A 72,089-nucleotide genomic window follows, 5' to 3' on the forward strand; every position below is an offset into this window, starting at 1 on the left:
TGTGAACTCGTGTAATGCCTAAATTAATTATGCGCCCAAGTCAAAGCTCCACGATTTGTATACGGGGCGGGCAACATGATGGTAAATAAAGAATAATAAAAAAAATAGGCCAAATTTGTGAGAAAAGTGGGACCTATTTCGGAGCACCTTCATTGTGTATGAAACTGTTATATATCGTTTGGATAAGGGTAAAGGGTTAGAACTGTCGAATCGTGTTTGAGGTGTATCCAGTTGCTCACTGTTTTGACAATATTTGGAATCGTTACACAGTGGAAAGTCATCTTTTTCAGGAATAAAGCACACCTTTCGAAAATGGAAACTGCGTCTTTGTGTGGAACTGTTACAGTGTTTCCTGAGTGAGTAGAAGAAAGTTGAAATTACCCCAATCCCTTCTTTAAATAATAATAATAATAATAATAATAATAATAATAATAATAATAATAATAATAATAATAATATCTGAAAATTAAATTACCATTATCATTCTTCCTTTTGATTATGGCATTAGGTTTCTCTCTCTCTCTCTCTCTCTCTCTCTCTCTCTCTCTCTCTCTCTCTCTCTCTTTATCAATTGTCAAAATAATTTTGACAATTCGAAACTGTATAATTACAATAGCCACGTGTCACTCGGTGATAACAGCAATTATGAAATAATAATAATAATAATAATATTTACAGCCATGACGATGCGACACCATTCTTTGTTGGAGAGGAAATGTGCAGAATTTCACTACCCCAATTTCAAAGAATTCTTCCACGCGAGTGAAGGCTGGTGAAATTTCATTAAGAAATAAATATTGATGAGCTTTTTGCTTCTCGGCCCAGTGAGCTGAGGGCTTTTGTTTGTGCGGAGCACTAATCTAATTGTGTGAAAATGAAGAAATGTAATTGGCCGATCCGATGTAATTTTGGGGCCCACCACGGCGCACCAGTGACTCGGGCCACTGCGTAATTCGATTTCCATAGAAGCAGGCTTAAGCGGGTCTCACTTTTTTCGGACTGGAAATGATATCCGATGCTAATACTCAGGAAGCCCCATTTTTCCATGAATATTTAACACACCTCGGTTGGGAGGGCGTTTATCGAAACGCTGCCTCCGATAAAATTCGCACCCAAGATGCAAAAATAAATGAAAAGGGTCATTTTCTATTTACTCTGCTAAATAAAGTTGTGGATAACGTTCTATATCGTTTTTACATTTTACGATTTTAAACGGCTAAGGTGAAGGGAAAAATCGGCCTATTATAGAAGCCCTTCATGCCACTTATATTTTGTATGATTATGACGCAACAAGGAGAAGAGAGAGAGAGAGGGTGGATTTACTCTCGAAGAATGTTACGATATAGTTCAAGAAACGTGAATTGAGAAAGCGATTTACAGCGAAAGAATGTTTTTATAGCTGAAAAATATGAGAGAATTAAGCATTTACTACTACTACTACCACTACTACCTACTACTACTACTACTACTACTACTTATAATAATTATAATGATAATGATCATGATAATGAAATTAAAACTGCATTTCAGGTGGATGGAAATGTACTGTATAAAATGCCACCGGTCATTTTTACACTACTGTTCTCAAACGTTCTGCAGCTTAATTGTACTTTGCTTTGCAAACTACACTTAGCATAATTGCTCCAGAACTACTTTAATTTATTCAGCACATTATGAACACTGTAGTGAATAATGATCATTCATTATGTCGTTAAATAGTGAATTCGTGTATCAACAAACATCTAACCCAACAGAACTCATTCGGATGTTTTTACAGTTTAATTTGGTAATTGACAAAATGAGAGAGAGAGAGAGAGAGAGAGAGAGAGAGAGAGAGAGAGAGAGAGAGAGAGAGAGAGAGAGAGAGAGAGAGAGGAATCCCATTGTCATAATCAACGACAGAATGAAGGTAAATTCAAATTCAGAAAGTGTTAATTGAATATCCGTACAGAATAACAAGTTGTTAAGTGAAATAGACTGTAAATTACGATGTACTCTAAATGCAAAATGTCAGATTGTTGTAAAACACAGGTCTGCACTACATGAAAAGTGAAAGAGAAAATTTCTGAATAAGAATAGTCAGGAGATATAGGAAAAACGAAATAATAAAGGATACAGCGGTAAAATATACGTCTACGCTATAGAAAAAAAACTGACGCTTCCCTGAAAGACTAAGTTAGTATAATGGAAAACATATTTCACTTGAAGATACTCTACAAAATATTAACTTTTGTTTGTTTTTGCTTCTTAAAGCAATATTTCCAATTTAAAGTAAACCATTTTGCGTTTAATTTTGCGTTAATTCTGCTTACAGTTTTCTCGAAGAGGCAGGAAAAGACCAAGAGCGTATCGGGCAACCCAAAAAGCGAGTGGTGGGACCCCTTTAGGAGGATCAGACCCTTTTTATAAACTTTTCTAAAAGGGGGTTCGAATGGTCTGCAAGAGATAAGAGATCCGAAGAGCCATAAATACCTCATTTCAGTCATTCGGTCAACACAAGGAAAAGGGGTTCCTGATAAAATGGATGTCGAAATCTGGAAACTTTTCGGAGAGGATTCCGTCTCCATCTTCTTCTGATTTCACGGGCAGAGGTTTCTGTTTCTAATTCCCTCCGTTGCAGACGAGGGAGGATGTGTTTAAGAGGCCTATAACGACCACGAAAGCGAAAGAAACACATCACTTGCCTATCACCCAAAGTTAAGTAATAACCTAAGAATTAGAGTCTTACCACAGGGTATAAATGACGTAACCAAATTCAAAGGAAATTGCACCAATAGAAATGAGACTGAGACCTTTACTTAGTGATGATCAAATGATTACAGTGAGCAAATTTTAAGAAAATGTTTATAAGTAATTAGATGTAAGGATAATTACTCGAGGTGATGATTAACTTTCAATGAATATTACATTTTCCGGGCGTTTGTATACTATTTATACAGCATAAAGCCGCAATAATTACTGGCACCATATTTCCATAAATCTCTTATAACTTTTTATTCATAATAGACTGCTGTGACATGACCTTTTACCTGTGCATGTGCTCTAATCGTTAAATAAAATAGTAACAAAAATGTTGTAAATATGTTTAAAGTCTGAGAACTTAGCAATAAATATTTGTTAGAAAACAGACAAAAAATAAATCCTAAATATGAACTTATAAATGAAATGTGATTGACAAGACGAAGCCATGTAATAAATAGGATTTATTAGAAAACAGAAAAAATAAATCCTAAATATGAGCCTATATATGAAATGTGATTGGCAAGACGAAGCCATGTAATAAAACCAAAATAAAAATCTAATTTTACAAATCTTATAAATCTCAATGATTGTGGAAAAAAAAATAATAATTTGAAAAAAAAATCCAAACGAACATTCGAAAACAGATATTTCATTCTGATATATCACAGTATAACGAAACTGCTTCTCTTTTTTTACGGAAAAAAAAGAACCGTTCTCTTCAAAATATGAAAAATGTTTATGATTTATGAGTTCATATCAGCGCTACTATTAATATTTCAGCAATATTACGAATTTCATTATTGTAGACAGGCGTGCGATGTAAAAATAGAGCTTCAACTTCTGCGGATTTATCTACAATAATAAAATCTGAAAGGATCTTGTTTCTCCTCTCATGGTTATGATAGGGAAGACATGACAGCCGCCCATCCCCTGCATACCGGTTTGTCCGCCCAGCGTGGAGTAGGGTTGTTAGGGGGAACGGGAGGGTAGGGGAGGCATGCACCTTCCTCCTGCAAACCTATTTGTCCACCCCGGGTGGGGGCTGTGTTCGTAGGGGAACGGGAGGGTAGGGGAGGCATGCACCTTCCTCCTGCAAACCTATTTGTCCACCCCGGGTGGGGGTTGTGTTCGTAGGGGAACGGGAGGGTAGGGGAGGCATCCATTCTATTCCTGCAAACCTGTTTACCCGCCCGGTTGTTGGTATGGGATCAGGAGGATAGGGAAGACCACGGAGCCGGGTTCCAGCCCGCGTAGCGCCTGCCAACAAGCTTTGAAAATGCAATATTTTCCAAAAATTGCACGATAAAAGACTAGATCAATAATAACTATTCTGATGAACACTTTCACCGGCGAAAGCATTACCTAACGAGAGAAAATAACTGCAGAGCTCTCGACCTCACTTGTGAGAGAAGAAAGTGTCAAAATTTCTCAGTAATTTCTTTGAAAAGAACATCGTTATGTCAAAAGCAAATATCTCGCTACTAAAGATGTTCTTCTTGAAGTCAAAGGGAAAGCTCAAAGGAGCCTAAAAGGGTGTCAAAGCCTGTGGGATAAATGAGAAGCATCCTTGAACATAGATCCTTCCTTTCAACTATAAAACCTCACACACAAACTCATTTATATTTTATTTGGTGTATTATTATACAAGCAGGCATATTCACATGCATACAAACACCCTTATACAGCCGAATGCAAGCTGTAAGCATAAACATTATCTTATTTCAACAAATGCAACCACAGAAAAAAAATCAATGAAGTCATATAAACAACAAAAATACAAGAATCAGCCAAGTTCCCAGATGAAATGCATTCGTTTGACATTAAAATCATTGGTAGCTGATTAATCAAAATCTTTCAGGATATTCCAGGAAAAAATAACTTATTGTAGTGAGAAAACCTAACTGATGTAACCGATCGAAGATGTTAAAGGCAAAACTTATGGAAGGTTAACAAAAACATCGAGCTAAAATGGAGTCCATAAAAACATTAGCCTCTCTCTTCTCTCCTCTCTCTCTCTCTCTCTCTCTCTCTCTCTCTCTCTCTCATACACTTCTCGGGTTTTACTGTGGCCCACTACCTCTCACATCGAATAATTAAGAATTATGACAAGTCGCAAAAACTATCAGTAATGTACAAATTATTGTGAGGAGAAACAATTAACAGTAAATGGCTCCGTTGGAATTATCCTAATGTGGTAGAGAAATATGTGAATGAAATGAAGTTAATGGTGGCTCTAGAATTTTTCTAACTGTAGCAAGGAGAAATAATGAACTAAGTTACGTTAATGGCTGCTTTAGAATCATAAGAATTGGTGTAAAGAGAAAAACTTAGAGTGAAGCCAGTGGATCCGATCATAATAAATTTCCGAATAATAAGTTTTTTCCTTTCGGTATTGGCTGGACATGGTGGCAGGACCCCCACCCAACCCTCCCCCAACCCCCACCAGGGAAGATGGAATGGCTGGGGAAATGAGGGGAGAATCATAAGGAAGAATAAGAACAAAGTCTGGAATAAAAAGAGAAGGGTAAGAAAAGAATCTGATTACTGGACACGGTTAGGTCATAATCATCAACTGGAGGGAATGCAAAAGTATTTGAACTTTTCGATGCAATCTGGCGTTGTGACTACTTAGGTCACTGACACCGAACAGCGAATATAAATGATTAAGTTTATAGTAAAACTTACTTCATGTTAATAACATTAAGCGAAAAATAAATGATTATATCATTAGCGATAAAAATGTATTGCATTTTGTGTTAAAACGTATCAGATTTGATTTTCAAAAACTTAAAAAAAAAAAACATCTAAAATTATAACTTAAACTGAATAGACAGGCAGACGGACGTACTTTGACATACTCTTGAATCATACAGACTGAATCTTGACATAGACCAAACGTTTTAGAAGAGAAAATATTTACACTCAAACTAGAAAATATAAAAGAGCAAATGAGAAACTAGGAGGTATTTCATCTTGCAAGCTTCTACTGAATAATCTCAAACGAAACCGAGATGTTACGAAAGCGTAATTTCAAAGGTCTGAGAATAATTGCGTAAATTTAGTATTACGAAAATTATAACAATTTATGAGACATCCTCGAAAAAAATAAAGCGATGAAGTGACCTTACACACCTTACATCTTGTTCGGGTTGCCCCAGGTCACTCAGTGTGAGTGAATAAATGAAAGGGCAAGCAAAGTGAAAACGATGGAGACACAGAGAGAGACGGTCTATGATCTCGTTGCTTTGAAGATGACAGTGATTGATAAGCAGGAGGGAGAAGTGAAACATGACATCTGTCCACCTGTCAGGTACACGAAGGTCTTCCCTTGATGAGAAAGGTTGGCGGTGAATGTCACGATCGATGGGAATTTTGACATCAGTTGAATTGCAACGCAGATAACGAAGACTAAAGAGGAAATGATAACAGGGAGAGGCAGGAAAATGTAAAACGTAATGTTAACGAGAAGTAAAAAAGGTAATACTAAAGATGATGAATGCTTTAAGACTCGAATGTATTATGAAAAAGATGATTTCCATATTTTAAACCGCACTCAACATAAGAGAAATACATCGAACTCCCATTTACTTTCGTCCTACCGGTCTTCAGGCTTCTTTATTAACCGTTTGCACCAGATTCCAAGAGCTGTTGCAAGTTCCAATACTTGATATATTACAAGACCTGTGCATTAACACTACTCAGCTTTCCTCTTTAATAATAATAATAATAATAATAATAATAATAATAATAATAATAATAATAATAATAATAATAATAATAATAATGGACACAGTTTTCCTTGTCGAAAAAGATGACAATGGTTGCAGGTCCACAATAATATAGCATGTGAGTATATGGTCTTTAATGGATATTAAATGCTTTCGAACCTTGTACTAGGTTCATCGTCACTTGGCGGAAGATGGACCTAGTACAAGGTTCGAAAGCTTTTAATATCCATTAAGGCCAATATACTCACATCTATATTATTGTGGACCTGCAACCAATAATAATAATTTCCTCCCAATAAAAGTAGAAGTCTGTCCCTGACAAAGAATGATTGTTTAAAGATCTCTCTTGAATGGCTTGGGATAAAGGCCAAGTCATTGCGCAGTCATTGCCCAAATACCCTAGAGACTACACACACATGCATATATTCAACGTCAAAGACCCCTTTCTACCCACGTTAGGACCAGGGGGAACCAGGCATACGTAGGCTGCTGTCGACTCAGCACATACATAGAACCTACAGGGGCCCATGGACATCCTATCCGTAGTTAACAGACTATGAAATCTATCATACCATGATCAGGGTTTGAACTAAGAAAGACCACATAGGTAAGAACAGAACTGGAAAGTTAGGACAATACCACCCGAACATGACGCTGGATAAGGAACACAGAATGGCAAAGACAAGGAATAAGTATCGTGTACAAAAAACAGCCCTTTTAGGAAACGAATACCGTGGTTGCACATTCATCATCTTTTCCAGTTTTTATCAAAATTTTAAAATGCTTACTAACCAGCAATTTCCTGGATGAAAACTAGGGGTGTGGGGCTGTCATAAAATTGAAAGTCCCATATTCAAAAACTATAATTATATTTTCCATTTGTACAAACTTTGCTTTTCAGTAGTGGGCAACAGAAAATACCAAGTATAGCTGACAGGACTTGGTTATGACCATATAGATGAATCGATACGGAAATGAATTGATAAATGTTACGGCCAATTTAATAAAAAAAATAAATGAATAAATAACAAATAAAGCATCGAACGCTTCCTGTACTGGAATGCGAGAGATAGTTAGTGGGGATGGAGAATCATAGAGAATTCTGGAGTATGTTAAAATAACGTAAAATAAAATTCATTCAAAGTACTCTATTATACGATTTACTAATTCCTGTTGTCTAAGGCCACATGCATTTGGACTGAATGTAATAAATGTATACATCTATAATAACAAAATCCAAGGGTAATAGTACGGGAGACATGACAGCCACTCACCCTCTGCAAACCGGTTTGTCCGCCCTGGGTGGGGCGAGTAGGTGGGGGAATGGAAAGGTAGGGGAGACATCCACTTTCCTCCTGGAAACACGTTTATCCGCCCTAGGTGTGGACGGGGTAGGTAGGGGATTGGGAGGGTAGGGGAGAAGCAGCGCCGGGTTCCAGCGCACGTATCTCGTATTATAGTAATTCCCTAATGCTATATTTTAAAATCATCATCGTCTTTTTTCATTCTGCACTAGGGGGTTTACTCCCTCGCCCACTACACTTTTCGGAATCGTCTCTGAAGCGCTGAAGATTCAATGTTATTAACGTCTAATACATCAACCTAGAATTAGCGAAGCCAGAAAATTCTTACCTTTTTTTTTTTTTTGGGGGGGGGAGGGGGGGGGGGGGGGGGGGGGGGATGGGACGTATCTTCGTCTTTCCCTAAAGTGAGATTCTTACCAGCGCCTCATTTATCTCACTTGCGGTTTCTTCTTCTCCGTCGTCCTACGTATCATTTATCTCCTCATTCGACCTACTATTGCTTCTGTTTTTCTTCTTGTCCTCTCCCTTCTCCCTTCTCTCTCTTTTTTTTTTACATCTTTGCTTTCGGTTTTCCTATTACTTTTTCTCTCTGTCTTTTGTCCTTCACTTCATTCTTTATTTCCTGCTTCTTCTTCTCCTCCTCCATTTTCTGCTCATTCTCCTCCTACTCGCCCCCTCCTTTCCTAACTCTATTTCTCCACTTACTCCTACTACTCGCTATCTATACGTCTTGTCTTCTCTTGTTTTCTTCTTTCTCCTCATCCCCTCCTTTAATATCCTTCCCTTCTCTCTCTCTCTCTCTCTCTCTCTCTCTCTCTCTCTCTCTCTCTCTCTCTCTCTTCCATCGTCGTAAAACTAGTTACAGAGATCATCAATATGGATCATCCTTCCTCTCAAATCTATTCTTGTTTACCTCATTTCTTCAAAAATTTGTTTTATCCTTCACGTCAGGATCCACATCGGATAAGTTCCATCGCGTAACTCACAATGAAATAGAAAAGAACGGATTTCCTTTACATGAACATTAGATTAAGATTTTCTTTTCTTTTTCAGATTTGAATCTACACAATCATCTCCTGGGTATATTTGAGAATTGCAAATCTTCCTTCCTGCAAAATCATTCCTTTTCTCGCGAAGTTCCCCTTATCTCTATTTAGATGGACGCTAAGGTCCCTTCTGGCAGCATCAGTATTCTCCCCTCCTAACTGCCAATCTTTGCAACTTATGATATTATATTCCCAGATATCAAGCACAACCCTTATTATCCACTTACTCCTCTTCCTAGCAAAGAAGACATGGAGTACCGTCATAACGTTCACACCTCTGCAAACTTAACAACCGACGGATATTAACACTATAATCTAAACGAATGTGCACGTCTTTCACTCCAGTAAGAACGATATTAAAATAACAAAACCTTTCATAAGGCGTCGAATGAAATTAAATCTAGGGATATTTTTGCTTTAGATATTTCCCAAATACATGGAAGGGTCGTGAGCTTACATTTGTAAACAAGGCATTGTAAACACCAGGTATGCAAACCCAATGCGAATTCGGTACATAATGCAAGGGATCAGAGCAAATGCAACAGAGATTAAGTGCAAGCACGAGGGATTTGCAACGCCGCATGTAGCAAACAGGTAATCCGAGCTCTCCTGCGCGGAAAAGTAAACAAAAACATGTATTTGAGGTTGAATAAATAAAAGGGTTGCAAATGAATGCCGGGAAGTGTACGTATGTACGTACGTAAGTATGTAAACACAGGGATGTCATTATATCACGTTTCCAAAAAGATAGAAATAATAACTATGAACATTTTAAGAAAATGATTACGAACTGACACCAATTACTATCAATTTAACATCAATAAAACGATTACAAGACAAGCCCACTTCAATTGGAATTATTCACAGCATATAAAAAAAATCGATTTCTTTTAGAAGCTTCCACCCGATTTCATTGGTTTGGTACGAGCAGTAGCTGGCCATGACGAGGACCCAAGAGCCAAGTGAGTGAATGGGGACATAGGTCGAAATATCTGGAAAAGGTATGTCACTGGAAATATACTTAATGAAATATAAAAGTTCAATACCCAAAACGAGGTACAGCTGGCTTAGGACATAGGCACTCTAAGTCATTTATGTCCTCCGTTTTTTCGAACTGGATAAAGACTAAGGTCGAAAGATCTGGAAAAGGTATGTCACTGGAAATATACTTAATGAAATATAAAAGTTCAATACCCAAAACATAGGCACTCTGTCATTTATGTCCTCCGTTTTTTCGAACTGGTTAAAGACTAAGCACGTCCCTATCTTTCTAAAGAATGAGAACACTTAAGAAAAGGACCGATTCATTCATGCAACCCTTACTCAAGAGAATAAAAAGCAAAATAAAGAATTATACGACAAATAAAACAAGAAGCCCCGTACCTTTTCGTTTGTTTCCAGGAGCGAAGAACACGAATTCTCGAAGGATTATTTGCAAGTTTCAATTTCTAGACTCGAATGCCGTGGTTTCTCATCTCAGTGAAATGTAGAATTGTGTTCGATTCCATCCGGCTGCAATGTTGACTGGGAGCAAGATCTTCCTGAAAAAGAAAAAATATTTTCTCTGATTCGTCACAGCATAAATCCGAAATTTATCAAAAAGTTCGAAATACAGATTTTTTATTTATTTGTTTTTAATTTCCGAACCACTACATTTCTAATTAATGTTAATTCCAGAAGCCTTACTAATACATTTAAATCGATTTTACTTTATTGGTTTTCATGTTACTATTTTGTTACCGATTGAAAACTTTCTTAATATATCTTATTTTTTCAAACTTTTTAAAACTATTTCCATCCTTTCAAATGACCGGAGAACATATTTTCATATATCATAAGTTTTCAGAACCACCTACTACTTCAGTTGGAAAAATCTTATTCATAAAATTTGTTGGAAAAGGATTTTTAGTATTATTCTTTTTTGCGTTCACCAGGACAACGTCAGACCTTGGAAGAAATAAAAAGAAAGTATTCGGAAAAACAAAGACACAAAAGCCATAACAGACACAATAGCCATTATCAGATAGGAAGACAAAATCCGTCACCCACTAGATAAGCAACCAAGACCGCGCCACACACACGCACACACACACACACACACAAACACACAAAAACGGGGTTATCTCTTCCGGCCTGGCTGTCCAAAAGGCAGCCTGGAAAAAAAATTACAAACAATATAAAAACTTAAAAAAAACACAAACTACACGATAGGAATGAAGGGGGTGTTTTATTTTTTTGTTTTATTATTTTTGGAATGAGTTGCTCAGAGTAAATTATGATCATTCTTGCCTGGAAATAAATTAGTTATATGTGTTCAAGACACGAGATAGAGATTTATAATTGCTCTTTGTAAGGTTTGTAAGAATTAGTAGACTTCTAGCCCATGACCAATTGCGTCTCAAAAAGAAACCGAAGATTCAACATAGGAGGACAAAAACTGAATATTATTTACATTATAGAAATGAAATCCAGCCATACCAAAAATTATTAGCCTTCACCAAAGTAATGCCAGGGTATTCAAGATGCAACGTAAACTCAAGCCCTTCGTTGAACTACAAAGAATGAAGAGATTAATTTGATCAGACTGAAAATATAATCAGAGATAAGTTAGATGAAAATTTATGAAGCCAAAAGATGGAGGAAAGGATGGAAATCTGAATTAAATGTTGGAAAAACAAGAAAAGCAAAAGATATATATATAGTATGCTTTTGCTTTGTATGATCAGTTGTGCCTAAGTAAAGGGTCGTACTAGACCGAAAGTTCTTGGCTCTCTCGCCTTTCATTTTTTCCTCCGTGGCAAAAACCTTTATATATATGTGTGTATATATATAGTAGTATATATTATATAGATTATATATTATAGATAGAAATAATACATATAGATAACAGATATATGGGATGTAGATAGGATTATATATAGAAAGAAAGTATGTAAATTTATTACATATATATATAACATATATCTAAATATAATATTATATATAGAGATATATGTCTATATAGATATAAAATAGATGATAGATATAATATATATATATAATATATATATAGATATATAAAATATAAATATATATAATATATATATTTAAATAACATATAATATAATATAATATATTATATGTATATATATATGTATATGTACATATATATATTATATATTATTATATATATATATTTATATATATATATGTATTATATATATATTATATTAATATATTACGTTATTATATATATATATCTATATATATATATCTAATATATGTTTATACATATACTATATATATGTACAATATAACAAATATATATATATATATATATATAGATATTATACCATATAATTATATATGGTATATATTATTACCATATATATTATATATATATATATAGATATATATATATATCTTATATATAGATATATATATATATAGTATAATATATACATCTATTATATATTAGTGCGGCAACAGAATAAAAATTAAAAATTACACATGTCATACCTGTAAGAATTACGAAAGTGGCATTGAAATTTTAAATGTAAGAATAAAACTAAGTACTAATGAGTAAACGTAGGTTAAAGCAGACTAGACGAAATTTAGGACTAAGAAGTAATATTTACCAAAATCATCAGTAACGAGACAATTAACAGCAATGCACGAACAATTTTAACATATAATCTAATCAAATAAAGTACCGCTTATTCAGATACCAAGCAGTACTCAGCATGATGGTACGTAATGAATCCAATCTTTTTAATTCACCCTTCACAGTTGCAACGAATGATATTGTAGCATTTAAAAGTCGGAATTTTATTTAAATGAACGAGTAAACGCACATCCTTCTCACAATGAGTATTCACTCCGTTTTTCGGTGTAATTTAGTAAAAAAAACATCCGGGTGAAACAAGCCACGCCTTTTTAATTACATTTAGAACAAGAGAGAGAGAGAGAAAGTTGCTAAAAAATATGATAAAGGCAAACGATGAAATTGACGCCGAGTTTAACAAACAAAATCCTCTTGCATTCAACCGTGAACGCCATAATGCAAAAGGCTATTGGCTTAATAATACGCATGATTTATTCCTTTACCTTTCCACCTGTGTCACGTGACCCAAGAAAGGAGTCAGACCATACCCTGAAAAAAAAAAAAAAAAAAACACACAAACACACACACACACAGCCAGCAGATGCGGGCATAGATCAATGGAGTCAACGCCTCTCTGAAATCGGAGCGGGTAGCCTTGGGAAACTTTCCCCCTACTGCAGTGGAATTCATCCTTGCTTTCTAACTATGAGAGCAGATCTTAAATCCAACAGTTGTGTGACTCAGTTGGTGGCCAGGTCAATCTAGTCTGGGCTGGTCCAATCCGAAAACAGAGGCGTTTTGCACAACATCGTCTGGGAGGCTGTTCCACAGTCCAATGGTGGGAGAAATAAAGAACCTCTAGAACTGAGAAGTTCGACAATGAGGCATTTTAACTGCATATTGGTGCTGCTCTTCAGCGAATCTGGTTGTTCTCGGCAGATAAAGGGGATCAGGGATCAATTATAAATGTGAAAGATTTCTGTTGAAATACAGCTTATGAAGTTTAACAAACAAGACACCATCCGTCGATGGTCCAAGTCAAAACTACTACTATTAGGAAACAGAAACCGATTACCACGAACCATTCTATCCAAAAGAGATAGATCTGTGACAGAAGCTTCAAAAGTTTGATGAAGCCGTTTATCCTTTTCCTTAGGGCCAGTAACCAATCTACCACCATCTGTTCGTAGTAGTGGAATGGAAGACAAGCATAACCCAAAGCTAGATGATGCCTATTTGGTCCACCACAGATGAGGCTGAGTAATTCCCTCAAGTTTCCTCTTCAAAGAATTATTGTAATTTCTCTCGGCTGTAGGGAAAGTTCTATTAGCAGCATGGCGAGACTCAACAAAAATGGTACAATTTTCATTTGAATTATTTCGTCCCCATGCGTTGAATTTGGTCTGTTTATCATGGTTAGATTCGTGTATATATATCACCAAACCATGGCTGATCATTTGTCCTAAATTTGATAACCCTTCTAGGGACAAATCTTATTAAAATAGCCACCAGCATTTCATTGAACGTCTTGGGATCAGGATATAATATAGCATCTGAAATAGTCATTGTCTGACAAGATTTAACAATTCGATCGCAACTGGCCCTGTATTTCAACCCGACCAGTTAACCAATACAGATGTTTTTAATGATAACATACAACTAGAGAAATTATTTTCATGTTTTCCATTTTCGTCCATCACACCATCTATGAAGCAACCTTTTGTATGTTGCCGGTTATCGTTTCAAAGTTCATGCGTAGGGACTATACTACCTTTAATTCAAACTGTGAGTCAATCACCACATGTGTAAACACTTGCGCTCAGTTCGCTAATAGTTCCGGCGGTTCAATAGCTCAGGGAACCCCCTCTCGATCCCTAAAATCCCAAAATCTGTAGAGATTACCCTAATAGACAAGTGAGGAAGAGGTCATGGTTCGACTGCATCTGACATCAGCTCTCTCTCTCTCTCTCTCTCTCTCTTTCCTTTCCTTCTTCTCTTCTCTCTCTCAGCCATAGGTGTATTTTCCTCGATTTATGAAGTAACATTAAATCTCTCTCTCTTATCTCTCTCTCTCTCTCTCTCTCTCTCTCTCTCTCAGCTATGTAGATCTCTTTATCTGACATTCTCTCTCTCTCTCTCACACACACACACACACACACACACACACACACACACACACACACACAGTCATGCAATTCTTTATTGTATTGGTGTATTTTCCTCACATTTATAAAGTAACATTCTCTCTCTCTCTCTCTCTCTCTCTCTCTCTCTCTCTCTCTCTCTCTCTCGATAAGCGTACACTAATAATGGTACACATATTTCTGAAACGCGCTTCAAGCTTAGTCGTTACTGGTAAATAACATGAAGTGGAGTTCATTCAGTGGGGGAATAATGGGGCAAGTTTATTTATGCGTAAATTTTCACATGCATCGGCATGTTTATAATCAATTTATAAATAATTTATGAATAAATCAATTTATAAGTAATTTATTAATAAAAAAGCGCAAAAAAATATTTCATATACTGAAAAACTAAACATAATTTATCTTGATAGTCCCTTCGTGTTATCTTCATCGTAATCATTCAAATTTAAGTTTAAGTAGAAAAAGAAATAATTTTGACGCTCGTTTTGTGTAACATTTCTCCATTCCTTTTGAATTGAAATAAAGGAAAGCTTTATACTCGAATCCCTCGCTTCCGGGAGCTACTAACGCATTTCAGCACGTCAAAATTGTACGTATTTTATATTTTGAGATGAGCAACGGGAACCGGCATCACAAATAACGGAAAGCGAGAGCTTTATTCGAGATAAAAGCTCTGAGTTATATTACCATTGTGGGAAAATGCCTTCTGGAACGTTTGCGATTAGGATAGGCCTACGTATTTACATCCCTTGGAATTAGGGCCAATGACGCTACAGAAAACTGGTTTACTTATTTTTCTTTTGCGTATTCTGGGAGATCGTCTCTCATCGCTCCTCCATAAATTCTCTCAGGGATCCACCCAATTGGACGATGCTTCGTCCAATAGGAACTGGCCTTTCTCCCGCCAAATTCTGAAAAATCTCTTGGCTTTGCTATAATGAGGTGAACTTCCTGATAGCTCCTTTTGCCTCTCTCTCTCTCTCTCTCTCTCTCTCTCTCTCTCTCTCTCTCTCTCTCTCTCTCTGACACTAATCTTCATTTTAGGTCAAAGAGAACCGAAATTGGAACGCTGAAAAAAAACACACATTTTTACATAAATCCCGGCAAAATCTAATATCCTCAAATTCCATTGCATTTCCTTCTACGACTGAATCTTTATCCTCACCGTACATAAATAACACCAGCTTTCCTCTGTCATTATATTGTGCCGAAATCGGATCGTTGAAAAATTCGACCAATCCATACTTGGCAGTACGTAAATTTAATGGAAAACCTGGATAATATTTGTCCCCAATTTCTTTGACGTAAATATCTGTTAAGAAGCCTTCATTCCTCGTAGTGTACATAAATAATGCTACTCTTCGTTTAACACGAGACAAAGGACCATTTACGTCAAACTTCTTGCGTAGCAAAAAGTTCATGGAAGTATCACGAGACTCGCCATTTTCATCATCACGGAATGTTAAGAAATTCCCCCTCATTTTTTGGAGGAGGTGCAGAAGACCGAAGACTTATATACTATTTTTAATCATTCTTCTTACAAAGATTGAAGAGTTTCCTTGTGTTTTCTATCTCAGCATCATGATTGATAATCCTTACTCTCAAACTTTTTTTCCGCTTCCTAGCACAGGCAGTTCTGTGTTAGGAGTTCTCTTTTACTTTTTTTTTATCGCTGCTATTTGATGTCCTCTTGTTTTTTCTGTTTATTGATTTGATTATCACAAGTTTCGGGTACTGAAATTGCCTGAATTCTCTCCTCTTGTTCCTCCATCGTTATCTAACAGCATCTTCATGTTTTTTTTTTTTTTTTTTTTTTTTACTACATGATTTTGATTAACGTATGTTATAATATCAAACGGAACTATTTTTTTTTTTTACTATTAAGAAGTAACAACTACTTTTATTTGTTTTTGCTTTAGATTCCTTCGGCCAGCTTACTTTTTGTTTTCTCGTTTGTTTTCCCAGTTCTTATTACTAATCCTTAGAAAGTTATGTTTGTCTTTCTCGCCACCATCATCCAGACTTTTTCGCTTGTTGTACCCTTCGCTACCTTCTACTACTGTTACGTACCCCCGTAACTTATCAAACTCAATTAAATTTGAAAGGACAATGCAGATAATATATCAAGAACTTGCATATTTGAGTGCTGAACAATAAAATATAATTCGTAAAATGAAATAAAAAGAACAACGAAATAACAAAATACTTGAGACACTGTGGGGTTGATGTTCATTCATCAGTTTTCCATGCTTACGGGTATTGAGGCTACTGCAGTAATCAGGCTTTGTTCCAGCTTGACATTCAGTTTCACTGCTTTGGTTTGATAACACTTAGTGCAGAGATAGAGGTTTCACAAAGGTAGGTAGACCCCAACGGCAGAAGTATTTCCAAATCTTTTCCATAGCCAGGAGTCCTCCTTCCTTACACAACTTGAGAACCGCGTGAGATTTGAGGTTTCAAATATTATTTTGAGGCCATGATATCCTCACACTTCTCACAGACTTTCCTGAAAGTGTATGGGTAACCGCTCCTTCCCATTTCGAGAGACTGGATTTCTAACCCAGTCCAGCTATAATGATCTTTTATGTCCTTATGTCGGGAAATTAAGACTTGAATGGCACAAGTAAAGTTGGTCAAATGGCCCCCGAATGACTAGTTCCACCGGATCTTTCTCATCATTATTACTGGAAAAATAGGCATCTGACAGAGGAAAATACATAAAATCTTTCCAGTTTACCCTCCCCCCTCCCTCCCTCCCTCCCTCTCTCCCTCCCTCCCTCCCTCCCTTAGTCCAATTTACCGGCACACACTTATTTGGCTAAGATTCTGCTGTTTCAGCGCTTTACGGTAGAATCTGAGGAATTATATTTTAAAAATACCCCGTTTGGACAACACTTAACTCCCTCTATTATCAAAATATTTTTTCCAATTTAAATTGTAGCAATTATTTCGATACGCATTTCTATCCAATGTTGAGAAGGAAAAGGCGTTTCTTCCCGTGTTATCTGTATTCCCAGACAATTCGTAAGTTCACTCTCAAATCAGTCGGTTCCCATAAGAATATACGCAATAATGAGAGATGACACAATCACAGCAGTTTCATCCCAATATCATGTTAGCATGATCACTTGAATGAACTGTATCGTTTATAACCAAGTAAACGTATAGGCCGGATTTTTTAACTGCCTACAAAAGCACTTTTTGAATAAGTGAATAATTTCTTCAAGATAACCCCAGAGAAGAATAATGGATGTAAAATGAAAGTATAGACACGGCATGTACGACGAAGAATACCTTTCTCGTGTGTTCACTTCAAAACTGAAGTGTCAAATCCGCAATAGATACTAATAACATGGGTATATAATATCGACACCTTATCACTGAGAGAGAGAGAGAGAGAGAGAGAGAGAGAGAGAGAGAGAGAGAGAGAGAGAGAAACAACGTAGTTATATATCATCAACAGTCTATTATGAAAGAGCACGAAAGAGAATGCCGTACATAACAAACTCATTTTTTATCTGTTTATATAGGACTGAGAGAGAGAGAGAGAGAGAGAGAGAGAGAGAGAGAGAGAAGCGATTTTATGAGAGAGCGTGAAAGAGGGAGCCGTACATAACAAACACATTTTTTATCGGTTTATATAAGACTGAGAGAGAGAGAGAGAGAGACAGACAGACAGACAGACAGACAGACAGAACCCATGGCGGAAATAAATACAAAATTTAAATGGCCATCTTTTCAATGACTGCTGATTGATGAAAGGAGTAATTTTAAGAAAGTTTCCTACGACATTTACTTTTGTGAAGGTCATATTTCGAATATGTCATTTCCTTAGTACACCTTATTCTAGAAATCCTAACCATATGTTTTTCCTAGGATTTCAAACCCTTATTTTTTTTCTAACATTTTAAACCATGGTATTTTCTCAAATGTTTCATACGATGATTTTTTCCCAAATTTTCGAACCATGAATTTTTTTCTTAAAACATTTCAAACCACGATTTTTTTATTTTAATTCATTATTTATTTATATATATATATATATATATATAATATATATAGATATATATATAATTTCAAACTATGGTTCTCCCAGAATTTTGAATATTGTGATTTTCAAAAAATTTCCAGACAAGCTCAAATACTGATTTTATTTAATTTCAAATTATTCTTTTAAATAGACAGACGTCAACAAGCAGGACCGAACTTAAGAAAACGCCAAATAAGATTGTGACGGATACGAAGTTGTGAGTTGAGGAGACTGGAACCAGAAAAGAAAGTTGCGAGTTGAGGAGACTGGAACCAGAAAAGAAAGTTGTGAGTTGAGGAGGCTGGAACCAGAAAAGAAAGTTGTGAGTTGAGGAGGCTGGAACCAGAAAAGAAAGTTGTGAGTTGAGGAGACTGGAACCAGAAAAGAAAGTTGTGAGTTGAGGAGACTGGAACCAGAAAAGAAAGTTGTGAGTTGAGGAGGCTGGAACCAGAAAAGAAAGTTGTGAGATCAGGAGACTGGAACCAGAAAAGAAAGTTGTGAGTTGAGGAGACTGGAACCAGAAAAGAAAGTTGTGAGTTGAGGAGGCTGGAACCAGAAAAGAAAGTTGTGAGTTGAGGAGGCTGGAACCAGAAAAGAAAGTTGTGAGTTGAGGAGGATTGGGAACCCAGAAAGAAAGTTGTGAGTTGGAGGAGGGACTGGAAACAGAAAGAAAGTTGTCAGTCAGGAGACTGGAACCAGAAAAAAGAAGAAAGTGGAGGTGGAGGGGCTGACAGGAAAAGGAAAAGTTGTGAGATCAGGAGACTGGAACCAGAAAAGAAAGTTGTGAGTTGAGGAGGCTGGAACCAGAAAAGAAAATTGTTAGTTGAGGAGGCTGGAACCAGAAAAGAAAGTTGTGAGTTGTGGAGGCTATAACCAGAAAAGAAAGTTGTGAGTTGTGGAGGCTGTAACCAGAAAAGAAAGTTGTGAGTTGTGGAGGCTGTAACCAGAAAAGAAAGTTGTGAGTTGAGGAGGCTGGAACCAGAAAAGAAAGTTGTGAGTTGTGGAGGCTGTAACCAGAAAAGAAAGATGTGAGTTGGGGAGGCTGGAACCAGAAAAGAAAGTTGTGAGTTCAGGAGACTGGAACCAGAAAAGAAAGTTGCGAGTTGAGGAGACTGGAACCAGAAAAGAAAGTTGTGAGTTGTGGAGGCTGGAACCATAAAAGAAAGTTGTGAGTTGGGGAGGCTGGAACCAGAAAAGAAAGTTATGAGTTCAGGAGACTAGAACCAGAAAAGAAAGTTGCGAGTTGAGGAGACTGGAACCAGAAAAGAAAGTTGTGTGTTGAGGAGGCTGGAACCAGAAGAGAAAGTTGTGAGTTGAGGAGGCTGGAACCAGAAAAGAAAGTTGTGAGTTGAGGAGACTGGGAACCAGGAAAAGAAAGTGTGAGTTGAGAGAGGCTGGAACCAGAAAAAAAGTTGTGAGTTGAAGAGGCTGGAACCAGAAAAGAAAGTTGTGAGTTGAGGAGGCTGGAACCAGAAAAAAAAGTTGTGAGTTGAGGAGGCTGGAACCAGAAAAGAAAGTTGTTAGTTGTGGAGGCTGTAACCAGAAAAGAAAGTTGTCAGTTCAGGAGACTGGAGCCAGAAAAGAAAGTTGTGAGTTGAGGAGGCTGGAACCAGAAAAGAAAGTTGTGAGTTGAGGAGACTGGAACCAGAAAAGAAAGTTGTGAGTTGGGGAGGCTGGAATCAGAAAAGAAAGTTGTGAGATCAGGAGACTGGAACCAGAAAAGAAAGTTGTGAGTTGAGGAGACTGGAACCAGAAAAGAAAGTTATGCGTTGAGGAGACTGGAACCAGAAAAGAAAGTTATGAGTTGAGAGGCTAGGGGAGGCTGGAACAGGAGAAAGGCCTTGGCGGAACCAGAAAAGAAAGTGAGTTGTGGAGGCTGGAACCGAGAAAAGTTGTGAGTTGAGGAGACTAGAACCAGCAAAAGGAAAATTGTGAGTTGAGGAGACTGGAACCAGAAAGAAAGTTGTGAGTTGTGGAGACTGGAACAGACAAAGAAAGTTGTGAGTGTTGGGAGACTGAAACCAGAAAAGAAAGTTGTGAGTGAGGAGACTGGAAACAGAAAAGAAAGTTCGTGAGTTGAGGAGACTGGAACCCAAAAAAGAAAGTTGTGAATTTAAAAGGAAGGCTGGAACCATTTTGAAAAGGAAAGTTGTTGAGTTGAGGAGAACTGGAACCAGAAAAGAAAAGTTGTGCGTTGATTGGAGACTGGAACCAGAAAAGAAAAGTTGTTGAGTGGAGGAAGCTGGAAACCAGAAAAAGAAAGTTGGAGTGAGGAGGAACCTTGGGGGGGGGGGGCCCGGAACCAAAAAAGAAAGTTGTGAATTTAGGAGGTGGAAACCAGAAAAGAAAGTTGTGAGTTGAGGAGGACGGAAACCCGAAAAGAAAGTTGTGAGTTGAGGAGGAATGGGAACCAAGAAAAGAAAAATTTGTGAGTTGAGGAGGCTGGAACCAGAAAAGAAAGTTGTGAGTTGAGGAAGCTGGAACCAGAAAAGAAATACCAAAGCTCGGCAGTAGGGGGAATAAACCTCCAAAATGAGCAGTCAAAGGCCTGGATTTCCACAGAGTAAATTAGCAACCAGGTGGCCTGACGTGTGTTTTCCACCTTAGAGATACCTTCTAACCAAACAGCACATGAAAACAAGATGGCCTAAAGATGATTATGTCCCTTCATTTAACCTTAAATACAGTAAAATCTACTGAGGCTACAGGGCTGCAATTTGGTAAGCCCCTCTGTTTGGAGGGTGTATTATCAATATACCAATTTGCAGCCTTTAGTTTTGAAGCTAATTTTATTTACACAATGTACAAGGTGAATGCAGATGGCAGTTAGGACCCATATGAATGTTATGCTAAATAACGTTCATATTAACTACGCCCGACTTCATCCAAAACACGACAAGAGCCACATCGTCTTTAACCTTTCCTATAGGTTGTATCCAGTCATATAATGCGGAAATGTTATTCATGTCATTGTTGAAATGTACTCTACAAGGTCAGCCAGCGTCTAGACGCCATTTGCTTTCCATGAGTGGAATATTCCAGTAATAATCGTTTTCATTACGCCCGCCATATCGCCACTAAATCAGTTTAAACCGGGGGACACCTTCCTGCAATCAAAGGCTTCAAATTTCTCTCTCTCTCTCTCTCTCTTCTCTCTCTCTCTCTCTCTCTCTCTCTCTCTCTCTCTCTCTTTCGGTTTACTACTACCTAGTACATGAAGGACCCTATTCAACGGATTCCCATCATGGTGGGGTTAGGATGATCCACATACGAGATAGTGCGGCATCAAAGGGTTAAAGCCACTGTCTTCTGGGAAGAGTTACCAATTCATTAATAATCTTAAATCATTAGCATCAATGAACTGAACAGATTCCCCTTTTCCATATCATGATCATTTAATAAATGGCCCGTCAACTATTAATGATAGGAGCGTTTTCAAATGACAAACTGATAGGTATTGGAAGGAGTTACAATGTTCATTGTTAAATAAAGACTTAGTTGCAAAGTTTGGTCATCGGTCAAGCCGGGGTTTTACATAATTTATGACTCCTCTTTTCTTCTTCATAAAATGCCTCATTTGTTTATTTGCTCCATAAGATTATCTGCTGATTTAACTTGTGCGTAAGGAATGAAAAACCAAAATAAATCCTTATTGATGAAACGTACGAAAAACGTGCGATTAAATACAACTGAATATAGTCGAACATGAGGACATACCAAACAATCCGATGACGGCATAACTCCTCAAAATTGGACATAATTGCGAAGATTATGAAAAAAATAACTGACATAAAACAGACATAAAGGAACAACGGGGGATGTCTTTAGAGAATAAAACTGCAACTAATGACCCCAGAACATCTGGAGAACGACTCGAGACCCTTTTATGTTGACGAGATAATTGAAGTTCAAGAGGTATTTTTCTCTACATTGTTTTTTTTGTGTGGCTGGGGAAGCTGAGGTGAGGCAAATATTCCTGGAGAGGATTCAGCAATGATATATTTAAAAGTAATACATTGATCAAGAACAATTAGTGATAAATATTGGTAAATATCAAGAGGAAAGGAAAATTTATCGTTGGCGAATTACTCGTGAAATTTGTTGCATATCAGAGGAGAATGTATTGCGCGCCTGCGTTGTAACTGGGTATATATGTATGTATTAATGTGCAGTGTATTTTTTATGTACTTTATTCTCCTCAGTTTCTTTATCTGTACTGAACTGTTCACGTTATATGTTCCTATTTTTCATTCAATTCGTCTACAGAAAGAGAAAAATAATCAAAATTATATATATAGGTAATTGATATATCAGTGAACAGAGAAATAAGCTCTAAGTTTCAAACAAAGCCTGTAGAATACGTAGACATGATCTAGTGGCGAGAAAGATATTCCCGCGATATAACTGGAAAGCGAACTCAGTAAAATAAGGATAAAAAAAACTGGAAAGTTAAAATGCAAGAAGAAGAATTTAGGACGGGGGAAGCAACAGGATGCAACGAAAGGTCGATGGGATGCGAATTTTGAAGGGTGATGAATTGAAGGCAGAGAAGAACGTGGAACAATTGCTGAGGTGGATGGAATTCTGGAACTGGAAATAGACGTCACTGTGGAGGATGTAATAAGTCCCTGGAAAGTTCAAGGGGCGGAAATGCAGAACAATGAAATTCTTATCGTGGGAATTTCTACATTTGAATGATAACATAAAAAACGTAAGTTCTGAACGATGAAGTATCACCGCTTAGAAAGTTAAGAGGGATGAAATTCGGGAATCGGAGGTGGAAGTTACTGTAGATATACTGTAGTAACAAGCTCCTGAAAGAGTTTAGGACATTCTTATATCATAATTAAAAAGAGTAATTTAGGGCAGACCAGTAATTTGAAGGGGCGAGAGAATTATCGCAAAGTTTATGCAGTATTACTTTCTACGGCGGCGAAACTTATATTCCGAGCATAGATCCAGAACTATGATAAGGCGTGGTTTTGTGTGACAATGTTCGTTTGTCTTGCAGTAATAGTCGCCAGTCTATCTCGGTTTTAAAGCAAGGAAAATAGGAAATATTTTTACCCATTAATTTACAACATCCAAAATCTGTCAATGCCTTTTTGATGAACTGGTCAGAAGATAAACGGACATGAAATATATAAATCAATATTTGTCTGATTTTCCATAACAATTTGGCATAGTAGATGTTAAAAGGTTAGAATCATATGGATTTGATATTTCAGCATTACTTCACAGACAACATTGTTATACCCCACGCAAACATTTCCGAATTTCAGAGAAACGTTAAGGCTCAAACAGTGATTCTTTTCAAACTGTTTATGATCATACTTCTTTAATAGCTATCTTGGAAATGTGTGTGAAACTATCAAGGATATTGTTTCTGAATACTGTATTCAAAAATATATATATATTAATTCTTTTTAAAATACTTAAACTGAAAAGTTAATATCAACAAAACTTTTCCTAAAAATATGTCAGTTACAACAAACGAATAATCAAATGCTTAAGTGGATATATGTATATGTATGATAATGTATATGTATATTGAAGTAGAGGGATAGGTATAAGGATCAACGGTAGATAATATATAATATATAGATAGCATCGAGTATAAGAGAGCCAGATATATCGATAAGATATATATAGAGAGAGAATAGTAATAGAGATATACTATATATAGAGAGATATCGATTATATGAGCGAATATATAGCTATACTATATAGAATATATAAGATAGAGAGAGAAGAGATGTTATATAGCAATAGAGAATATATAGATATTTAGACCCTATAGATACGATAATAGTATAATAATAGATATAATAGAATAATATATAAGAGGAGATTCTATATAGATAGATATATATAGAATATATCAAATATTATATATATATCTCTATATATCTAGATATATAGATATATATATATAGGCTTATATATAATATATATATATATATATTAATATATATATATCTATATATATAATATATATATAGAGAGAGAGAGAGAGAGAGAGAGAGAGATGAGAGAAGAGAGAGAGAGAGAGATGAGAGAGAGAGAGAGAGATATGTATATATATATATATATATATATATATTATATATATATAAAGTATCTTTTAAAAAGATCATATATATATATATAAAAAGACTCTTTTTAAAAATACTTAAATTGAAAAGTAAACATCAATAAACTTTTCCTGAAAATATGTCAGCCAGAACAAACGAGTAATCAAATGCTTAAGTGGAATCGGGCGAAAAAAAAAAAACATTAACGAAAATCATTTAAACCTGCTTACGGAAAAGTAAAAAAAAAACTCATAAAGCATCGCTACAGAATTATCATAACGATTCCGCCTTATATCTATAACATATCAGCAACATTTCAGTGAAACATTTTCAACAATTCATGGCTTTCCGAGGAACATGGACTTTCTAAGCCGAACAGAATCGAAGCTTCTTATTTATAAGGCGCCTACGAAGGCAGGAGAGCTGTATTTGCCGTTCCCAACATCCAGTCTATATTCATTCAATGAATATCACGAAATTTATTCGGTCAACGTCGCGAAATTTATTCTGTCAAAATGCCGATTTCTTTTCTAATGAAATCTCGATAGAATTTTGATCGAAATCCCGAAATTCGTTGTCAAAAAAAAAAAAAAAAAAAAAAAAAAAACTGAAAGGAATGTCAAAATCCAGAAATTTACTCATTCTAAAATCAGTAATTTTTATTTACAAAATCATGGTACCTATTCTGATGAAATTCCGAGTGATAATCAGTCAAAAACATAAAACTCATAGGTATTTCTGCTTATACGTCACGTATTTACTACTAAAGAATAAATTCTGAGTAACTATCCATAGATGTTCTTCAGGCACAAGCCTCACGAGAAATTGAACATTGAGGAATGGAGGAATTAACTGGATTAGACTAAATTCTTAAAGCTGAAATTTTTTCCAAAATAGATTATGTTCCTATTACCTACAATAAGGTCTCCTTCATTCGTTTATTCCAATTTATATATTTAAACATCAATAAAGAGTTTACAAGGAAAACGTTAGTGAATGAAAAAGCAAACAATTCATCAGGAATTAATAATACGGAGACTAAATTTTACAAATGTTACCATCCTGAATCGACACGAATCAATGTAACAAGAATAAGAACCAGCCATCAAAGATGAAACAAGACGGCACTGTACCACAAGATTTTTCAACAGCAAACCAGGAAAAGATTCTGTCAACTAGAAACCTTCGAGGAATATTCAGATTAACGCAGTGGGACCTTTGTCCTGTCAAAATGTCAGCACGAACTCAATAAAAAAAAATTCGTGTTCCCTTCAAATAACCATCTTGACATTGCTGAGACACCAGCGAAGCCTCCGTTAGATACGCCAGTCAAATAAGTATTATTAAACTAATACCCGGTGGGAATGATTTTCGTTTCTATCTGAATATTGGGAGTTTTATTCACTAATATACAAACCTTTTGTAATCTTGAGATATTGAGAAGGGGGATTGTTATTCTATAGAAGAGACATTTCTAACGATACCGGGCACTAACTTACCGCATTAGACGTCGCACAGCCGATAGGTCCTCCATTGTCTTTTGTAAATTCGTGAACATCATTACCTGAAAAATTAATAAATTATGTCAATAGGAGGTATATGTAAAGGACATATGGATGAAGTTTCATCAGCAACGCCTTTAACTAAAATTTATATCAGTAACAGCGACTCTGAACGTGTATTTATCCTGTTTTGAGAGTTAGCATTCAGTTAAATCCAAAACAGTTTATGGGACTTGCTGATTATATATAAATACGTTTGTTGGAAAATCTTGGAAAATAAAGATGTTTAATTGAATATGACAATTCAGTGACAACTATATATCAAAATAACTGTTTTTCAATTAAAAGAGGCCTTGCCCGTTCTCAAGCCAGAGAATTGCAAGATAAATATGTTGATAGAAATGGGGCTCATTAAACGGTTTACCTATAGCCTCTGACATTATATTTTGTTAATGGATCCAAACATCTGTCTCCTGAAAGAAAGAACTTCAGAGTTATTAACAATTTTTGACACTAAGTGAACCTATAGTTCCCGTTTTAAGGAATTCATTCTTTTTCTTCATTCATACTGAAGGCTTATGGCATGGCCAACTGAACTCCTTCACGTAGTCCAAGTCTGAAAGATAAAGAGATAAAAGACAGAGAAGGGAATACTGTGGCATCCTTGTTTATCGAAACTAGGCAGAGACGGGATTTCAATCTTGACTGAATCTTTGGTGATAATGGGTGCGGGTATTCACCGTCACCTTTGGTAGACAGACTATGAGGAGGCTGGAGAGAGCTGCAATGTCACAGAGAAGCCAAAAAGACCCACAGATTGAGTACCTCGCTTGCAAATATATTTCTAAAGGGTCAAAACGCTGGAACGATAAACAGCGTCCTATGGGACGAGACTTCCTACTTAAATTCTCTATAAAGTTCATTTTATTTTAAGACTTCATATTATACAGTAACATAAATAAAAGCTGTCTTAAAACATAGATTACAGAGGAATGATTGGGTGGTTTACGATCGAATTATGAGCAATCCAGTTATCTGTGGATTTGATCAGAACGATTTCAGGATTCATGAATTAAGTGATCACATATATCCCAAACTCTACTGGCCGGAAAGAAAACGTACGTAAACAGAGAGAGAGAGAGAGAGATGAGAGGAGGAGAGAGACGAAGAAGAGAGGGAGAGAGACGAGAGAGAGAGAGAGAGAGAATTTTAAAGTTATTTATATATATATATATATATATATATATAATATATATATATATATATATATATATATATATATATTTATATATATATATATATGTGTGTGTGTGTGTGTGTGTGTGTGTGTGTGTGTGTGTGTAAAGCCCATACATACATACCCAAACCAATATGCATAGGTTATGATGAGAATCCATCGCCATTAAATTAGATAAAAAAAAATTTGAAGAGGTCTGTGTTACAATCATCCTTAATTGAATTACAGTGATTGGAGTCTGGACCCAGATGGGAAGACAGTAGCTCGTTAGCCGAGGGCATTAATGCCAACCTTCTGTTTCCTCACTTAGCTGAGCTGAGGCGTGAATTGATTCGATTTCGCGGGGGGTGGGGCTGGGGTTGGGGGTCGCCGGAAGAACATGAGTCTTTAAAGGAATTATATACTTCCCACTCGAAGCCCAACCCTGTAGTTTGCTGAAGGTTGTTTCCTATTCTGATTTAATATGACCCGGCGCTTCTTGCAGGGAAGTCCCTGTCTTCTATGTACCCAAATAAATAAAAGATACAGGTTCGAATCCTAATGGGGTAGGATGCACTAATAAATTATTTTTTATGGGTGTAAGTTATATGCAAGATATAGTTAATTCGACATTGATGCTCTTCAAAGTTTCATAACTACAAGCAAAATTTCATATTTTACATATATATAATACACACACACACACACACACACACACACACACACACACACATATATATATATATATATATATATATATATATATATATATATATATATATATATATATATGATGTATTTATGATATATATACTATACATAATATATATATATATATATATATATCTATATATTTATATATATATAGATATATATATATATATATATAGATATAATTATATATTATAACGTATATATTATATTTATAATAAATATATACATGTTATATTTGCGTTGTGCGTTGTGAATCTATCCATGTTCGTAGGGACAATCAGACTTCACCCATCTATCAATCCTTTTTACGAAGCCGCCTCCCAGTTCCCACCTGCTAGTTCCCACAAAGGTCTCATTCCCTTTCAGTTTAGTAGATGGGGAAAAACCTAAAAAAAAAAAAAAAACTCTCCTCAGAGACGACAGAGAGAACGAAAAAGAATGACGGTCACAAACACGAGGCATGTTTTCTGGAGAAAATTCAGAGCACGCGATTGCTCTTGTTACAATGTGCATGGCCGGCACAAGACTGAAGAGCAAAACCAACGTTACGGTATTACTTGGAAAACTTTACACACACACTCATATATCATATATATATATATATATATAGATATATATATAATATATATATATATAATATTTATAATATATAGATATCTAATAAAAGGAGCCCATAAAAACACCAAAATATAGAGATAAAAATACTATATTTCAGAGACTGCTGTCTCTCTCTTCAGGTAGATGAATGGGAAAAGTTTACAGAAAAGGTGGTATTTATACCAAGGTCACCCCCGCTGATAATCTTCCTTTAATCTTCTTAAGCGTTGGTTGAATGAAAATCTTATCGATCACATCTGAATCCCATGCTCCTTTTGAGATGTTCATTACCTGCCAATGGGAAATTATCTGAATAGGGGGAAAATTCTTCCCCTATTCAGATCATTTCCAATTTGTGCTTGACAAAATAATAAAGTTAGTTGAATTATGTGCATCTAATAACGTATTTTCATTCGTTGAATCATTCTATAAGCAAAAATTCGGGTGTAGTATGGGTAGTCTTTTAATTCCTGTTTTAGCCACAAATCTGTACATGGAATATTTTGAAACTACTGTAATAAATGCAATAAAAACCCCAAAACATGCTGTGGATGAGATATGTAGATGATATTCTAACATTTGGGGATAATAGAGGTGGGTGACAATTTTAATGAATTCCTTTCAAAATTAAACGCATTAGTGCCCAGTATCAAATTTAAAGTTGAATGGGAAACAGACAACAAAATTCCTTTTCTTGATGTTTTAATAATCAGAGACACGACAGAATACAAATTTACCATATACAGAAAACCAACGTTCTCACTTTCATACATAAATAAAAATTCCACACCTGGACACGATTAAGACGGTGACTCAGACCCTCGGAAAATCTAACCCTTTTGCATTTACCTACCCAAACACCTTAGCCAAATCCCTGATTAACGTCCAACAAAAGACATCCCCCAAGGACACTGGAGTTTATGAAATCCCATGCCAGGACTGTGACCAATCTTACATTGGATTTACAGGAAAATCACTTCCCCAGAGATTAATACAACACAAACGGTCAGTTAAGTATGGACAATAGAACTCAGCTATTTTCAACCATATAATTGAACATAACCATAGAATAAACTGGAATTTGTTATGTATAATTTATAGCAGCAACTACCAGTACAAGAGTCAAATGATGGAATCGGCCTTAATAGAGAGGCAGGTAATGAACATCTCAAAAGGAGCATGGGATTCAGATGTGATTGACAAGATTTTCATTCAACCAACGCTTAAGAAGATTAAAGGAAGATTATCAGCGGGGGTGACCTAAATTGGCTTACCTGTGGATGGACCTCTTGGTATATATACCACCTTTTCTACCTGAAGAGAGAGACAGCAGTCTCTTAAATATAGTATTTTTTACCTCTATATTTTGATGTTTTTATGGGCTCCTTTTATAAGATGGAATTCTGTTGTAACAGAACATTTTTACCAGTAAATATATTATAATATATATATATAATATATTATAATATATATATATATATTATATAGATATATATATATAATCTAAATATATATATATATGTATATATAACATATATATAAATATTTCTATATATATATATCTATATATATATATAATAATATATATATATATACAATATATATATAATATATATATATATATATATGTATATATGTATATATATATATTTATATATAGATATATATATATATATATATATATATATATATATATATACATATATATATATATATATATATATATATATATATATATATATATATGATATATGTATATATATTATATCTATATATATATATCTATTATATATATATATATATGATACACATATATATATATATATATATATATATATTATATAATATACATATATTATCATATAATATATATATATATATATATATATATATATATATATATGTATGTTTTATACCATATATATATGTATATATATATATATCTATCTATATACTATATATATATATATAGATATTGAAATATAACTTCTCTCTGAGCCACTAAATTAACAGCACGAGATTTAAATAGGAAAACGCACTATCTGCATCGTGCATATTTGCATAAAGGTCCCGGGGGGTGTGGGGGAAAAATTTGCAGTCGTGGGGAATGACGTCGCTTATAATGCAAATGATCAAGTCATATAGGCATTTGCTTCCCCCAGAAAAATTTAATAACATGGAGTAAAAAATTTCCCCGTTATTGTTTTTTTATAACAGAGGTTGATGAAACATTTTGATTTCTAATAAATAACAACAGTAAGTATTCCGTCCATACGAAGGATTTGGCTGTGCATTGAGTATTTCTTAGATGCAGTGATGGTGGTGTAATTAATTAAGAGCGAATTTGCCTTTATATTACGATCACATAAAGTTCAGTCAAAGGCTTGTAACTGGATTTTCGACTAAGTTTCGTTCTAAATTTGGAGCATGTCTGGAATAATTGAAAATACATACTAGAATTTTTTATAAACATTAGCATATACGTACCTCTGTGACTACTTAAAATGGACAGTATTTGCAATCACCAGTTGTTTTTGTTTTATACCCTTTTGTGTTCTTTTCATTTATATTCAAATGAGATACTGTGACGTTTCGTGAAACTATAGAGCTAGCTTTTTATAACTAGTATTTTACACACGCAAATAACTACCATTAACCCTTACAATTCCACATCTCAGCAAGCGCGTGTATTTATCTCAAGTACACTTAAATTCTTCACTCCAAGTTTTCTTAAATACTTCGTCTAAATTACCGTAAAACTACCTATTTTCTTAATTTCACCAAATTCATTTAGTTTTCCTTTCAAATTCTAATCCGAAGAGCCTCAAAAGTAGCATCTAGAAATCAGGAGACTGGCAAAGACATGTAAATGCGATGCTCCATATATTCGGAGTCTACTATCCGACAACAAAGCAAAAGATGCTGTTACTGAACCGCTCTGAATAAAAAATAGTTTTCTCTTCTTGGAATCTTATTCACTCAAAAACTCATTTTCCTTCTTTACAACAAGATTGTTTTCTTTTTCCTTTTTTTTCAAGGGGAAGGGGAGGGCACATGTTGACGGATAATTGAAAACCTACTTCTCGAGAAAACCCAGGAATTATTACCGGATTTCAAGGAATCTAAGATTCTTTGCATGATGCGAGTGCATAACTTACTTTATATTCCATAATTTTTTTTCAGTTCCCTTTTTTTTTTCTTTTTTTATATGAATATGCAGCTCTCAGCATTCTGCCGAGGAACTCAAAAGGCATAAATTGGAGGAAGACGCCCTTCCTTACGTAACCTTTGTGAATGACGCAATCTGTTGTCTGCCCGGTATCATGAAATTACAACGCATATCGTGTTTTGTTCAGCATCGTAAAAAAAAGAAAAAAAACGTTTTTTTTTTTGTTTCTTTCTTTTTTGGTCTATCACAGTCCTCCAATTCGACTGGGTGGTATCTATAGTGTGGGGTTCCGGGTTGCATCCTGCATCCTTAGGAGTCCATCACTTTTCTTACTATGTGTGCCGTCTCTATGGATCACACTCTTCTGCATGAGTCCTGGAGCTACTTCAGCCTCTAGTTTTTCTAGATTCCTTTTCAGGGATCTAGGGATCGTGCCTAGTGCTCCTATGATTATGGGTACGATTTCCACTGGCATATCCCATATCCTTCTTATTTCTATTTTCAGATCTTGATACTTATCCATTTTTTCCCTCTCTGTATGTTTCCTGGTTTTCTGATCTATGCTGCGGAGTTCTGCCTTCGTCCATTCCACTATTCTTGCGCTGTATCTGATTACTGGCACTGCCCATGTGTTTATGGCTTTTATCATATTTCCGGCGTTGAGTTTTGACTTGAGTATCGCCTTGAGTCTCTGCATATATTCTTTCCTGATCGTGTCCTTCATCTCTTGGTGTTTTATATCCCCTCCTTCCATTATTCCCAGGTATTTGTATCCTGTCTCATCTATGTGTTTGATGTTGCTCCCATCTGGTAGCTTTATCCCTTCAGTTCTCGTTACTTTGCCTTTTTGTATGTTGACTAAGGCGCATTTTTCTATTCCAAACTTCATCCTGATGTCCCCAGATACAATCCTTACAGTCTGGATTAGGGTATCTATTTCCTTGATGCTCTTACCATACAGCTTGATGTCGTCCATGAACATCAGATGGTTGATTCAGTTGCCTCTTTTTTTGAGTTGGTACCCGGCATCCATCTTCTGTAGTACTTTTGTCAGGGGAATCATGGCTACTACGAAGAGTAGTGTGGACAGCGAGTCGCCCTGGAAGATCCCTCTCCTGATATTAACCTCTGCTAGTCTTATTCCAGAGCTTGTAAGTATTGTATTCCAGTTGCGCATTGTATTTTTGAGGAAGCTGATGGTGTTTTCCTCTGCCCCATATATTTTCAGGCATTCTATTAGCCATGTGTGTGGTATCATGTCGAAGGCTTTCTAATAGTCTATCCATGCCATATTATTATTATTATTATTATTATTATTATTATTTTTTTTTTTTTTTTTTTTTTTTTTTTTTTTTTTTTTTTTGTGTGTGCTCTATCACAGTCCTCCAATTCGACTGGGTGGTATTTATAGTGTGGGGTTCCGGGTTGCATCCTGCCTCCTTAGGAGTCCATCACTTTTCTTACTATGTGTGCCGTTTCTAGGATCACACTCTTCTGCATTAGTCCTGGAGCTACTTCAGCCTCTAGTTTTTCTAGATTCCTTTTCAGGGATCTTGGGATCGTGCCTAGTGCTCCTATGATTATGGGTACGATTTCCACTGGCATATCCCATATCCTTCTTATTTCTATTTTCAGATCTTGATACTTATCCATTTTTTCCCTCTCTTTCTCTTCAACTCTGGTGTCCCATGGTATTGCGACATCAATGAGTGATACTTTCTTCTTGCCTTTGTCAATCAACGTCACGTCTGGTCTGTTTGCACGTATCACCCTATCCGTTCTGATACCATAGTCCCAGAGGATCTTGCCTGATCGTTTTTCTATCACTCCTTCAGGTTGGTGCTCGTACCACTTATTACTGCAAGGTAGCTGATGTTTCTTGCACAAGCTCCAGTGGAGGGCTTTTGCCACTGAATCATGCCTCTTTTTGTACTGGTTCTGTGCAAGTGCCGGGCATTCACTTGCTATGTGGTTTATGGTTTCATTTTTCGTATTGCACTTCCTACATATGGGAGAGATGTTATTTCCGTCTATCGTACTTTGAACATATCTGGTTCTTAGGGCCTGATCTTGTGCCGCTGTTATCATTCCTTCAGTTTCCTTCTTTAGCTCTCCCCTCAGTAGCCATTGCCAATTGTCATCGCTGGCTAGTTCTTTAGTCTGTCTCATGTATTGTCCGTGCATTGGTTTGTTGTGCCAGTCCTCTGTTCTTTCTGTCTTTCTCCTGTCTCTGTATATTTCTGGGTCTTCGTCTACTTTTATTAGTCCTTCTTCCCATGCACTCTTTAGCCACTCGTCTTCACTGGTTTTCAGATATTGCCCCAGTGCTCTGTTTTCGATGTTGACGCAGTCCTCTATACTTAGTAGTCCTCTCCCTCCTTCCTTTCGTGTTATGTATAGTCTGTCCGTATTTGCTCTTGGGTGTAGTGCTTTGTGTATTGTTCTTTGTTTCCTGGTTTTCTGATCTATGCTGCGGAGTTCTGCCTTTGTCCATTCCACTATTCCTGCGCTGTATCTGATTACTGGTACTGCCCATGTGTTTATGGCTTTTATCATATTTCCGGCGTTGAGTTTTGACTTGAGTATCGCCTTGAGTCTCTGCATATATTCTTCCTGATCGTGTCCTTCATCTCTTGGTGTTTTATATCCCCTCCTTCCATTATTCCCAGGTATTTTGTAGTCCTGTCTCATCTATGTGTTTGATGTTGCTCCCATCTGGTAGCTTTATCCCTTCAGTTCTCGTTACTTTGCCTTTTTGTATGTTGACTAAGGCGCATTTTTCTATTCCAAACTCCATCCTGATGTCCCCAGATACAATCCTTACAGTCTGGATTAGGGTATATTTCCTTGATGCTCTTACCATACAGCTTGATGTCGTCCATGAACATCAGATGGTTGATTTTGTTGCCTCTTTTCTTGAGTTGGTACCCGGCATCCATCTTCTGTAGTACTTTTGTCATGGGAATCATGGCTACTACGAAGAGTAGTGGGGACAGTGAGTCGCCCTGGAAGATCCCTCTCCTGATATTAACCTCTGCTAGTCTTATTCCAGAGCTTGTAAGTATTATATTCCAGTTGCGCATTGTATTTTTGAGGAAGCTGATGGTATTTTCCTCTGCCCCATATATTTTCAGGCATTCTATTAGCCATGTGTGTGGTATCATGTCGAAGGCTTTCTTATAGTCTATCCATGCCATGCTTAGGTTGGTTTTCCTTCTACTGTTCTTCATTACCATTTTGTCTATCAGGAGCTGGTCTTTTGTGCCCCTACACTTCCTTCTGCAGCCTTTCTGTTGGTGGGGGATGGTGTTTGTCTCCTCTAGTAGATGTATAGCCTTTCACTGATGATACCTGTTAGTAACTTCCACATTATTATTGTAGGCAGGTGATAGGCCTGTAGTTACTGGCTATATTTCCCTTACTCTTGTCTTTTTGTACTAAGGATGTTCTTCCTGTGGTCATCCATTTGGGTGCATGGTGATTTGAGATACAATGCTGGAGTTGTTCTGCTATTCGTGGGTGTAGGGCCTTGAAGTTTTTGAGCCAGTATCCATGGACTTCATCGGGACCTGCGGCTTTCCAGTTTGGCATTTTCTTTAGTTGGTGTCTGACTGTGTCTGTCGTGATCTCTGTGAATCTTTGTTTTATTCTCCCTGTTTCTTCTTCCTTGACTTCCTGGAGCCATGTTGCATGTTTGTTGTGTGATACCGGATTGCTCCATATGTTTTCCCAGAGTCTCTTACTTGGTTCGGCTTCAGGAATTTCTGGGTGGTTGTCTTCCCCTCTTAGTGGCTGTATAGTCTTTTCTGGTTGGTTCCGATAGTTTGTTCTGTTGGTATCCCTTATTCCTGTTCATGTACCGTTGGATCTTGTGTGCTTTGGCCTTAAGCCTCTGATTATTATTATTATTATTATTATTATTATTATTATTATTTTATTATTATTATTATTATTGATTATTATTATTATTATTATTATTATTATTATTATTATTATTATTATTATTATTATTATTATTATTCAAAGATAAGCCATTAATTGACCGCAAAGACACAGACTACAATACTAAAATGTATATATGAAAAGAGAGAGAGAGAGAGAGAGAGAGAGAGAGAGAGAGAGAGAAGGGGGGGGGGGGCGGGGGGGGGGGTTAGGAATCTCCTAAAAGCAATATAAACGAAACAAGATCATAGATAAGAAATAAAATCAGATTGCCTAATGATTAATAAGCACTTGGAACATAAAAACAACATAAACAAATAACGAACAGATCACAGAACTAAAAGAGTGTTAAAGTCTTTCCTGAATTTGAGAACATCAAAGACGCCATTTAAGTAGCAGGATTTTGAAAGCCTCAGAGTGGCAGTGCTGAGAGCGGCCGAATATTTTGGTAGTTACAGAAGTGAGATGTTTGAATTCTCAGAATGACAACGCTAAAGTCGCCAGGTGGGGATAATGATATAAGCTGGAGAATGATAACGTCGAAAGAAGAACACTTATATTGAAAGTTTCACAAAGGTAATTGTTTAAAGTTTCATGATGAGCAATTTAGCGGATATATATTTTTCTGTTCAAGTCAACTGCACATTCTTTAAAAAATGTAGGCCTAGACCAATGACTGGGAAGCAACAGCCTTATCAGTGTAGAGCCGCTTCTGCATGAATGCCATGCTCACATGAAAGATAGACACTTAAGAATGCACCACCTATTCTGTTAACTATAAATGACAGAAAGTACCAGGCTTTTTTTATAGAAAAGGTCTACAGAACAGCAAGCACTACCACAGTATAGGTAGGTACTACATCTTTGTCCATTTGTACGTCGGTATGAAAAACCCCTCTATCTTGAACTTCCTTATTAGGGTAAAAATTTTTATCAGTGCTGTTAATTTCTGTATCGCCTGCGCTACTAGATGGAATTCGAGGGAAAAACACTCAAGATTTATCCAATTCAAATTGAGAAAGAATGTCTGAAAACCAAACTTAAGGAGGAAACCAAAAACAGATTGGCTGTTTATTGTCTAGAATCATTCTAGATGAACGTACCTAGACTATTATAACTCAAACAACTTGCATAGGTTCATTGGAAAGTTTATGAGCTTCGGTCCGATAATTGCAGAATTTCCACCTTCTAAACTTGTCATGAGCTAGCTCCCAAACATCACACGAGTTACCCTCTAAACAGATGCATTTTCTATGAGTATACAATAACAAGATAATAGAAAATGCAAATTCTTGCTCTAATTGAGGTACACCTATTAATGATTGACTTTTGCCTTCGGCACTTTACCCCAAACTTTTTATACTGAAAACCTAGAATGACAAAGGTCACAGCGTAAAGATAATGTTACAAGTCCCAAGATTACAGTAGTTAAACGAAACACTAAGCGTGACTAAGGCCTTAAAGCTTGGACATAAAGTAATAATACTGAACAGCCCTATTGTGATAAAGTTTAAAGCTGCAGAATTATAATATTAAAGGTTCCAGGATGACAGAGCTGCAACAAAGTATTATTGGTTAGGAGCTTTAGCATAGGCTAATACTTAAAGATATAAAAAGAGTATTAGTGTTTCAAGTTACAGGATGATAATGTTAATTTTAAGGCTTCGATAAAATAGTGATGAAACCAAGCACTGCGGCCTTGAAGCTTAAACCTATAAATATTAGGTATTACTGAAGAATTCCAGAGTGACAAAGTTAAAAGATGAAAATGATACTGTTGAAAGCCTCGGAATGTTAAATTGACAATCTCGGTGGTAATTTCGAGGCCTCACTGATTTTTCTTAAGAATGCTGAGATGAAATGTCCTCGAGTGATGAAGCTGACAACTGCAGAACAAAAAAAGTTCACTCTGGATGACAGTATTGAAACCAAGGACTATGGCGTTGGGTCGTTAACCTGAGAAGGTTAATAGTAAAGATCGTAGAGTGATAAAGCTGACTTCTGCAACATATTAAATGCCTTTTTAAATCTTCGTTATGCATAGCAACAGAACTACAGTAATTAAGTATAGCGCATGTACATGAGCCACTTTAGATAATTAATCCAAATTTAATCACAAGAAAAATTAGATTGGCTTTCAAAACGCAATGAAGGACCCGAGTTTCATCCTATGTTCAATCTATATTCATATATCTATAATAAGACATCAAAAGTTTGCAAACCTAAGTTACAAAGACACTAATTAGTCTTTGAAATGTTCTGAATTTAGCGTCCAAATATTTTACGGAAGCGTAAGTGCTAATAGTAATTGGACCTTGACAAATGAAAATGAGACCCTATTTACCTCCAGTCTGAATTGAATCTAATTCATATCTGTATGTGGAGATTTACTTGATATATGAAATTCCTTTCAAGCTGAGTTTATTCTTGAGCTACAATTTATGCTTCCTTTTAGTACTACTGGAGAGGAGGATCGAAATGAACAATCTTATACAACTCTGCTGTTAGTAATGCTGCGTTTGGAGTTAAGAATCCTAAAAACTTGCTGAACTCTAGCAATAAAAAAAAAGTTACTCTAAGAGATATTAGCTTTGGAATTATTAGCTTGAGATAATACCAACCACCGTAATCGTTTGATATTGCAAAGTATTCTGGTAATATTGACGGAAGTAATCTGGTAATATTGTGTTTTTGTATGGTGTTTTTACGTTACAAGGAACCAGTGGTTATTCAGCAACGGGACCAACGGCTTTACGTCCGAACCACATCGAAGATGAACTTCTATCACCAGAAATAAACATCTCTAACACCTCAATGGAATGCCTGGGAATCGAATTCGCGTCACCAAGGTGGTAGTCCAAGACTAAACCGACCACGCCACTGAGGCGCTTCTGTTAATAATGACCCAAGTGAGAGGGGAATAAGTTTTGAATTTTTCGCCTAATTTATCCAGCATCTTGGAAACACTGAATGGGTACAACTAGAACCCATTCAAGTTTACCTCCCATTTAATCAGTATCAAACTTGGGGTTGTCAGGGATTCTCATCTGAATAGCTTTCATGAAAGACGTTACTATCTGTAATATCGCGACGTTCAAGCTATAAAAAGTAAATGCAACCTAGTAAACTATAACTAGTACAAATACAAAATAGTGTCGTGTGTTCAGTCTTGGGGTTACCATGGACCGTTGAGTATTTAGCGATTTTGCTAATCTTAGTGTGATTTCGGGACTCTCTCTCTATTAACTAATTGATTCCGGTCTTCATCCTTTGCATTCTCAACAAAGTCCCAGTCGATTTGTGCGAGTTTATAACATGCCTGGAAAAAATAATCCACAACACCAGTCGATATTTTATAAAAGCTTTTAGCCCCTACCTTTCCTTGTTCTGGCTAACCACCTCAATATTTAACACTGGAAATCTACCAATTGTACATGTTCATGTATTCTTCGTGATTTTCATCTATACTCATGTATTCTTCGTGATTTTCATTTATCCTGTTCCGCTGTCCTAGTTCTAAAATATTGGCAGCTTAGGGTTTGCGAGAACAGAAAATAAAATGTTAGGTAGCCAATACAATGGTAGTTTCTCGCTGAAGGTCACTAAGCAGTGTGTTGAGTAGAACCATTATACAGTACAGCGTTACTTTCAACAAAACAGCGTTAGGTAACCTGCAGAAATGTTTAACCTAAATTAAAATAATTTCGATTTTCGAAGTATTTATCCCTTTTCATAACAGACGGCCTAAGAGTGGGAATAACAAAGGATCAATCAGGGAAAAAGATTAAATTTGCATTTCACTTAAATTGCTAACAAGTAGCAGCGGCATGGCCAATGGCGCGACTTTCCTGGAAAGATTATCCCAATTAAAAAGTTGATCAAACTAATTAAATTTTCACTGTCACTGAGCCATATGTTCGATTTCATGGGCGATTGATTAGCTTTGGTAAAATGATTTTCGTGTAGACACCACATTGTCAAACTCAAGTGCGTCCAAGATTTAGAACAGTTCCCAGAAATACCTACTCTCAGTTGGGCATGCTTTGGTCAAGAGTGGATTTCAAGCAGTCAAAATTTACTTTACAAGAAAATTAACTTAATTACACTTGGATCAGTTATAAAACCGGGGCCAAATTATTTATATCATAACGCTTCAGTGTTTAGAAACTCTGTAATCATTAGACCTTTGTGTCAGGTACTGCCTGGATCCCATATCCTTAAGGCCCGTCCACACGGTCGAGCTTTGCTCGACAAACTTTGTTCGATGTGACGTCAGAAGCGGAGAAACCGAGGCAAAGTTCTGACTATTCTCGCTGTTCTCCGCTTCTGACGTCACATCGGACAAAGTATGTCGACCAAAGCTCGACCGTGTGGATGGGGACTTAAAAATTTTTATTTGAATCTACTCGCGCAGTCGAAGTTGTCTCAGCTCCGTACCAAAGTCTCAAATTTACGTACTTAATATGCACCATCAGTGGGCTTCTCACTAAGTTTGGGATTCTGGTTGACATTTATTTCTCGAACTAAACATTCCCCTGCGGAATTTAAATTCTTCCATTTTTTCCAAGGATTTTGTTAACTTTCAAGGAAAACTAATTTACTTGAAACTGGTGTTTTGACTATCGTCAAAGGGGGTTAAAAAAAAAAAAAAAAAAAAAAATTTATAAGTTACAGTATCGATTGGGTCAGAGAGAGAGAGAGAGAAATTTTACGTTAAACTCAACATCTGTAAGCCAGGTGAAGGCTTCCGAATGTTATTCCTATTTGTGCCATTATCTAACTGCTACCTTAAATATTTAGCCTAACACTTATCATACATTACCCAGGTAGTACTTTCTTTGTTACGTTAACTTACACTGAATTTAAAGTACTCTTAATTTATTATCACGAAAAACTCACTCGCTATGTTAGACCTCACAGTTTGTCGTTCGCTTAAAATTTCTTCCAAAGTTAGATTAGCATCAATAGCGTTCACATTCTACTTTTCTTGATGCTCAGGTTATGTATTTACTTACAAACAACCTGTACACCAACTGAAATGTCAGGCAATATTTTATTAAGTATTTGTCAGGCAATGTTTCATAAAGTTTTCAACATTGATATATTTTGTTTTATTTCAAACTAGTCATATCTTAATATGCCGTTAAGTCTATTTGCCGATGGTTAAAACTGCTGAAATCTGCTTTATAGACTGGCATTTAAACCAACTATTATAAAACTAATTGGCAGATTGTCAGTAACCGAACTATCCTAGGTTACCTCTTAACTCATCACTGCTACACAATTTAGTGTATATACTAGCCTCATGCATATTGCAGGTTATGTTTATAATTTGCCCAGGACTCAGAATTCTTCATTTCATCCAAGGAAAGACCAGTTACGTCATTAATTTTATAATGTCGTAACTTTTACTTCGTTCATAAGTCATCTTATTTTCGATGATCAAATATTCTTACCAAGTATTTCTTGGACTTTACATTTTCCATTTTGCCACTGGGCCTCTCAAGTTCGTTTATCTTATAAAATAAAGTTTGAAACTTTAAAACCCATTTAGAACAAATTTAAGTATAGTTCTAAAAATACATTTTGCCAGAATCTGACAAGCAGTATGCATGCTCAGTGATTAAAATACTAAATACACCCTTATTTGCATTTAAAAAAAACAAACAAATAAGCCCTATCATTATAGGTCTACAACCATTTTATAAAGACATGGAAAGAGGATATTTGAAAGTTTATAAGATTTATTAACATTATACTTTTAACTTAACATCCATGAAGATCTGGGCCTTGACAACTAGTGAAGATTCCAAAAAGCGTAAGCAATAAAATTCCGCCTCTCCTCACCTTGGAGTTCTTAAAACCTCTTAAGCAATGGTCGCGATCTTGGCGGAGGACAGTTTTATATAGAATACACCTACGTGAGTTACCTCCAGCGCCATTTGTTTCAGCAAACTTTCCCTGAAATTACAGGACAGCCGCAGAACTGATTCTTTGACCTAATTTCACAATGTTCATGTTAACCTAAATCCTTTAAAATAACAAGAGCTTAGAAACCTTTTAAAATTTAATTTCAAAATTCTAATTGAACCTCAGAGCATTACTCTATGAATATACTTACTAGAAAATATTTGAACTGGGACAATGAAAGCTTTAAATTATCTTAAAATACTATTCTTTTATATTACATTAGCATTACTCTAGGAATGTACTTCTAGTAGAAAGGAATGTTCGAATTGGGACCTTGAAAGTTATACATTCTTAAACTTTTTACTCTACATTAGCATTACTCAAGAAATACACTTAAGGGTAGGCTCCACTTTGGGGGGTGCCGATCGTAAAAAATATTTGCCAAAAATACACTAATCAAGCACGCTAATGAAATTTTCAGGCATTATTAGCACTATAATAATGCATATTCCCTGTGAGTTTTATCATCCTACAGGGAAAATTAATGATTATGAAAAAAAATGAAAAACTGAAATTTCCGGCCCCTCGTACTGAAGGTTATTTGGAGATTGGTGAGAAACTACAGTCTTGAATAGAATTTATTCGGTCTGACAGAATGTTGGTATATCCACCTGGAACATGCACAAAAAAAAATTATCAAAATAGAACAGTAAATAAGCACGTAATAACAAAACAAAGAGCAACAACTTCGTAAGTTCAGCGAAAGCCTGCCGAAAAATCAGACTATAGCTAGGAAGAAATATTCAGGAAAAATTCAAATCTCGATTTAGGGACAAAACCTTTTGAGAGTTGTAGTTATTATGTCACTTGATATTCCTAAAAAACAATCTAAAAATTACATTATTTAGGACAATCAAAGAAAACCCACCTCCCCCAAAAAAAAAAACAAAAAAAAAAAAAAGGTGGGTGGGGTGGTTTTTTTCTTTGATTGTTCCTAAATAATATAATTTTTTAGATTTTTTAGGCTATCAAGTGACATATTAACTACACACTCTCAAAAAGTTTTGTCCCTAAATCGAGATTTGAATTTTTCCTGATATTTCTTCCTAGCTATAGTCTGATATTTCGGCAGGGCTTTCGCTGAACTTACAAAGTTGTTGCTCTTTTTTTTGTTATTACATGCTTATTTACTGTTCTATTTTGATAATTTTTTTTGTGCATGTTCTAGGTGGATATACCAACATTAATCAGACCGAATTTCTATTCAAGACTGTAGTTTCTCACCAATCACCAAATAACCTTCAGTACGACCCGGGGCCGGAAATTTCCGTTTTTTCACATTTTTTTTCATAAAATCATTAATTTTCCCTGTAGGATGATAAACTCACAGGGAATATGCATTATTATAGTGCTAATAATGCCTGAAAATTTCATTAGCCTGTCTTAGTGTATTTTTGGCAAATATTTTTTACAATCGGCACCCCCAAAGTGGAGCCTACCCTTAATTAGGAAAGAACTTTTGAATTTTACACAATCTGAAACTCTCTCCTTTTACTTTACATTACCCTTACTTTAGAAATGCACTCATTAGGAAAAAATTTAAATATGGCGCTTGAAGCTTCACAAAATCTTACTATTTTTACAAGGGAAGAATGAGAATTGGGACCTTTAAAAAGCCTTCAACTATATAAAATTTTAGCTTTTTAGGACAGAATTAGTGAATTGAGACTTTTAAAACTTATACCACCAGAAATTCTAAGTTTTCAGAGGGAATAAGATTTGAACTGGGACCTTTAAAGCTTTACACTATCTGAAATTCTAACTTTCTGAAAATTTAGTTTATTGAGACCTTTAAAATTTTACTCACTTAAAATTCAAATATCTAGGACATTATCATCTAGGGCTAACTGGTGATTTTGCCATAAAAGGGTTTGAAGTGAATATTCAGCCTTATATGGGTTAAGGGTGCGTGTTCAGCCTTTGAAAGGCCAAGGGATCATTTTCTACCTGAAAAAGCCACCCAAGCACCTTGTGAAGTAAATTAATACACAAAAATCCGTTCTCACTTAAATTACATTAAACAGAAAATAACTAATTTTGATGGATTAAAGTCATGAATTAAATGTTTAACTGAAACTAACATAAGTTAACCTTAAAAGTTCATGAGCACTAAATAAAAATCATGGCAAAAACTAAAATGAAAAAAAAAAGTTATATGCAATGAAAGTAAACTATTTAAAAGTTGAAAGTAACCCGCCCCTGCAGGGGTAGAGGCAAGAGGAAAAAGAGTGTTAGTTGGATGGAGTTCAAAATTTCGTATCCAGACTTCTTACGTATTTTTCATTTGGAGTTCGTATTCAATTTTTCCTCATTTGTTTTGCCAAAAAATCCATTTCAGGGCTTTACCTCTACAAGTTTTCCTAAACTCTTGATAAAAGTGCCAAACTTGCTGTATCCATTTCTGAAAAGATAGATAACTAATCATTCCTGCAGATGAACTCTACTAGCACTTTAATAATTCTATTTTTAGGTGTAAACCTAAGCTTCCTTATGAAAAATACTGGTTTTACTCTGTAGATAAACTATAACCCTTATACTCTTTAATTTTCAGAAAATTCAACCAATATCCACCTGCTTACCGAGGAAAAATACGAATAAAAGTGTGGAGCAGATTTAATCCATAGGCTCATTTACTCAAGTGAACCAGTTAACTGTGCCACTTCACTACAAATTTATAAATTTAAAGTTAAACAAAATTAAAAGCTGCCTCTCGCTTGATTGGAAGTAGGGGAGTCTTCTTCTGTTCGAGCAGCTAGTCACTTACCAGAAACATAACTAAATTAATGGAGGTTCTATAGAACTAAGACTAAGTTATAATTTTTGAATGCCTAAGATTATTATGTAATGCAGTACAGGTGAGAATGAAATTTCCAGTTATAATTTGACAAATTTACCATATGCTTTGAGGGTCTGGTAGCAAACACTGCATCTCACGGAACTTATGAGAATTACTCGTTTGATCATATCTAATACTTTTGAACTATTTAGTTTATTCTAATCCTTTTAAGTAAAAGCCCATATAGTCTAACGGGGCTGGGAATCTGATGCAACTACAACATTTCAGTAGTATTACAGAGATTATATATTGTGAATACTAACCTTTAAGACTATGGAAATGCAGATTCAAACAAGCTATGCAACAAAGACCAAAGCGTTCATGAAAATAATTTAGTAGAATGGTTATCACAACGTATGTCATGTGTAGTTCCACGAATAGAGGTACCTTTAAAGTGAAAGCTATACTTATGTAGTTATGAATAAAAATATCCAAGCTATTTAGGAAACTCCCATTGACTATCTGGTTTACCTTCGGAAAGAGAACAGCAAAATAAACTACTGAAGTTAACACTACATATTTAAAGTTTAATTCCGACAAAACAACAAATTAATGGATGAAATAAATATTAATTATCTGTTATACTCATAGTTGAACGCAACTGCAAAAATTTACAATTTAATATTTGAAGATTAAATTTAAAATCCCTACTAATAAAATTCATCAGACTAAGATAATCACAAGAGTAAACATTAACCAAGTAGCAAATACAATATGGTTTAACCATTTACTAATGAATTTAAAAATTAAAATTTAATCCAAAATTAGCACAGCTTTATAAAGGAAAAAAGTTAACGACAGGCAAATGCAACTCCTCGATATTTCTGTACACCCTAAACACAAGGAACTACCAACGTCCAACGAAAACCCCTAGAGCTCTCCTAAAGAAAAAAAGTGTCACGAACCTCAAGACACCCTTGATGAACCGAAGTCACTCGTCGTTACGGTAAAATCTAGTCAAATCACTCGACACTCCAATTTCAGAACACGCAAGGCCTCAACAATTCACTTCTTCGCCACACGAAGCGAAAATATAACGAGTAGCTTTTGAGTTATGCTTGAAGTCGGCTTTCATCAACGTCACTCCCGTTTTCAGCCATGGACGCCGAAAAACAGAGAAAAACAAGGATTAAAAAATCCACGTTGCTTTTCTACGTCAAATAAATCTGCAGACTAAAACGTCTAAATATTAGAGCCCAGATGTTTATCATTGTGACTGTAAATGACGGAGGTAAATCATTTCATTATTAATTTTAAAAATGGAACTGAAACTAAGAAGGCTATTTATGAATGAAAACGCCATGAATAAAAATAATATTTTCAATAAATGAATTGATGAATTGGTGCATAAATATATTCTATGGAGTAAACGAGATGGAAGTAACGCCGATATAAAAATGTAATTCATAATGAAAGGCAAGATGCGGAGAGACAAAGAGGACATGAGATTCAGAAATAATCAGGAAACTTTTCAAGGAGAAAAGGCATAGCATATAACGTAAAGAACATTAGCCATAAAACTTATATAGGATTTCAGTTGGATGAAAAGGAGATATCAATTATGAGCAGGTATTTAATGAGGTCCGCCCACTGTTCTCAGATGTAAGTACTTTCTTTAAGATGAATCCTTTTCCATTTGGAATTATCTAATAAAGGATCAATTATTTTACATAATATTCCTTACAACAAAACATGAATATAGTTCCTTTTATAGCCACTCCAATTCTGTACTAAAATCAAAACCCAGTTTCATCATCTGATTGCATTAAGGTTATTTGGCCTTTTTAAGAAAGTTCATTTAATTTAATCGTAAACCATCGCAACTGATCCTAATCTGCTTCATTATCCATGACGTAGTTTCCTTAAAGTTTCGAAAATTTACGTCAAGTGCCCATGACGCACGACACGGAGATCGAACGATCGCGAGCCATGTCCCACCAGGGGAATAAGCCTGTCCTTTAAGGCTAAAGGGACTTGACGTCTCTGCCAGGCTTGATTAATCGGTCAGGTGGGATTGGTCAGGTGGTCTCTAGGGATTGGTCAGGTGTCTGTTTCGATCAGAGTATTAGTTTCTTCAGCGTCCCCAAAGGAAGGCGTGAATATGATAAAATTGACTTTTATGCATCATGAAGTTCTACTGTTGGAAATGAGCGTAAATCTTAATCACATATACTTAGTGAAATTTGCGTAGATTTTGTAGATAATTTAATAGTTTACATAATGCTCGTATACTTACATCATTCTGTGGGAAAAAACTAGAGCATAGGAAGTTTAGACAGACAGACAGAGACTGGCTGGGTTGAAGGGACCCTACTTAATCTGAGACTAGGCATCGTTTCTAAAATATTTTTCATTCAATAACAGTAGATTCTACAATTCTGAATATGATACAACATTATATTAATAAGACAAGACAGAACACTTCCACGACCAGTAAAGAACAAGAAAGGACAGCAGCATCTCAAATACATATACGAGTGAATACCTATTCCCAATTAACTTTTTCCTTTTCAGTGCCCATGTAATTAATCATCCACTCCATACAAACTCATACACAGAACCAAGAAAAAAGAGGAGCCTCTTTCATTCGTAAATCAAGCAACGCAGCAGCGCCATTCAAAGCGTATCAAAGAAAAGCGAAAATAATATGTTATCCTCCAAGGAATCTTCCGTCACCCGGCTTAGCGCAACGGAGTGAAAGGCGATGAATAGACGAAGCCCGAAAAGATATAAAAATTAAAAAGGAAAAAAAAAAACTTTTTAAACAAAGGCCTTGTATGGCACGTTGTATCCGCGTCGGGATAATGAAGGATGGGGACAGGACTCCCATTTCCCTTATGGGTAGAGAGAAGCCCTTGTGGAGGAGGGAAGCCCCTGATGGCAAACGGAGTGAATTGGATGGAAGGAGGACTGGAGGAAAGAGATTGACTCGCCCATTAAAACTTTACGTCCTGCGGAGAGTCTTCCATATTCGGAGCCGCTCATCCTTCTGTTTGGTGGTCTGTCTCCTCTGTTGCCTTTGTGAGGATTTCATTTCTCATTGCGCTTTATAATTAAGGGTCCTCCCCTCCCACATCCCACCCCATCCCCCCCTTCCTTCTCCTTCTCAATATAATAAGTATATATATATATATATATATATATGATATAAATAGTATATATATATATATTATATATGAAATACGTCATATCACATTACCGTGATTCATATACATACATCGGGCTACAAATGTCCTTTAATATCTAATTCGCTCTACTTCGGAATTAATATATTTCATATATGCTTAACCGAAGGGGAATTTTTTAGGATATAATAGAATTGCCGGCTCACGGGCGCGAACCCATGAAACCATACAAATCCAGGACGTCAGTGGTGGGGTGGGTAAAAGCTTCATTGACGTCCTGGATTTGCATGGTTTCATGGGTTCGCGCCCGGGAGCCGGCAATTCTATGATCGCCTAAAAAATTCCCCTTCGGTTGAGCATTTATTAAAATATATTAATTCCGAGGTAGAGTGAATTAGATATTAAAGGACACTTGTAGCTCGATGATATATATATATATATATATATATATATATATATATATATATATATATATATATATATATATATATATATATATATATATATATATATATATATATATATATATATATATATATATATATATATATATATATATATATATATATATATATATATATATATATATATATATATATATATATATATATATATATATATATATATATATATATATATATATATATATATATATATATATATTTATATATATATATATATATATATATATATATATATATATATATATATATATATAGATATATATATATATATATATATATATATATATATATATATATATATATATATATATATAATTTGCCCGCATAATTACGTCATCCAAGGTTATGAAAGTGAAACATACAATTCCTTTATGTTTCACTTTAAAAACTAAAACAAAAAATTGAGAATTCAAGAGGCTGAAAACCATTCATTAAAAATTTGAAAAATAATTACAGTATTAAAATCAAAGAAATGATCAAAATATTAAAAATATATACATTAAAATGAAAGGTAATAAAATATACAGTAAACTAAAAGTGAAAATAGTAATGGACAGAGTTACTGAACACAAGATTAAGGACCAACCTAGAGGAGTGACAGCTTTAAACTAAACGTAAACATAAATGAAAACAATACCAGTCAAGGCAAACGCAGAGGGGAGGAGGAGAACGTATGTGCGTTTATTGAAGCAATAAGTTTATTACAGTTTTTATAGTTTTACAAAGCATTTTATGATTCATTTCAACAGCCCTGACGATGTAATTATGTTGACAATTAAGAAACGCTAGAATAAAGACAGCTTGCACATCTGAGTGTGTCCTCTCCCCTTTATCGATGATTATTACATGAGAGATGTACGCATAATTAAAGTTACATTGCCTTTTAGCGCTAGAGAACACCACTTTATACGTAAAGCCTGAGAATTCTTTAATCTCGGTTCCATGATTTAGATTGTTTGGCAGTACATCTTACTTCTTTTGAAATTTTGAAATGTCATTGCTGATATCTCTTATGTTTATATAAATTCCGAACTAGGTAATGCCTTTTTACATTACTATTCAGTCACACACAACAGGTTTTGGTAGGGATTACTTTCTGATTTACAATCTCGATCCATATCGTTCTGAAAATCAATTATTTCACTGCAGATGAGTGAGGATTCCCCTTGGGGGAAAATCTGAACATCCTGTTCGAATTAAACTTGACACTGATAATTGATTTGAATCACAGGACGACCAGTTCTGTACATGGAGTTTTGCGTCCATTGAAGTTGGCACAGATTAATCAAAATTATTATTCATATGTAGACAAATTAACTTTCCCGTGATTGCATATATTTAGTCTAAATATCAGAGATCGGAGAGTTGCCATAAAAAATATCTCTTGTATAGGTGGTATATGACTAAAATGGTTTGGCTTGCTAACTATTTCAAGATTCTTATTCCAAACGTAGGTTGATAATTTAGACATCTTACAAAGCAGATCGTATTACATATATCTGGATTACTAGGCAAACCCAATTCCTCCAAAACGATTCCCACTTATCTAGCAAATACTACTTTGAACTTCGAGTTTTTTCCTCTTTTATTAGAGAAAATATACAATATTTTACAATTTTAACAGAATTACATTCAGAATTTTATCCGATGAGAGTATTGTTGTCTGCCATGAAACAATAGATAACCAGCTTAGATTTTCCACATCTTTTTTATATTTTAATTATTACATACTTGAATTTACTATGTATATACATACATATACCCATGCCTATACCTTTAGTTCACTGTATAGTTTACATGTATTCATTCTTAAATCTGTCATGTTTCCCTTCCTGTTTTTCATCAGTTATTATTCTAACACTTCCCAAAAATAAAAGCAGTTATTATTGATCTCTACTTCTCGATAATTTGTGACCACCCATGTTTCCCTTGCTAAGGCAGCAGTTCAAACATTTATTGGTCGTCCACATCCTCATCAAATATCATAACAGAAACTGGGCTGATCCGATATACCTTTTTTCCATCTCTGAATACCTTACACGATTATTAAGGATTATTTCTATCGCGACCACTATTATTATTATTATTATTATTATTATTCTTATTAGTTAATTATGATTATTATTAATTATTATTCAACAATTATTATTATTATTATTATTATTAGAGAAACAAATCCATAGTTATGATATGAACATATATTTAAAGATAAAAATGTATATACAGATAGCTTTCGGGAATCTGTTCGGCTCCGAACAGATTCCCGAAAACTGCCTATCTTTAAGTAAATGCCCACATATATAAGTGTGGATTTGTTTCTCCATTTTAGGACGCATGCCACTATTATTATTATCATTATTATTATTATTATTATTATTATTAAGAAATTCAAAATCTCTTGAAAAACAATGTCATAAAAATCCTCAATTATTTAATAAGAGTATATTACTATGTAAAATAAAATAGACTTTCGAACACCTGAATACATAATTGTGGATTTTTATGACACTTTATTATTATTATTGTTGTTATTTTTTTTATTTATTTTTTTTTTTCTTTTTGGTCTATCACAGTCCTCCAATTCGACTGGGTGTATTTATAGCGTGGGGTTCGGGTTCCACCCTGCCTCCTTAGGAGTCCATCACTCTTCTTACTATGCGCGCCGTTCCTAGGATCACACTCTTCTGCATGAGTCCTGGAGCTACTTCAGCCTCTAGTTTTCCCAGATTCCTTCTCAGGGATCTTGGGATCGTGCCTAGTGTTCCTATATTATGGGTATAATTTCCACTGACATATCCCATATCCTTCCTATTTCTTGATACTTATCCATTTTTTCCCTTTCTTTTTCTTCAACTCTGGTGTCCCATGGTATTGCGACATCAATGAGTGATACTTTCTTCTTGATTTTGTCAATCAACGTCACGTCTTGTCTATTTGCACGTATCACCCTATCTGTTCTGATACCATAGTCCAAGAGGATCTTTGCCTGATCGTTTTCTATCACTCCTTCATGTTGGTGCTCGTACCACACTTATTACTGCAAGGTAGCAGATGTTTCTTGCACAGGATCCAGTGGAGGGCTTTTGCCACTGAATCATGCCTCTCTTTGTACTGGTTCTGTGCAAGTGCCGGACATTCGCTTGCTATGTAGTTTATGGTCTCATTTTTCGTATTGCACTTCCTACATATGGGAGAGATGTTATTTACATCTATCGTTCTTTGAACATATCTGGTTCTTAGGGGCTGATCTTGTGCTGCTATTATCATTCATTCAGTTTCCTTCTTGAGCTCTCCCCTCTGTAGCCATTGCCATGTTTCATCGCTGGCTAGTTCTTTGGTCTGTCTAATGTATTGTCCGTGCATTGGTTTGTTGTGCCATTCCTCTGTTCTGTTTGTCATTCTCCTGTCTCTGTATATTTCTGGGTCTTCGTCTACTTCTGTCAGTCCTTCTTTCCATGCACTCTTGAGCCACTCGTCTTCACTGGTTTTCAGATATTACTGACACCTTAAATATAAGACTTTATCGATACTTCATAGCTTCAGCTGTATCAATCATGAAACTAAATGTTCAGTAGACTGATTTTAAGAGTCAAATCAATACAGAAGTGCATGAAATGCAATTTCAATGTTTCAACAAATCATTCACTGTATTTCTATAATGATACTATATGAAGGTATCCACATCAGTCCAACGGAAATTCATTGCTTCTCTGATCAATACATCATTCAACATTAACCTCTGGGAACAAAATGACAGTGATCTGGGTAATCATAACCACCTCCTATCGTATAACTGTCCAGTTACCTATCTTTAAAAAGGTAGTTAATTATTGGTAAATGAAGGATCTTTGATTTAAGGCGTTCATTAAAAAGCGAAAGATGTGGCGCACCTTCCGTTGAAAATGTGATTTAGAAAACATATGGATATTAGCAAAGTTATGTAACGCAATTAATCTAAATAACTTCAATAATGAATGTAACAACTGAAAACAAAATTTCTTAATCTGCCCTTTCAATAGAATAATTAGCTATGTTAGCTAAGTTAACTTCGGATCCAGAATGAACTTTATGAAACGAAAGATCCCTGAGAGAGAGAGAGAGAGAGAGAGAGAGAGAGAGAGAGAGAGAGAGAGAGAGAGATTTCCCACCTCATACATTACCCTTATTACCTTCTCTTGTAAGCATTCCCTTCCCTGCAAAAGTTTTCAGTTTTCTTTGATCGAAAGCCGGATGTGATGAGAGAGAGAGAGAGAGAGAGAGAGAGAGAGAGAGAGAGAGAGAGAGAGAGAGAGAGACCCTTGCAATACAACCTCAATCATGACACGGGCAGAATTGCCACGTCAAACAGATTACGGATGATTTTTTTTAATAGGGTTCGGGGGAATGAAGTTATGGGTTGGGGGGTTGAGGGGGGGGGGTTGCTTGCCGTAGTTGGGGATGATGGGGAAGCACCTTCAGAGCTAAATCATTCTGGTTTCAAATTGCATCCTCTGGTTCAAGAACGCTTTATTCTTTTAAAATCCTAAAGGAAAATGCTTGATTTTACGTTTTTAAGTATTTAATGCGTTTATGCCATTGTAGTGCTTACTCTTTACAACACAGTTTGCTTATGAATGATCATCTTAAATGCGGTCAAATTAGCCTTAAACGGTCAATTTTTATAGCATAAAGAATAAAAATGGCGCAGTAGGAAAAAACATATTTTAGAAAGTTTACATAAGTGCATCGAAACTTACTTTATCATTTTAGCCAATTATTGATGAAAACAATGTAATTATTGCAACACCTGATCTTTCCACTGAAGCTTCCGTAAATATCACTGGTAATTTTTTGGTAAATGAACAGGAAAACGAGGAAAGCGGCCCTTTGGCAAGTTTCATATAATATTTCATATAACTGGCTTGTTGGTAAGTAAGATGTAAAATCTTGAAATTAAAGCGGTACCGTCACCTTAGAAGCAAATATCGTGAAGGGTAAAAATATTTTTGTAGTAAAAACCGTAAAAAACGAATACATATATATATATATATAATATTATATATATATATTGTATATAATATATATATATATCTATATATATATATATATGTATTTTGTATATACGTATACATGTACATTATATATATATATGTGTGTGTGTGTGTGTGTGTGTGTGTGTGCGTGCGTGTGTGTGTGCTTTTTTTAAAATTTAGGTGCACGGCAACTAAGGAAAATACCTTAATAATATTTTCAAGTTTATAGCAAAAACAGATTTACTAGAAGCACTCTAAAAAGTAAATTCAGAAATAATAATAAATTTTATGATGAAAAGACGTTTGACTGTCTTATTTCAACGTCCATGATAGAATATCTTTTACCAGAAATCGTTATTTGTTTCTGGTGCCCATCGTCCTTGGCCTGAAACATTGCCCACGTCATCCTTAGCAATGACGTCGACAAAAGGCGACTTCCAGTGGACACAAATTATCTTTCCGGAAATTAGTTTTGTTTCGCAGAAGGCTAAACTAAATGTTCTTCAAGCTTAACGGCGAGTGAGGTTTATTATTTGGGTTATTGTATCTAAGCTTGTTTTCTGAAGTATTTATGATGGCCTTCAGATTGAGTGAAAACTTTGAGAGGAATGTGAGTAGGATTTTATTGGAGTAATTCTTTTATATTTCATCATTTGTTACCACGGCTCAGTTCAGCCTTTATCTTCTAGGCGAGTTTCTCTTAAATATATAGTTAGGGATATTAGTTCTGTATATGAAATCTTTCAATATGTATATATATAAGTTGTTTCATAGCTTACTGTTATCAACTGGATTAATAAAAAAACTTCTTGGTGTTGAATCTTAATTTTTGCTTAAACTGAGTTTATATAAAACAAAAATGTGTTCTCCTAGTAACTCTAAATCAGAGCGTAAGGGTTTCGAAAACTTTTGATTACACGCTAAAGTTATTAATAGTGTTGGGGTTAAGTTAATATTTTCCTGAAGTTTAAATGTTAATAGATTGTTTATATCGGTTTCAAATAACAACGTTAATTTCAATCTAAAAATATTTGAAATTTTAACTAGATTTACTCGACTGCACTTTCAGTTTGGAAACTTGGTCTAATTTTTTTTTAAATTGATAGTCTTTAAGATTTACTTCAACTGCGTTTTTAGTTTTGGGACAGTGATTATTAATAATACTTGGACTTTTATATCTGGTTATTAGTAATTCTTGGGATTTTTATTTTTATAAGTTTCTTAAGCTATTTCTTTGCAAGTATATTCCGGAGCAATGGTGTTAAAGAATGCTTATAGATGTAGTCTCCGGCACAGCAGATCGCTTCCGGATTTGATGCCCTTGTTTGGGTAGGCTAAAGCATAATGGACGCTTCCTGTGTTATGGGGACCTGCTTTGAAGATGTATTTCAGTATTAAGTGTTTGTTAATTTTGAGCATATTAAAAGAATACATAAATTTAATGTTTAACACAGCTAATTTTAATAAAAGCTCTTTAAAAGTTCATGTGAATTAGGTGAGTATGACTGGAACACCTGAATTACCAATTGGTTCACTTGGGACACGACATACTATACCTTAAGAAGCGGGAGTATTTACATCCCTCCCGAATAAAGCAAGAAAACTTTCTAAAAACGCCTGGTACCTAATGTCGCATTTATCTCAACAATTCTATTTTAGCGCAACGCTGCACAACCTTGTTTAGCTTTAAATAACATCGATGTTTACTAGACTAATAGAAAGTTATTTCTCGATGTACGAAGATTACACTTCGTCGAACAGTCATTTAAAAATTTATTTTGACCTTTGTATATATCCTCCTCAATAAGCAAAGACCAGTTACGTAATGTTGCAATAACAAGGAAAAAGGTACAACCAACAAAGAATAAAATCGTTCAGATTGACAGAAAACATTTCATCCAAATGTCAAGATTTACTCTGTCAATACAACTGCATCGAACAATAATTTCAAACATATTTCGTAGAGAAAGAAGGAGAAAATTATGTAAAAACTTTCAACTCCTAGTTGCCATTGTTGGTCACGAAATTATCTGCAGTATGTGTAGTATTCTTAGAGGCAGATTAACATCGATGAGTTTGCTGTCAAAACTAAACCGATTTTTCCGGAAAAAAGAACAATGGAAGTTGCCTCAGTTGTTCTCAAATTAGAGCATTAAATAGAACAAGACAAAATCGGCTTGCAATTCTTAAGTCTTAAATGAACTCCAGCTGAGATTTAACTCAGTCTATCGTAACACCACAAGAACTCAAGTCTTCTTTTATGACTTCGTCCTTAAGAGAAGACCAGATTTTTTTTTCTTCCAAACCTTCCTAAATAGGGAATGGCATGACAGTTACGTCATGTTACAACATCAAGGGGAAACTTAAGACCAACGAAGCATTAAAATAGCATCCACACAGACAGTAAATTGAGATTCATTTTCCAAGGCTGTATTCCATTTACCTAGGTTTTCAGCGAAATTTCTCTCTCTCTCTCTCTCTCTCTCTCTCTCTCTCTCTCTCTCTCTCTCTCTCTCTCTCTATTCGCTTAGCAATTATCTCGCCTTCAAAAGTGTTCGTGGTCTTATGATCCTTCCCTTTGGGTAATCAAATCCTTCATCTCTCTGTGCAGCAAGGAAAAGTAAACACTGATTATAATTTCTGGTATTTTTCCATCCCTTCCTCTCTGCTGCATGATGCTGCTACTCGCCATTAGTTACCATTATCGTGCATAATGTAAGTCATCATCTTAATCATTATCATTGATATATATATATATATATATATATATATATATATATATATATATATATATATATATATACATGATAATATAATGATATATATATATACAATGTAATTAATATATATATATATATGATATTATATATATATATATATATATATATATATATATATATATATATATATACCTGCCCTTTTTTATGTATGATTATAAGAGTGAGCCACACAATTCCCAAGAATATAAATTATTTTATTTTAGTGTTTAACTTCTGCTTAGAGAGATATTTTCATTTATTTCATCAAAAACTACAGATGACTACTCATTTCCATGTTATGCATCGAATTGTTTTCGAAAATTTCTGTACTTTATCGTTACGACCTGTCGACAAGTCTGTACAAAAAAAAATAAATAAATAAAAAAAAAAAACGAAAATCGAGGATTGCATAAATCTAGCTCGTTAGGGAAGGCACTTGAAGATTGATGTTACGTACGGTATCCTGGAGCGACAAATTATGTTATGCAATCATTCGAAGCGGATATATATATATATATATATATATATATATATATATATATATATATATAAATCTATATATATTATATATATATATAAATATATATAATATATATATATATATATATATATATATAATATATATATATATATATATATATATATATAATATATATATATATATATATATATATATAGGGTAATATATAAATATCTATATATATATATATATCATATTATATTAATATATATATATATCTATATATGATATATATATATATTATATATAAATATATATATGATAATATTAATATATATAATATATATATATATATATATATATATATATATATATTGATATATAAGATTTATCATAATATGATATATATATATAATATATATATTATATATATATATATATCAATAATATAATATTTATCAATAATGATATAGGATATAGTATATATATATATAGATATATATATATATATATATATATAGTTAATATATATATATATATATATATGTATATATATATATATATATAGATATATATAGATATATATATATGATATATGAATATAATAGGTAATATATATGTAATATATTATTTATATATTATATAATATTATATATATATATATATATAATATTATATATATAATAATATAATATGTAATATATATAATATGGTATATACATAATATATATGCATGTATATTTATAATATATATATATATATATATATATATATATATATATATATGTAATATATGTATTATAATATATATGTATCTACAAGCATTAATCGAAATTAAACCGTTCTTTACTACTTCTAATTTATACTTTAAAAAGACTCTTCGGTATCATATTTGCTGTGAACCTCAAAACGAACCTTCTCCATTTAACAACAAATAGCCTTTCTTGGATGTATAAAGCACACAAATAAAGGAGAAGTTGCCCAGCACAGTAACAAGTTCATTTTGAAAAGCTGAGTAGCAAAGTAGTAAAATGGAGACAGGACGAGACTAAAAGTGCGTCCACACGGTCGAACAATGTCCGACGGACAAACATTGTTACCATATCATAGGCGAAGCAGGATGACGTCATAAGCGTTGAAACGATGGAAGTAGATCTGCCATCAAACAGTTGTACCAGATGAGGTTGTATACCAATGTTTTACTCTGCTCACAAGGCTAAGACCAGCAGACATTGTTAATTGGTAACAATGTTTGTTCGTCGGACATTGTTTGACCGTGTGGACGCACCTTACTGTGAATTTGGGCTGAATTTACGTGGTATGTTGTTATCCCATATCCCTTTATTTGATACTGTTAAAAAAAATTGGTGACGTAAAATTTCATGATTCATTTAACCAGCAAGACTTGATTGGGCATTCAATCGGATTTGTGAAGTACTACGCATAAGATTCAAGGATATTTATATTCCCTTGCCATATTTATTTATAACTCGGAGAAAAGAATGAGTGAACAGTAACTTGATAATTAGAGATCTCGCAATCTTTTAGTTTTCGTCAAATTACGATCGACAGCCTAATAAACATAAGACTGTCTTTCGTCTCTCATTTAGGGCTATAGTACTTAATTTCAGCATTAGTATTGTTCGATTTTAAATGTTGTTATTGTGAATTTTCACTTACTCGGGGAGTAAGCCTACAAACTACTTTGCTGTTGTTGTTGGGAGAGGGGGTGGTTAGGAAAGGTCTACGGAAGAGTTTAAAAAGGCCTGGAAAAGGTGTTTCACGTTGAGTTAAAGATACAGAAATTTTAGGATAGGATATTTTTTATTTATTTATTAGAATGAAAATGTGAAAATTAAATAATGTGGATGTTAGACAGTAGAGAAAAATTATTTCTAATAAAATATAGCGTATCTATTTTAATTTTCGTTGATGAAACAAGGCTCTATTTGACCGTAGATTTTAGCACGTTTTAATTTACGTTAAAAGTTAGGAATGTAATGTTTACAACTTATGCGAAAGTAAGCCGGAGGTCTGATCACGCCTTGTTCACAAACATCATTCTTGGATTTTGAAAATGCAACTTTCTGCATTATTCTTATCGCACTTCCAATAATATGTTAAGAATTGCAGCATCATATTCTGTGAAGCTGAGCAAGATGCTATGTAAAGCAGGAAGTGTAGGCATTTTTTTTTATTTTATGTATATATACATTTTTTTTTTTTTGCCTCCAGCATCATAAAAAGCATAGCTTGCAAGTTAACGTTCGCTCTATAATGAGCTGCGAAGAGATTTAGTAGACTATTCAGGGGAGTTTAGGGCTGCTAAGGGGTCATTTCCCCATCCGAATTTATGTCTACCTCGCAAAGTCTTTTCCCCACGAAAAAAAAAAAGTGGACCTGAAAATATTCGGGAGGAGAGAGAGAGAGAGAGAGAGAGAGAGAAGAGAGAGAGAAGTTGGGGGGGGGGGGAATAATATATGATTGCCTGCTGTTTCTAGTGGTTGACCTGACAACTGCGCGTTCTAAATCTTGTTCAATTATCTAGGCTTAGTCACTATGCTGATGTTTTTAACATAGACAGGCAAAACTAATTATCACCTTCCGCATCAGTATAACAGGCAACGACTAATAACTATTAGCATAACAATTAGTAATTCTCGATCTAAACAAACATACCAAGCAATTAATAAAAGGCTTATTTCGGACATATAGGGCTTACCCCTTTGCAACACTTTTCCATTAATTTTCCACTTATTTTCAGGATTTTTATATTAATAAAATGATTTTTCTTAATTTTATATTCCTTATTTTACAGTTGTCTACATTTTTCTAGGTTTTCTTTCCGTTTTAAAATACCAGTATTTAATTCTTTGTTGCTGCAAAGAAATGGTTGCAAGCAATAAATATTAAAAAAAAAATGAAGACTATGAAGAATCATAACGTTCTTTAAAGATGAGGCTAAAATAAGGCTCTTTTCTCGTGCATAAATCTTGATTCATTGTTAAGAATTCACTTTAAATCCTTGACTTTCAAGGAGTCTCCTATTTTTTTCTAACATTATACCAAGATTTGCCCGCAAGGATTGGGTCTGACGTTACCGTCGTCATAATAATAATAATAATAATAATAATAATAATAATAATAATAATAATAATAATAATAATAATAATAATAATAATAATAATAATAATAACAATAATAATATTTACCACCTCATCTTCTGCCAAAACTCTTCATTGGAAACATTGATGTGTTTTGCAGTTTGATGAGAATTGGCAGACACTCGGTTGCGTCTTGGAGAAAGGTTACGTAAGGAAGCAGTCTCATTCCCCTTGCTGTAAAAAAAGAAATAAATATATAAATAGAATAGAATAAATAAATCCCCTCATTACGCAACGTATTTTGGATTCTCTGCCAACAACCACGCGGTCCCCTACAAAAAAAAAAAATGGTGCAATGAATGAAAATAACTTAAAATATATATATATATATATATATATATATATATATAATATATATGTGTGTGTGTGTGTGTGTGTGTGTGTGTGTGTGTGTGTGTGTGTGTAGTTAACAAGCGCATTTTTTTAGTTGGTGCTAAAGCATGTCTTCGGTAGCCTAGTGATTTTTAGAAGGTACTTTTGAGAGTGTTCCGAAAAAAAGGGGACTAGATTCTGTGGTGGGAAAATAAACGCTAAAAAATATGTATATTGAAAGTAAATTGACGACCCATCAATGAGTTCATAACTTGATACATCTTTAAAGGGATTTATATAAAGCAAGGGTTGATACTATTCAGGAAACTTGTAAAAAGCAAACCAAGTGGTTAGTCGCGACATAAGACATGGAAACCATGGAATATGAGACAAAAACAGTATATAAGTAAGGGAAATGCACTCCATCTCCAGTGGTCTCAAAATTAGCGATGGATCTTGGGCCTTTTGGTTTATCTCAATATTTCTACATTAGCTCTAAATAAATAAATATATATATATAATATATATATATATATATATATATATATATATATTATATATATATATATATATATATATAGAGCAAATTCACTCATAACCCACAATTTCTACTCACTCCATACGACTAACGCACACACACAGACACAGACACACATCATATATATATATATATATATATATATATATATATATATATATATATATATATATATATAATATATATATACACATCATACATATGCTATAACGGGCGTTGCCCAGGTATGATGAAAAGGAGGCAAGAGACAAAGGTCGGAACTTAACCACGAATGTAGTGATAAACATGTTTTGCGTCGAAGATTCTCTGGTAAAAGCATTTCAGTCCACAGAAAACGTTAACTACATTTTAATTTCCGGGAGGATTTCCTTCACGACTGTTTCCTTATATTACTCTGTTAGCTTCCAGATATAATGGAATTTCATTGCTGCTCACACCTGACTGCTATGGTTTGAAACACGCTTTAGTAGGTATTATACACAGTAAGGGTGTGATCACGAGGCCTAGCCTTCACCTTTCATCTGTGCTACAGACCGACTTGGAATAATCCGCAATAAAAGAATGATGAGACCGTAATGCACAAGAAAATATCAGCTGATGTAGACATATATTAAAAAACACAATAACCGTTCAGTTACCTTATTTGAAGCAAAAGACCGTACGATAGGAGAGATGATGGGGTAGGCAGCTCTTCTACTCTATGCTCAACTATCCTTGATGGAAACTGTATCGTTGACTTTTAGCAGTGTTACCATATGCAGTTCATCTGATTTTTTTACGTTATTTATGATTTAATGGTTAAAATAAAGAAAATTTAATGGTTAGAATGCGTATTTTCCGATGTAGAATTATTTTCCGTAACGTTAAAAAAACTACATCACTAGCTTAACATAAAGTATTTTTGACGAAGAAAAATAAAGGATTTCAATAAAATTCATTTGTATGAATTAGCAGGATATGTTTTATAGCTTTATTTTCCTAATAAAACATAAAAAGGGAAAGTGAAGAATTTTATTCCTCAGTGCCATGGCCTGAAAAGCCGGGAGGGTTGCCAGATGTCGCCAGAAAGCCACACTGATAGACGACATTCCGCAAAACTGCAACCCTGATCCTGTGTCCTTGTGGACAGCAACAACCGAATCGCACCGCATCCTTGGCATCCACCCATTCAGTCGTCTGCTAGTTGGAATCGTCGTAGTGTGTGGTTGGTATCCTGTCGACCGCCTGCCCATCTCGAGCCTCTTGAGCAAGGGTTTTCAACCTTTGGTACACGTACCCCAGCCCCCAGGGGATACGCGCTCCCCTTGGCCCTTGCATGAATGTTAGATGCCGACCTTCAATGAGCTTTAGCAAAACCTGTTCCTCGGCCAACTGGGATAGTTAATGAAAAACAGTTTCAGCCATTTCATTGACTCCCTTTGCAGCTGATGTAATAATAATGTTTTGTTTTTGTAGCTCAATGCTGTAACCCTGAAAATTTACTGCATCGCCAGAGGTAAATAGTTAAAAAAATTGTCTATTTTTTATGGAATCCTTTATGTTTACAATATCATTGTTTATGTTAGGAGAGTTATATACTTACTTCCCTTCTGTGCAGTTCTTGCAAATATACAGAATGGAATGTTTTTTAGAGTTGGGTTTGTTTTCCACTTTATACAAAGTGAAGGGGGTACATTGCTGACATTGCAAATGCCCGAGGGTACGGTTGAGGGGCGGGGGAGGAATTATAATCCTGCTCTAGAGTCCAGACCTTTCCGTTTGCTTGGTCCTCTCTTACTGGAGATTCCTGTTGCAGAGTTACCTGTCATAGACTTTCGATGTTGACAAGGATACACTCTCTACACTATTTTTTTTAATGGTTAGTTTAATTTCCCTGATTTTATCTGGCCAGTTTCTCCTAACTTAAGACTAGTTCGAATTGGTTTTGTTCTATCACGTTCAATTACAGTTCAAAGTGCACTTACTTTTCGCTTATAGACTGCTCTTTATATATATATATATATATATATATATATATATATATATATATATATATTATATATATATATATATATATATATATATATATATGACAGCCAGTCATCCTCTAACTTTGGCTAAACCGAATTCCATACACAGTATACTTGATAAGCACCAAATTAAGTTTTTTTTTTTTTTTCAGAAATCCTCGAGAACTAGAGCACATACCGATCATCGTGGAGGTATCGACAATTGTCGAATCGGCTCTGTTTTTTGGAATCGTCCTGTCAAGCAAGCACAGGGTTTGTTTCATTTAACAATGCGACTTAACATTTACCAAGGTTAGACGCCACTCATCCGTGAAGACCAGCTCCTCCATATACGGTGAGATAATCCAGGTCTAGTCAATTTTATCTCCACAGTTAACCAACCAACCATCCGCTTCGTTTTTTACCTCCGATGGGTGTCCCCTTTATATCCCGTGTTTATGCTTTTTTTTTCAGTAGTATCATTAATTAAAGGATAAATTACTATTTGCCGTAAAATTATCTTTCGTACAGAATGTAAAATTTTCAATGTTAAACTTTTTTATTTAATAATTGCTAGATATTAGTAAAAATTTGCACTTTCTGAGATTTCATATTTCAAAGTATTATGCAATTAGCCTATTTTCTTAGCCAGTAATGTTATTCTTTTTATGAAATGTAGTATCTTGTAAACTTAAAGTAAAGGTTTTTTTTTAATATTCAGCTCTAAATAATGAACTTAGTCATCTTCATTCTTCAATTTAAAGGATTAAAATGTAACATAAGTTGGAAAAATGATTTGTCTTTGTTTTTTGTTTTTTTCGTGGTTTTCAGATATTTTAGCATATGACGTAAATATGTAACTTGTAATGGTAATAATCAGGCTTAGACTACATATGCTTAAAGGAAGGAATTGCTATTGATATCTTAAACAGTACAACAATTGACTTAATTTTATTGAAATTTGTTTGTTTTTTTTAGTTTTTGTGAATTTAAAGTTTATAGAAAATTATAAGTTTTTTCGGTATTTTGAAGTAAGATTATATTAGTTTAAAACGTTTTACGAAGGCCAGATTTGATCATTTTTGAAGAAAATTATAAATTTTTGTGGAAATGAAGCTTAAAACAAAATATTAGATTTCTCTGATTTTCAAGCCTAGAGTTCTACAGTTAATTTATAAAGTAATTTTGCAATTAATTTTATACGTATTTAAAAGTTATGCAATTTATCTTCATTGCAGGAAGTATGACATTTTCGTATTTTTCTAAAGTTTACTGGTTTTATTTAATAAGCTTGAATATTCAGGTTTAAAATGTATAGTTATTTTTCTTTATTTTATAGATTCTTTCCTTATATAAATACATTAGTTTAAACCTGATTGGTTTACTTATTTGTAAAAGCGCTTGGTGTCATTTAACAAATTCAGATAACTAAACAAATTTTTATTTTTTGTCGCAAGTATTCATAAATCGTAATTTTCTCAAAGTAAATTTTTAAATTGAAATGAGTCATGCATGTGAATGTGCAGCTTAGGGTACATACTTGCGCTATTGGATCATTAATGAGGCCAACTAGTGCTTCAGTAATTAGCATATTTTTTCATTATTTCATCAATATAAGCAAAACCTTCAGTAATTGGCAGCCTTTTTTATTAGAGCATCATTGTAACTGAAACCTAATTTTTCTTTCTTTGAGTCTGTTACTGAGATTAATTCTTCAGTTGTTCTTATGTTAGTCTAGTGGATACCCCCGTAAGACTATTACTTAAATGGGAATATGTGCATAAACTTAATAGTTGTAAAGATCGATTCGGTGTTTTGACTTTCAATGTGTTATTTTGATTTGGAAGGCTCCTTTCTATCATTCACATAGGCTGAATTTAATGTAAATAACCATCATACCATTTACCGAAGTTGGTTTTAGAGGCACAGGTGTAACTGAACCGCTCAGATTACTTAGCGAACCAGTGTAAATATCAGTATTTTCACAGTACAGTATATGTATAAGCAGGTTTATACCATAACATAACACGTAGGATACTCTGTAGTCTCGTTATTTTTCGATTACTAGGCAGTCTGCCTAGTACACATTGTTTTAGTTTGATTATTATCAAATCATATGCGGATAGAGATCGGAAAGGCAGCGAATAGGACTGTTTATTTTGCTTATGTTTTGATCATTCAGGTTATTATTACAACCGCCTCTCAAGCTAACGCCTTTCACATTTTTAATTGGATATGTTTACATTTTCTTATATAAGGGAAGCACGAGATAAAAAAAAAATAAGAACCATAGTTCACGATGATGAATTTCTAAACAAAAGGTCGTTTCTGAGTGTTTAGAGCGAGTCTTTTCAGACGACGGGAAACCTTCGAGAACATAAACTAATATATTTTTAAGCTTTTGAAAAGGTGGGGAAAAAATGTTTATGACCTCTGTCTAAGCTTTGCCTTTTCATTCACTTATTGTTTTTGCCTTTTCTTTCTTAATAAAAAGAGTCTCCGTTATGGTGAGGTAGCAAGAATCGAAACACGTTACTCCATAGAAATCACCACATTGACAAATAACAAGCTCACAATGTGGTTAAGACATTGTCAGAGTCATAGACATTTCCACAACTACTCTCTATAACAAGAAACTCTCTCTCTCTCTCTCTCTCTCTCTCTCTCTCTCTCTCTCTCTCTCTCTCTCTCTCAATTAGCAATTAAAACGCCTTCAGAAGTGTTCGTGTTCTTGTGATCCTCCCCTTTGGGTAATCAAATACTTCCCTGTCTCTTTGCTAGAAGGAAAAGTAAACACTGATTATAATCACCATATTTGCTCTCTCTCTCTCTCTCTCTCTCTCTCTCTCTCTCTCTCTCTGTTGCATAACAGTTAATTTCCATTTTATATATTTTCTACATTAACATCATCGTCTTCGCCCCTGTAATCATCAAAAACATCCTCATCGGCGTATCATCACAACCATGTTCATTAGCAGCGTCATCATAATCATTATTTTCATTATTGTAAATGAAACATCATAATCATCATCCTCTTAAGTGATGACATTCACATCTTCACGATTGACGTCATTCACCACAGTTGGATTGTGGTTAGGTTCATCATGCTGACGAATTATGTGAATTTAGCGCAATATCTTATACACTACCTTCGAATGTGTGGAATTTAGGCCAACGCTTTTCATTTTGGCAGATCTATGCCGACTCTTTGCACCAGTGAATTAACTGAAATCTAATTTTAATTCATTTGCATCCAGTGAGTATTTTCATCAATTGCCGTTTTTGAGTCCTGTGAATTTATGCCGAACGTCGTGAATAAATAGAATTCATGGTTATTCATTTCTTAATTCAGTGAATATTGCAGAACTCATTCCTGTAATGAATTTAATCCAATTAAGTGTTGTACAAAATCATCAGTACGAATTTTTTATCAGTACGAATTTTAATTGGCTGCAAAGCTTTTCTTTTTATTATTTTATTTATTTATGCTTGTATATATATATATAATATATAGTATATATTATTACATATATTATCATATTTCTATAATATATTATATATTTTTATTATTTATATGTTATTTATGCTGTGTATATATATATATATATATATATATATATAATATATATATACATATATTATATATATATATATATATATATATATATAATATATATATATATATATATATATATATATATATATAGATATAGCATACATAACATATAAATAAATAAAAGAAAGCTTATGCAGCCAATTATTTTGTTTTCCAAAAAATTCGTACTGATTTTGAACAACACTTAATTGGATTAAATTCATAACAGGAATGGAGACTCTCTGTTTCTTGAGTCATGAGTCGAGGACGGCTTTTGGTTGAATCGAATAAAGACCATTTTTGCTATTCAAAACGTCAAAATGGTAAAAGGTTCACCTGACGTAACAAAAAAGTTGCTGGGTTTTGAATTTAGGGAGATTTTTTTGCGTTTTCTAGAAGACAAAACTTTTTTTGATGATTTAGAATATATAGCATGAGATAAAGAGTAAACTGTAGAAGATATAACAAACGAATGATAATGTGAATATGTATGATTTGTGTATATATATATAATAATAATATATAAATTAATAGTATTAGATTATATTAATATATTATATATATAATATATAATATATATATAATAATATATATATAATATCAAACACATATCCACAGGGTGAAAAATAAGAGACAGGGTGTAGGTCCTGACCGGTTTCGGCTTTATTTTCAAGCCATAGGCAAAGGACTGATGCATAGTATTAGAATTCACGCGTATATATACCACAAAAACACTACTGACGAACATACACCCAACCGTTTGAGACTGCAGATCCACCCAAAGGCAGGTGTCAAGGTAGGAGTAGCTTTCAAAAATCATTTGGCTAAAATTTACAATAAATTCTCAAGGGATACTACCGCTTAGGGTACGAGTCCACACCTGACAGGTGTCAGGTGTGGACTTGTACCCTAAGCGGTAGAATCCCTTGAGAATTTATTGTAAATTTTTAGCCAAATGATTTTTGAAAGCCACTCCTACATTGACACCTGCCTGTGGGTGGATCTGCAGTCTCAAACGGTTGGGTGTATGTTAGTCAGTACTGCTTTTGTAGTATATATACTCGTGAATCCTAATACTATGTATCAGTCCTTTGTCAATGGCTTGAAAATAAAGCCGAAACCGGTCAGGACTTACACCCTGTCTCTTATTTTTCACCTGTGGATATGTGTGATAAATGAATCACATGCTAAAGTGATTATAATCATATATATATATATATATATATATATAATATATATATATATATATATATATATATATATATATATACATATATATCATATATATATATATATATATATATATATATATATATATATATATATGTATGTATAACTGGATCACGAAAGTTAGGAACGTGATAAATCCATGAATAAAGATATATGCCACGAAGGAAAAATAAACAAAGGAGTAACTGCGAGACCTTTCGACGTTTCCACGTCCTTTACTAAGCAGAACTGACATACATGGGACAAAAGACAAAGCAAAAAGATTCGTATAACTGACAGATAGGGATTATAAAGAGATTAGTACCTAGAATCCGACACACCTGGAAGAAGAGTAACCTTCCCAAACAAGCATAAACAATGGGTGCGATTAAAAGTTTAAGATAACCATCTCAGATACAAGGACAACACAATTAAAGAATTATAGGTGACAGCTGTTCAGAACTTTGGTAAACAAAACCATGTTCACAATACATTTTCACAATACAGGTTAGACATACATTACAACAAAGATAACTCAAAGGCAACTAATTTTTATTTAAGTCTGTAATTATATCTTTGAGGTCATTCTTTAACATGCTACAAATACAAGGGTCTAAATGAAAAAGGCCATGACTAACATTGAAATTACAATGAAAAGTATGTTGTATTAAAGCAGATTCTAAAAGATTTCCTGATAAGACATCTCTTGACCTTGCAATTACTGAACTACCAACCCAATTTATTCGGTGGTTGTTTTCACTTAAATGAATGAATATTGCATTAGATGTTTACCCAGTTTTTACAGAATATTTATGCTGGCTTAGCCTTACTTCTAGGCCCTTGCTAGACTGTCCGAGATAAAATGAGGGACAATCCATACATGGAATTTTATATATTATGTTGTTGCTTTCTCTGGGGCTATTTTTTATTAACATTCCTTTTAGTGTGTTATTATAGAAGAAAACAAGGTTGACATTAAAATCTTTTAACAATGATTTAATGGTTTCAAATTCGTTAAAAAAAGGCTAACTGAGAATGTTCTTAAAATTTTCTTTCTGTGTGTTACTTACACTATAAAACTTTTTGTGGGCTTTATTATAACAAATATCTAATATATGTGAAGGATAGCACAAATCTTTCCCTATTTTTCTTATGTATTCAATTTCTTTATCTAAATATTGGGGACTGACAATGCGCAATGCTCGTAAAAACAGAAGAAAAAATTGATATTTTTATGTTAAGATGGTGGCCTGAGAAGAAATGAACATAAGTTAAGTTGTTGGTCGGTTTCCTATAAATACTGAATTTACATTGAAATGGTTCTCTGTGTATCAAAACATCTAAGAAAGGGAGGCAATTGTCTTTTTCTAATTCTAGAGTAAACTTAATCGATGGTACCTGGTTATTTAATTTAGAGAGTAAATCATTTACATCAATACCGACAGGCAGGACAGCTAAAATATCATCAACATAACGATACCATTTTACAGGAATATAAATGATATTAGGTAAGTAGCGTTTTTCAAAGAAGTCCATGTACAAGTTTGAGAGTAGTGGTGATAAAGGATTCCCCATTGCCATGCCAAATATTTGTTGATAAAATTCACCATTGAATATAAACTTACAATCACAAATGCACAAACTCGTAAGTGAAATAATATGACTTATAGGTAGAGGTAATTCATGCTGAGTTAGTTCATTACTAAGATAGTCTAAAATAGAGTCTATAGGGACTTTAGTAAAAACAGAACATACATCAAAACTAACGAATCAATCAGTAGGGCAAAGAGCAATTTTGTTTAATTTATCAACTAAATCTAGAGAATTATATATATGAGAATCGGAGATGGTTCCAAGTAACGGGGACAAGACCTTTGTGATATATTTCGAAAGTTTATTTGAAATTGAACCAACAGTACTAATAATAGCCCACATAGGGTTATTTTCTTTGTGCGATTTGACTAATCCGTATAAGTAAGGTAGCGAAGGAGATTTGACTGACAATTTGCCTAGTAGTTCTGTTTTATCTTTAAGGATATTTTTCACTGTTCTATTGAAGTTTTTTATGACTTGATCAAGGGGATTTTTTGTTAGTTTTGTATAAGTCACATCATCATCCAGTAGGGCTTGCATACGTGATATGTAGTCAGCTTTATCTAAAATTATTATACTATTTGATTTATCAGCTTTTGTAATGTGGATAGTATTGTCCTTTTTAAGATCGGTCAAACTTTTCTTATAGCAAGCAGGAAAGTTACTTTCATGCTTAACGTTGGCAACTCCGTAAACAATACCTTTAATCATGTCAATATGATTTTGAGGAAGATCACAATATTTTTCAAATTTACTTAGGGATGACGCGATCATTAAAGCAGAAGGTCGACTTGTTATAAAGAAAGATAAACCATATCCAAGCGCAATCACAACATTTTCACTTATTTGTTTACTAGATAGGTTAACAACACAATCTTGACGTGCACAATTAGTCCATTCATTGCTATCAATAAGATTTTTTAGTTTTCTGTCGAGTTTCCTTTTCAGGGCATCTGTAGTCCTACGTAGTTTTTCGTAAATTTCCCGTCAGAGCGAGTCCTTCCAATCAGCCGGGATGGAATGATTGAAAGAGATCCTTGTTTTTTCCAGTTCCTTGAATTTTTCCTTCTCTTCTTGCTTGGCAGCTGCTATGTGCTGTTTCAACATCATGTTCCCTTTTAACTAAAGTCCCTAAAGACTCTATTTTAGACTATCTTAGTAATGAACTAACTCAGCATGAATTACCTCTACCTATAAGTCATATTATTTCACTTACGAGTTTGTGCATTTGTGATTGTAAGTTTATATTCAATGGTGAATTTTATCAACAAATATTTGGCATGGCAATGGGGAATCCTTTATCACCACTACTCTCAAACTTGTACATGGACTTCTTTGAAAAACGCTACTTACCTAATATCATTTATATTCCTGTAAAATGGTATCGTTATGTTGATGATATTTTAGCTGTCCTGCCTGTCGGTATTGATATAAATGATTTACTCTCTAAATTAAATAACCATGTACCATCAATTAAGTTTACTCTAGAATTAGAAAAAGACAATTGCCTCCCTTTCTTAGATGTTTTGATACACAGAGAACCATTTCAATGTAAATTCAGTATTTATAGGAAACCGACCAACAACTTAACTTATGTTCATTTCTTCTCAGGCTACCATCTTAACATAAAAATATCAATTTTTTCTTCTGTGTTTTTACGAGCATTGTGCATTGTCAGTCCCCAATATTTAGATAAAGAAATTGAATACATAAGAAAAATAGGGAAAGATTTATGCTATCCTTCACATATATTAGATATTTGTTATAATAAAGCCCACAAAAAGTTTTATAGTGTAACACAGAGAAAGAAAATTTTAAGAACATTCTCAGTTTGCCTTTTTTTAACGGATTTGAAACCATTAAATCATAGTTAAAAGATTTTAATGTCAACCTTGTTTTCTCCTATAATAACACACTAAAAGGAATGTTAATAAAAAATAGCCCCAGAGAGAGCAACAACATAATATATAAAATTCTATGTATGGATTGTCCCTCATTTTATCTTGGACAGTTTAGCAAGGGCCTAGAAGTAAGGCTAAGCCAGCATAAATATTCTGTAAAAACTGGGCAAACATCTAATGCAATATTCATTCATTTAAGTGAAAACAACCACCGAATGAATTGGGTTGGTAGTTCAGTAATTGCAAGGTCAAGAGATGTCTTATCAGGAAATCTTTTAGAATCTGCTTTAATACAACTTACTTTTCATTGTAATTTCAATGTTAGTCGTGGCCTTTTTCATTTAGACCCTTGTATTTGTAACATGTTTAAGAATGACCTCAAAGATATAATTATAGACTTAAATAAAAATTAGTTGCCTTTGAGTTATCTTCGTTGTAATGTATGTCTAACCTGTATTGTGAATATGTATTGTGAACATGGTTTTGTTTACCAAAGTTCTGAACAGCTGTCTCCTATAATTCTTTAATTGTGTTGTCCTTGTATCTGAGATGGTTATCTTAAACTTTTAATCGCACCCATTGTTTATGCTTGTTTGGGAAGGTTACTCTTCTTCCAGGTGTGTCGGATTCTAGGTACTAATCTCTTTATAATCCCTATCTGTCAGTTATAAGAATCTTCTTGTTTTGTCTTTTGTCCCATGTATGTCAGTTCTGCTTAGTAAAGGACGTGGAAACGTCGAAAGGTCTCGCAGTTACTCCTTTGTTTATATTTCCTTCGTGGCATATATCTTTATATATATATATATATATATATATATATATATATATATATACATATATATATACATACATACATATTCACATTATCATTCGTGGTACATCTTCTACAGTTTACTCTTTATCTCATGCTATATATTCTAAATCATCAAAAAAAGTTTTGTCGTCTAGAAAACGCAAAAAAATCTCCCTAAATTCAAAACCCAGCAACTCTTTTGTTACGTCAGGTGAACCTTTTACCATTTTGACGTTTTGAATAGCAAAAATGGTCTTTACTCGATTCAACCAAAAGCCGTCCTCGACTCATGACTCAAGAAACAGAGAGTCTCCATTCTTGATTTCCTTAGGGAACTTCATGAACGAAGGACTATTCGCCTAAATGTTACCCTTTCCTTAGTTTTATTTCTATTCATTTCTCATTCATTCTCCTGCCCGACTCTGTCGGGTGGGCTGAATTCAGTAGCCCACTCTAGGCTTCGTATTTTCTCTAATGTTACCGTATTTTGGGTCAAAGGTCGCGCTGTTGGCTGATACTTTTTTCCAGTCACGGTTCTGCTTTCGTTGTAATCGGTTCACGTGTGAGAAACGAAAA

The 72,089-nt window shown here is 34.4% G+C and overlaps 1 long non-coding RNA gene across 1 annotated transcript; it reads right to left on the bottom strand.

The window, feature by feature from the left end:
* Nucleotides 1–41,534: 41,534 nt before the first annotated feature.
* Nucleotides 41,535–44,926, bottom strand: LOC135203846 (uncharacterized). Its single transcript, XR_010312048.1, has 3 exons — nt 44,864–44,926; nt 44,038–44,165; nt 41,535–41,755 (listed from the first exon to the last, which is right to left on the bottom strand). It is a non-coding gene; the product is annotated as an uncharacterized LOC135203846 (long non-coding RNA).
* Nucleotides 44,927–72,089: the final 27,163 nt, after the last annotated feature.

Source organism: Macrobrachium nipponense, chromosome 44 (assembly GCF_015104395.2).
Source record: "Macrobrachium nipponense isolate FS-2020 chromosome 44, ASM1510439v2, whole genome shotgun sequence".
Taxonomy (NCBI): domain Eukaryota; kingdom Metazoa; phylum Arthropoda; class Malacostraca; order Decapoda; family Palaemonidae; genus Macrobrachium; species Macrobrachium nipponense.